This window comes from Thalia democratica, chromosome 2, assembly GCF_965202585.1.
Source record: "Thalia democratica chromosome 2, ktThaDemo2.hap1.1, whole genome shotgun sequence".
Lineage (NCBI taxonomy): Eukaryota > Metazoa > Chordata > Thaliacea > Salpida > Salpidae > Thalia > Thalia democratica.
Window position 1 is genome coordinate 22,945,765 of NC_139166.1, and position 72,089 is coordinate 23,017,853.

At 25.8% G+C, this 72,089-nt stretch overlaps 3 protein-coding genes across 4 annotated transcripts; 1 reads left to right on the plus strand and 2 right to left on the minus strand.

The window, feature by feature from the left end:
* Positions 1-15,472: 15,472 nt before the first annotated feature.
* Positions 15,473-24,049, minus strand: LOC145828455 (uncharacterized). The gene is made up of 11 exons (XM_082936215.1): positions 23,982-24,049; positions 23,390-23,503; positions 22,453-22,626; positions 21,193-21,350; positions 20,374-20,509; positions 19,897-20,054; positions 19,584-19,653; positions 17,779-17,979; positions 17,456-17,569; positions 16,091-16,963; positions 15,473-15,567 (listed from the first exon to the last, which is right to left on the minus strand). Exons 1-11 carry the CDS (start codon positions 24,010-24,012, stop codon positions 15,473-15,475), a joined length of 2,124 nt encoding a protein of 707 aa, XP_082792341.1. The 5' UTR covers positions 24,013-24,049.
* An 8,893-nt stretch (positions 24,050-32,942) lies between these two features.
* LOC145829417 (uncharacterized) lies at positions 32,943-39,107 on the plus strand. Of its 2 annotated transcripts, XM_082937198.1 has the most exons (6): positions 32,943-33,161; positions 34,084-34,313; positions 36,155-36,270; positions 37,607-37,629; positions 37,804-37,839; positions 38,498-39,107. In XM_082937198.1, the coding sequence occupies exons 1-6, from the start codon at positions 32,970-32,972 to the stop codon at positions 38,765-38,767; spliced, it is 867 nt and encodes a 288-aa protein (XP_082793324.1). In that variant the 5' UTR covers positions 32,943-32,969; the 3' UTR covers positions 38,768-39,107. The 2 variants fall into 2 exon arrangements, with proteins under 2 accessions (XP_082793324.1, XP_082793323.1); XM_082937197.1 differs by having other exon boundaries at positions 37,607-37,839.
* An 8,893-nt stretch (positions 39,108-48,000) lies between these two features.
* LOC145828456 (WD repeat-containing protein 82-like) lies at positions 48,001-48,996 on the minus strand. Its single transcript, XM_082936216.1, has one exon. It carries the CDS (start codon positions 48,994-48,996, stop codon positions 48,001-48,003), a length of 996 nt encoding a protein of 331 aa, XP_082792342.1.
* Positions 48,997-72,089: the final 23,093 nt, after the last annotated feature.

Genomic DNA, 72,089 nt, shown 5'->3' on the forward strand with positions numbered 1-72,089 from the left:
ACACTATATTTGTTTAGTAATTAATCAAAACCAGTACGAAAGTAAGAAGTGTTTTCACATAATCATGCAAATAGCTGTATAAATCACAAGTACTTTTTACAGCAAATTTTTTTCAAAAATTGTTGTAAAAAATTCTTTATAAAAAGTAATTTTGCAATAGGTTCAAGGTACTGTAAATGTTCAATACCGGCAATAAGTTAAACATTAATAAAAATCGTCATTAATGGCTTTCAAATTGTAAACAAAGCATTCAAATTGTAAATAAAACATTAAAACTTTTATTATTATCGTAAAAATGAAACAAAATAAACAGCAGAGAAGCTCAAATAAAAAAGTCACATATTGCTAGCTTTATTTGATTTCAAACCTAAAAAAAATTATATCGGTTGAATTATTTTAATAATTTAAAACTTAATTGTCGTCTTTTTTGCTTTTGACGTAAGTTTTTACAGGCTTCACAACTGTTCCTATGTTCTGTATTGATTTTTGAATGAGTGAAACTGAAAAAAAAACATGTTTATAAGGAATTTTAATTGTTTAAAACTTAGATATATATATACAGTTTAATATATGAATAAAAAAATTATACAAAGTTTAGTGCAGTCAAAAAAATTATAAACTGATTTTTTGTATATAGTTACTTATAACGAATAACAAAAAACATATAAATTAAAAAATATTGAGTAAAAAACCTGTATACCCAGAAGTAACTCTTGAAAAATTATTTTCACCGATTTTATGTTGGCTAGTATTTTGTTTGGGCGTTATTTCAATTTTTTTAATTGCTGCTTTTCTTCGTGGATTTTTAAGGGTGTTTAAACCTCCTTTGTATCTATTTAGAAGTTAAAGCTTTATATTAACAAAGAATTGTTCATAATATTACCGTATTATATTTATTGGTTGTTGAAACAGAATTAAGACCTTCATGTGCAGTAAAAATTGTATTTCATCAAAGCACCTTATTAAATGATATAGTTTTTTTTATTGCAAAATTTATTATAAAACAGTGTGAAATAAACTGTACAAAATGTAAAATATAATTGTTTTTACAGATTTTTCAAAAAAATAAAAAATTTGATATATAAGACTGCAGTAATTTAATAATTTGAGCTTTTAACTTATGATTGAATAAGTTATATTGGGTTAAAAAGAAGAATATTGTTTAATTAAAATTATTTATGTCAAAAATTACTTAACAATTAATCCACTAGAACTTTAAAAAAAGCTTTTCAACACACTAAACGAAACAAAATTTATATTATTTTTAATTAGGAAAACTACCATACATAGATACTCAAGTGTAGCAATATAATGTTACAAAAAGTAAACAAATTTTAAAACATTTTTTTGGACTATTAATAGTTAATAATAGTAACTAAGATTTTCATTATTTTTACGGAAATTTTATTATTCGCAGAACGTGCAGTTGAATTTTATAATAAACACAACAACAGGCTAACAACAATCGTATTGTGTTACATTTTTGATCAGCTCAACTCACAACTTTTGGGAAGAAATTTGAGATTTGCACTTGTTGAAGGTTTTTGCGCTAGTTTTGGAAATGTTCAACACGCTGTTCAAATCCCTTCTGAACTGTTGTTTGGCCTGAAAGTGCATGATGCGTTTACTTAAACCTTATACTAATAATTTTAATAACAAAAGAACACTCAGTTATTGTTTTGTAGTTGAATTCAAATGAAATAATTAAATGTTTTTGATAACTAGTGTTAGTATTTACCTAAGACTACAATTTGATGACTAATGCTTTAACTCAGCCATTGATCTGTTTTAATTTTTTTTAATATGCTGACCATTCATTAACCAGTAGCAACTCAATTTACTGTGCGTACAAAACTTAGTACCTAGATTTTAAATTTTTTAGTAATTTATAATTAAATCATTGAAACTATTCTAGAATATTTTAGTCTCACAATCATAACTAATTAGTTCAAACTAATGTACACTTATGTTCACTTTCAGTAACACCGATTTCAACGGAAAAACAGATAGGGTTGCCAAATGTCTTGGCAAGTTTTCTCCAGGTTTTCAAAATTTCCTCCAGGTTTTTAAAAGTACACATTTTTCGGTCTACTTTTAGTTTAAAGTTAAGCTAAAAGTAATAAACTGTATTATATAGTATAAAAACATTGAGAAGATACTGTAAAAATACTTTAAATATGTTTTTGGATAAAAAAATTGATGATGACAAACAACTTTTATCTATATGATAGATTTTTTGTGTCAAATCGTAATTTTACTACTGAACATGTTAAAATAGTTAAAATACCAGGTTTAGTAACTAGTAATTTTTCTTCAAAATTCCATGTTTTTCCAGGTTTTTTTTTTTCAAATTTTTTCAAGTTCCAGGATTTTCAAGATTTTTTAGCCTAAGTTTTCAAATCCAGGTTTTTTTGGTAACCCTGAACAAAGTAAACACTATAGTATTTAAACAACAACGATTATTTGATCCTACTCACTACTACTATTGATACAAATCAAACTCACGATGGAAATGTTCTTGTCAATGTGAAAGGAAGGTATTATTTCAGCGTCTATTTGCTTCTGTAGGCAGGAGGACAGCGGTGACTTGGCGTCTTCGCTCCTACTGCTCATCTTCGATTTTGCCTCTAAAAACTTGCTCTTCTCAGCTGTAAGAGTTTATTTTTGTTTACTTTTTAGAATTATAATGGCTTTTTCTTTCGAGCTTAAAATATGAATGCACGAGTGTAGACGGAATTTTTAGAATGTTTTGAAGATTAAATTTAAAGCTTACACTGTAAATATAAAAACAGATTAATTGCAAAAATCAGTAACTACGTAGTTTGTATTGAAAAGACCAAAAACTTTAACACTTTAACGACTAAACGTTCAAAAGAACAGTAGCACTATATTACATACAGCTCGATAACTTAAAAAACTTTTAAGGTATTTCTTATCAAGAAAAAGGCACAAGTTTTAAGATAAACAAAACGACCGCTCCTGCATCTTCTCGACTCGATGATGAGCTGATCGCCGGGCAGCTTCTTTTTCGCCTGCTGCTGATCCTGCTTGTTCATGGAGAAGATGATCTGCTGCACGCTCGTCTTCGGCGACAGCTTGATCTCCGACTTCTTCGGGCTTTGCAGCAGCAATTTTTGCTGCGGAAAATGTTGTTAGTGGTTACGAATATTAAACCTGTTTCCTTGTGCATTTTTGAAATCGTCTAAAGTGCCCATAATTTATTCTTTAACAACTTACTGTACAATATACTTATTTTATTTTGTGATCACTGCTCTGAAATAAAACACCCTAAGTAAAGGCTTTTAATATTTTGTCAAAAGGCTTTTTACACCTACTTATATGCTGTTAATTTCACTGTAAACGTACAATTCATTATGTACTAACAAAACGTGGTTCTTTTCCAGTGCACCATGTCAAAGCTCATTATTATTTTTTACTTGTTTAAACGAAAAATATATAAAGGAATTATTGGTGAAATGCTAATTAACATTTTTTTAAATTAACTTCAGTTTATTGATTATATATAGTTATCATGATAATTTCATGTAAACTATCATGATAATTTCAGTAGTCTGAACTTGAATTGTCATGTGACCGCAACAGACACATTCAACATCATACTTTCAGAGTGCTAGCTGTCTCAGTGCTGGGCTACTAAAATCAATTTTCTATTTAGACAGAAAAACACAATACAACTCTTTTTCAAAAAAGAAACTGATTTCAAAACTTATTTTAGATTCTCAGAAATTTTTAAGCATTTCTCTTACAAATCCTGGCTTTTTGCCAATAATTTCTCAACTTTGTTGAAAATAAGGCTACGAAATCATATATATATTGAGAAAACATCATAATTTAACAATAACTGATTTTCAATTTATTTTTAACATTTAAATTTATAAGCATTTACAGTGACAAAAATTGACAATTTGCCAATATTATCAAAAACTGATTTAATCTGGCGCATTTGAACACTGATTTAGCTTTTTTTTAAGACTGAATATTTTTGGAAATCGAGTTTAACTTAGCTACTTTTATAATTTAGTGACGTATACAAAAGGTTATCCATTAGTAATAGAAGCCATTTAAACCAAAGGAATACATTTTAAAATTCTTTTTTTGGCTTAAAACAAAAAAAAAACATTTTCAAGTAAATATCTTCAATGCTACTATGCACTTATAAAATATATTGTGAATATCTTTAACACTCACTGTTTTATAGAATACTGTCATGACAGAGCAAAGTTACAAACTTTTCTAAGAGATCAATATCCTCATGCTTTTGGTACTCCACTTGAAATTACACAATAAATATTGGATCTTACAGTAGCCATATGCAAAATTTTTAGCACAGCCTGCATACTTAACAAATTCATTGATGCTGCTTTTCTGTTTTGAGCAAATACTAAATTTATTTACATAGAGACCATATTTATTGGATTGATGTGCTTGTTAATTTTTCATCCCTTTTGGGACAATAAAATTTGATGATTATTAACAAACAGTGCAAACTTGTGTGCTGGCACTATTTCCTGCTTAAAATATACTTAAAATTTTAATTTTTTTTACATTCCTTATGTTCTCAAGCTAAAGCAAGTCTATGTTTACTTTTTATAACATTTGATTTTGTATTACAGAACTCCTGTTTATCTTGGAGTTAAGTTTTATTAAGTAGGTAACTTGATTCTTGTTCATTCGAAATACATCAAAATCAAAGATCATGTCCATATAGAGTAGAAATAGGTGATTTTTTTAGACGGCAGACATATTTTAAATTAACTCGCTGTGCAGACTACTAAAAAGTTCTTAGCGTGCCACATAATTTTGAAAACTTTTTGATTTTGGTCACAAACAGAAAAATAGCAAAGTAAAAATAATTTTATAAGAAACAATGTGTAATAAAAAACAAATCAAGCTAAAAATACTTTGAGGGCTAGATATTATTGTTGGTGGGTTGGATCCGGACATGCTTAAAAAACTTAATACAGGGTATATGTAGCAACTTTACCAACTACTTTAGTTCTTTGATGACAGACCAGACATATAGAAGACATGCTGAACTAGTTCAAAAGGTTGTTTGTATTCTAAGAATAATAAAAAGCTTTAGTTATTCCAAGAGCTTTCATTTGTTTTAACACCAGCTTCAACTGCTGACAGTGTTTGACAATCAACTTAACTCAGAATTACAATTTTTTGACCAGGTATGATTCAAAATTTAACCTTAATTATTTGTCCCAATAAAAATGTCAGCTATTTTTTTACAAATATGACTCTATACTGCTACTCCTAGTTCAGACTATTACAGTATAAAACAAAAGCTTCCTGACAACAAACCAACTAAAAACTAACTCAACGAAAAACAAAAATGTAAATATTATTAAAACTGATAAAAGAAAATTACAAATAAACTCAAACATCTATTCCATCAGAATTGTGGACTGTCTTACCAAACTGCCTGCTTCTGCTCTTGCATTTGGCAAAGAACAAATTTTGATCGTACAGAGAAGCCCTGAAGCTTTTCTGGTTGTTTCCTTTCACTTCGTGGTACTGGCTAAGTACTTTGTAAGTGTATGAACGTCTGCAAAGAAATAAGTAATCTAAACAACAAACAGGAATATAAAAAAAAATTTGTTTACTTAAACTTCAATATTATTACCATTCAACCAATAACTTTTCCTGTATATTTAATTAAAATGTAACACTAGTTATTTAAAAAAACAACTGATAAAAAGCTTAAAAAATATTCATAACTTAAATTTATTGTGCAGAGAAGTTTTATTAAGTAATAAAAAAAGTATGAAATACTTCTGTGGACATTTTTTGAAAAGCTAGTGAACCACGGCCTTATCATAAAACTGATAACTTTTAAAAAGAAACATATTCAACGCATATAGTTTTACACAAAATATCAAAGTAAATTCATAATTTTAAACCTGTAATGGGCAGTGTGTTGGCTTGGTTCCAGAGTTTTGGGAAAAACATAACTTATGTCCTTCATTCCGTGATACAAAAATGGAAATTTTGATGAGTGCTTGATGGGTAGGGGAGTTCTGGATGACTTAGGAGGATCTTTTGAGGTACTGAAAATTATTCAAATAAATTTTAAAACTGTTTTTAAAAGTATGACATTTACAGTTCAAATTGTTAAATTAAAAAAGTAGGTCTTATAAAAAAAAATATTTGATTTAAAGTTAAACACTGTTATGTAACATCAGGTAAGTTAAAGAGACACAAACTTCATTTTGGCGCGATTTAAAGAAGATGAGCTGCTTTTCTTTCCTTTTGCAAATTTACTTCTTGATTCTAAAGATTTTGCTCTTGGAGACAAAACAACTTCAGCGTTTGAATCACTCACTGAAGTCATAAGATTTGTAGTGGTGGATCCCAATGTGCTAAATAATACTTTTATTTAAGGAATTAGTTTTGTGTTGTTACTTTTATAATTAGGTTAAAAAAATAAAAACTTTATAAAAGAAAATATTCTTAAAAAAAGTTTACTTTATTTTAACTATACTACAAAATAAAGACACAACAAATGTTATTTTGTTAAACTATTTATTAAACAAACAAAGAAGTAAGACGAAAATAAAAAATATTTTAGTGGAGCAATAAGGAAAACATCAAGAACTTTTAGAGTGAAGATTGTTGTTATAAAACTGTAAAATATTATGTTTTTAGTGGTAAGATTTGCATATGATAAAAGACAACTTTTGAAAGGGTATATTTTAATTTTTAAACACTTATCTGAGTGTTGGTATTAAAAAACAACTTGATATAGTTTATCTTTATAAAATTTTAAAATAATAGTAATAAAAGTAATATTCTGAAAAAAAGTGTTAAAAACGTTCTTTAGACAGACAACACTTAAATGTATAAAAATACTAATAATACATTGTTTAGCAGGCAACTAAAAAATAAACCTTAAAAAAATCATTTTAATTAAAAACTATTTGACACACCTCTTATTAAAAGTTTATACTTTTCAAGCACCAAACTGAATCTTTCATACATATCATATCTGATTTTACTTCTAATTCACATAAAAAAGTAGTTAAATGAAATGCTTTGTAACTCTAAACAAAATAAACATAGCAGGTAAATTAAATAAATTTAAAAAATCAAAAGCAATACCTGTAAGGTTGATTAGTAGAACTACGTGACATAGGTGTATCATTATGCTTTTCATCACTAGTTTTCCATGGCCCAAAGTCACTGTTCTAATTTATAATAATAACTTTTAAAAGGTAATGATAAAAAAAACATCAATACATTATCTCATTAGACAAACTTAAATAAAAAGTCAAATGTGTATGTGACAACTGTTTTGTTTGTGAGATTTCTTCTGTGACGTGGAAAAATGTAATTTTAAACCTACTTTTAATTGTTGAATTGGTAAGAAGGCAAGCTTTTTGGTTGGTTGAGTAAATAATAATCTAAAACTTTCTTTTTGTTTTTTAAACAACTTAAACTTATTTAAAGATATATTGTTAAAACTTTTTAACAAATATTTAAAATTACATCATGTCAAAAGACAAATTTACAACTAATATATAGATTTAGATAAGCTAATAGCAAAAGATTTTTGAAAAATTAACACCATATCAAAAGTTATTTATTATTTTCTTGTTTATAAAAAGTCAGTTTTAGAATCATTGTATTAACACTTTACATACTTACCTTTTTCATATAAAAAATAAAGGTACTATTTTAATTATACAAAACTAACATGAGAGTTTGATACAAAAATAGATAGATTACTAAACATAACTTTGATGCAAACTCACAAATGAACTGAGATTTTGTGTATGAGGTAAAAGAGATTTGTAGATAGCTTCTGGTAATTGCACAAGTTTTTGCTTGTTGTTCCTTTTATTTAGTAGAGCATTTCTGGATGTTTCAGGACACACATGGAACTTTGATGAGCTTAAAGTTTCCATTTTCAGACAGTAGTGCAACAAAATTGAAAAAAAATTAGAGTAATCTTTACATGTTTGCACTTGATATGTGATAAATCTTATAAAATATTACCTGAGATTTGTATTTTATAGGATGACATTAAAACTCTAGTGCAGATAGTATAAATTAATTCTGTTTTTACGCATTTTTACTTTAATAAATGCATATTGTACATTAAAACCTAACTAATTTAAAAGTTTTGATGCTATAGTACTGTGCTGTTTAAACCTCCAGCAAACTGTGGCCTGCAGAGCCAAATACTCCCACATAACTTACAAAACAAAAAACATACTTCTTAAATATTTTTTGTTAAAATTATAATTAAGATATATTGTATACAACTATTGGTGCTTTATTTACTATTGCTTATTTGATTGGTTTGAAACAATAACTTTGTATTAATTACTACAAATATTCTTGACAGCTGTTGTGGAAGATTTTTCAACATTAGCTTCGAGCAACTTTTATCAAATAATTGGCCTTTTAAGACATTTTAAGGATGCGAGTGCGACCCTTGTCTATATTAACTTTTTAATTGTTTTAAAAGTGTTGTGAAAACTGAAACAAATTTCTTCATACAAAGATTATTTTTATGTAGCACACACAAAGGTAAACCAAAGAGCAACCTTTTAATCTTTGGTTATTTATAAATTTAATCTAAGTTTACTGATTTCTTTTAAGTTTTTGAAAGTTAAAGTTTTATTGAGTATTTTTAAGTTTTATTTAAACTTGATTTAAGGTAAAAAAAAAACTTTAAATAGTATTAAATTATTGAAAAGACAATGCAATGCTACTTAAAACGTGTTTTATAACAAATAAAATTCCAGTTATTATAGAAAAAGTTATTGTATGTAGTAGTTGTTATTTATCTAATCTAAATTTCATTATTTACTATAAGAAATTGTTCTAAATTCTATGTTTTTCAAGCTTTTTTTTTTCAAACAGTATAAACAGGGTTTCCATTAAAATTTCAATTAAAATCTATAGGGAAATCCATAAAATATATCAAGTTTATTAAGAAATTATCAAAAAAAACAATAAATTCTAAACGTTAAGAACATAATTTTAAGAAATATATAGTAAAATATGTCATTAACCTTATAAGTCTTAATAACAAATTTACAAAAGTTTTTGAGCTCTAATTTTAGTTATATAAAAAACTTTTGATAAATTGTATTAAGATAAAAACGGAAATACTTCATTTGCTAGGTGACACAATAGAGTCACAGTTTTGTACTGAGATTGCAAAGATTTTGATAATAAAAAAATAATTAATTATTTTTATTGTGTTTTTTCACCTTGTGTTGCTGTTTTGGCTTTCAAATTTCAATCACCAAGCTAAAAAACATAATTTATAGGAATTTTCATATATTTTACAGAATATTGCAAATTTATAGGGATTTATAGGGAAGTGGGAACCCTGTATAAAATATCAGGTTAACCAAGGGTTCCAAATTAAGTGTCTCCTTTGTTTAATGCAAGATTTTCAGTCAGTAGTTTAAATAGAAGAAGTTGATGGATAGTCACAGGAAAGGCTACCAGAGAAAAGCATTCAGATTGTTTTAATTTAAATACTGTAGCTTTTAACAAAGTTAACATCTCATTCCAGTTTTTTTTCCTGGATTACAGGTTTTTTGGCAACCCTTTAGTACATGATTTTAAACATAATAAACTAAACAAATAAAATACATAGTTTATCTTCAAGAAATTAAAAGTATACAAGGTTATATGTTTTAAGCATTTTCAAATAACATTAAAACTTTTAACAGTATACAAAATATATTGGTGTGTCATCTAAAGAAGGAAGAAAAAAAAAATTTATTCAGCCAGATCCAGATTTTGATTAAAAGCCATGAATCTATTTGACTTGAAACAAAACTAAAAATTTCCATTTAAGGCAATTCATTTGCCTTTTTAGCAGCAAATAACTAGAAATCACTAAACATTTATCTCCTACGTTTTTTGAGATAACTACCTCAAGTTTTCAGAAAATGTTCCTTGCAATATTTAAAAAATTCTGTCCGAACAGAATTTAAAAAGGATAAAAATAAAAATTTTATAACAAAAAAACTAAAAAAAAACTGTTTTTTTTTTATATATAATTTTTGTTTTTTAATTTTTTTTAAATTCTTTCCGACAGAATTTTTTAAATATATCAAGGAACATTCCCTGAAAATTTGAGGTATATTCTCAAAAAACGTAGGAGAAGATAGATTTTTAGTTAAATAGTCTATTTTTGCTGTTTTAGTTTGTGCCTCCCATAAGGAACTTATTGTTGCCTCCGACTTTGACGGGCTGTATCTCAAAAATTATTTTGAATTTTTTAAATCTGTAAAAAGCATTTTGTAGCATAAAAATAAGATCAAAAATCAAAAAAGGTGTTTACCCCCCCCCCCTTCTATGCCCTTAATAGTAGTATAAAAGTGTTATTGTTACCTCGTTAGTAAAAAAATTATACTTTTTATATAGTTTTTCCTGTCTATCACACTTTATTACCTATTTAAAGACAGCTTAAATACTCATGATTTTTACATTGACCCAAAAAAAGTTTAAAGTTTTAGAAATAATAATTTCAATAGAACATCACTTTATTTTATTAAGATTTATATTTTAAAAGTTTTTAAAGCTTATTGACAACTTTTTTTAGATGCTAAGGTATGTTTTTAGAGATCTTGAGGTCTGTTGCTACAAAACTAAGAAGAAAAACAAACTAATTGAGCTAGAGTTTTGTTTTTTTAATGGTATAAATTAATTAAAGTTGTAATGTTTTATTACAGGTAGATTTTTACAAATGCTTTGAATTTCAACTTTTTTATTGCCTAGATTTTCAAAATCTAGGTGTTACCAGGTAAGTCACCTATTTGAACTATTTATTTATATACTTAGCTTTCAAAACCTTTGTATAAACAAAGAGCAAATATTACATTTTTTCGGTAGAGTTAGTAATTATATAAATACAGGTTTTTGTTAATGACTAATTTACAAAAAATAACAAATGGGAAACTACCTTTATAATAATACACAAGTATAAGCAAATTTGCAGAGTTTTATTTAGTCACTGCACTTTATTTAAGCAAAAGTAAAAGTAATTTTTATGATAACAATGATAGTATTGGTATTAGTAATCATCAGCAACATAAAATTTGCAAAAAGTAGACAAGCTACTATCATAATGATAAAAACCAGAGCTCAGCTGCTTTTTATATGGAATAGAACAGATTTATTGATAAGAGTTCTTCGTTGACCGTGGGACTTGTAAAAAACTTTAGTTCAAACAAAAATGTACATAAAAGAGTAAATAAAAACTTTAATAGGAACAGCTTTTTCACAGATAAATAAAACAATCATACTTTCAAACCTTAGTTGTAAAAAACGTTGTACTTTTTATAGTTAAAAAGCAATATGTAAGCAAGTAGGTTTGCAAACTTGTTAGCAATCTTGGGCGAGTAAGCCGCAGTTTGCTGACACCTAATTAAAATTTAAACCTAATTCACATGAAGAAGTCATTTAAACTTTGGTTAATTGAAAGTTTTTGTTTAAATACATAAAAAAAAGCTTTTAGGTTCTGTTTGTAGAAATTTTAGTCGTTAAAAAATAAAACTGTCTTTAAAATTAAACACGACATAACATGCAATGGTTAACTACTAGTATTTTATAGTTAATAAGTAAGAAAATGACTGTAAAATTTTTTTGTTAACTTGTTTCTACTTGTTTTAAAAGGTATGTTTTCAGCTTGAGACTCAAAGTTGCTGGTGGCCGCTTCAAACGACGGATGGGTAAAAGCGTGGTGCGTGGACGATTGGGAGGAAGAGTTCGGACAGAGAAGCGCGAGTTGCTCCCATTTGTCCAGCCTCAAGTTTTATCCGAAGACCAACCAGTTTGTAACGACCAGCCGGAATCAGCTGACTTTTTGGGACACCGAGTTTTATGATTAGAAAATAAACTTTTAATTTATCTAAATGTTTAAATCTTTATAATTTAGAAACAGTTTTCTCTTTTGAGTTATAGTTCATTAAACTATGAAGAACAAAACGAACAAAACGAAAGAGAAACATTTTTTCACATACAACTGAAAAAATGTAAACATGGGTCCTAAAAGTTTAAATTTATTTTACCAAGTAATTCAGGATTTTTTATTAGACTCGGTAAACAGTTTATAGTTTAGTAAACATTTTTTTTAACATATGCATTAGCAAAAGGCAAACAGAAAATCAAGAAAAAAGTCAATATGTTTGGTCTTGGAACTAATGATGATTTTTAGTTGATAAAGAATTAATATCTTTTCAAGTTACATAATAATTAAATTTCAATACTGATTTTTAACGAGGAAGGTAAGTCACAGAGTGAAGTAGATGAATTATTTATTATTTGAAATATTTGAAAGTGTTTTTTTTGTATAATCTAGAAAGGATATCAAGTGATCTGGTTGTTATATAAAATAAATGTTTAAGTTTTTTCTTAATTTGTTTGTATTAAAATTTAGTTGTTTTTTTTTTTTGTGTTTTAAAGTTTAAAATTTAAAAAGTTATACAATATTTTTAGCTAGAATTTAAAACTATTGTAAAAATATTCAATTTTACAAGCAACTTTAGTTTATAAAACAAAGTATCTAAGTATTATTTAAATGCTATATTTATAGAAATTAAACTTTTAAATTAACTATTATAGCTTTTTAAAACTATGCTGATCTCAGATGATAATATTAAATGTAGATCTTTTGCGTGTTTAAACAATGTATTTTTACGTTGCAGCTTTTATTTTCTTTCATGATATTTTGTATAAAAGTTACTTGTAAATTATACTTTCTTCAACTATAAATATTTAAATTATTTTAATTAACTTTGATGTTTTCTGAAAGTATTAATTTCGTGTACTCAACAATTACTTTCATCGTTATATACTTTAATTTTTATATCAGTTAAGATTCTATTTTGTATAAGAAGAACTTTTTGTTGAAGTTAATCTTTCTACTTTGATAAGTTCAATACAAGCAAAGTACATTGCTTTGTATGATAATTTTTCAAAGTAATTGGTAAAAATTCCCATGTACTTTTAACTGAAACTTTTGTTGACTGCATTTTTGTAAATTTTAATTTTATGCTTACAATTGTGTAAATAAATGATTTACCGATTAATTAATACTTATTTAGTTAAAATTAAAGTTTTTAGCTGAAGTTGTTGTATAATTTCAGCATTAATTCAAACAACATCATATTTATCATAAAATTAAGCTTATTAAAAATTTCCTGCGTGTTTATCAAAAAAATACAAAATAAAAAAATTTGAAAAGTGTGTACGACGTTGTGTTTATTGGAGATAGGTTAAAATTTTTTAAAGTTTATTTATATTTTACATCATGTACTATGAAAGATTTTATGTAAGAAAAATCTGAAAATTATATAAAAATATTTTTTTTCCTAGTCTTGTGCGTAAAACAATATTAATGAAGTATGTATTGGTGAAATTACAATTTTTTTACTGTTACGTTGTTTAACTAAGTAACTGTTATGTGTTATAAGTAAAATGTTTTGTATTTTTTTTTAAACGTATAAATATCATATTTTATGTCTAGAAATATAATAAACTTGATCTACTTAGAATAATTTAAAAATTTAATGTAAAAAAAAATATTTTCAGTTATTCATTGTTTAAATTCAATTTAGCGTTAGCTTTTTTAATAAAAAAGTTACTAATTTCTTAATTTTTTTTAATTATTTTCAATAATTTTCTGTATGAAATAACTTTATAACAGTTTAAGTAACGTGTATTATTTACAAGTTATACCATGATTGAATTTAAAGCAGTAATAAAATACTTGAACATTGATAAGTTACTTTTTAATCATATAACTTGTTAACAATTTTCAATAGAACTAAAACTAATTGTTTGAAAGAATATCTGTACATTAATTAGCTGTTATGACTCAAATGTTAGAATTATTATTAATAAAATGACTATTACAAACAGTGAAAAAACTCAAACTTCACCGTAACTAAATTACTTAATCCCTTTTTCAAAATTAAAGAACCAAAATAGAATATATTTTGATAGTTTATTATAGTATATACTTATAACTTTTGTCGAGTTTTGATGCAAAAGGTATATTTGGACTGGTAGAGTACGGACATCAATAAGGTACGCATTTTAAGAAGTACGCACGTAATGTACGGAATAAATCTCACAAATAAGTGAGATAAAATGTTTTTAAAAACAATCTATATTTTTTAATAATTAATTGAAATTTAAGAAATAAATAACAATAAACTATAGTTTGCAGTAGTTGTATCTTAAGTTTAATTTTTAATATACCAATTTTGTTTGGTGATACAATGAATTTTACATTTAATTTTCTACAAACGAAATTAAAAAACTTTTGTATTAGGGGTCAGCAAGATTTTTTTCGCCCGTGTGCATTTTATAAAAAAACTAATGCAGTAGAAACTAGTTTAAGCATCTTGTCATAAGTTTTTGAAATTATATGATCTATTTTATTTGTGAGTAAACTATGCTACCTTTTATATGTTTAGTTCATTACATTTTTGTTTTTATGTATTCTTAAGTAGAACTTTAAAAAAATACTATGGCTAATGTAGGTATTTGTTTATAATGTAGCCTACCAAGAAATTTTTAAGTATATATAGCTCGTTTCTACAAAAAAAATTCCAAATCTTACTTAAGTTCAACCAGATAAAAATAAATAGTTTCAACGTTTTTATTTTGCTAAGAAATATTAACTTGGAAAAAAAAATTGTAAATACTTGAAACGCCTACTAAAAATTGAGTTATGTAAAAAGCTGAGAACTTTTTTAGTTACTATATAACATTAAATATAACTAATAATTTCTGGAAGAAATGGAATAATTTCTTATACCCAAATTAAAACCTTAAAGTAAATTTCGAAGTATCAGCTACAACCCTTTTAAGTTGTTATTTTTAAGTTGGAAAATTAAATGTAAGAAACTCAAACTTATTTCGTATTACTATACATAACATACTTATGTATTAAATTGAGTTAAAATTAGTACTTAACAAAAAAAAAACTTAAAATAAAATCAAAACTACAAAAAAATTTTAGAGTAAATGCAAAGAATTAAAACCTTCCGAATTTCTATCTAAAACTTTACTAACTTTTATGTTAATAAACTTATTTAATTTTTTATTTTGAACTAAGTTAACGTATAAGTTAGTAAACTTTATATATCATTGGTGTATGAAAAGACTGAAAAAAATAAACTTAACTTGGTGTTAAAATTTGTGTAAAACTCTAAAACTTAAAATTGATACTGCTATAAAAAGCTATTTAAAAAACTTATAAACTTAGGTTATGAAAAAAATGTTTAGGATTTTTCTTATTTGTATCAAAAAGTCTAAAAAACTTTCAAGAAAAAAAGGCAACTTACATAGACTAGCTTATTAGAAAAACACACACAAGCAAACTAAAAGAACATTTAAAAACTTGTTTTGTTTTATAAAACTACTAAAACTAGAGGTCGATGTGGTTGAAGGATTTGTTGTAGTTTTAATAGGGGTATTTGTGACTGTTGTAGATTTGACTGTAGTTTCTTTTGGTTCTGCTGTTGTGGTTGTAGCTCGAAGTGTAGTTGCTGGGTTTGTCTTAATAGTAGTCGTAGGATTTGTCTTTGTAGTAGTTGTATCTTCTGTTAAAAAGTGGTGTTTGAAGTTTATTTTCAAATGAACAACGGTTTATGGTAATGTTTATTAGTTTACTGATTGGTTGCTCTTAATGTTGGCTAACTAATTTTTACTTTGTGGTTTTTGATGGCTAAATAAAGTTTACAAATTATTTTTTTTAATTTAGATATGATTTATTTTATTAGAAGTTTGTCGAGTTTTGTTATTCTACAAATTTAAATTTAAATGTTTTAGATTGTATCATTTTACAGAACTAGAACTATTAACAAATTTAACTTAAAAAAGCTTTAAGTAGTTTAAAAGTTTAGCTCATGATTTTACGAAAAATCCCGTTCAAAAAGTTTTTTAAAATATGAAAGTTTTGATTTTAAGTATAAACAAGTTTAAAATGTCTTAGTTTTTCATTAAAAAATTAACTTAGAGTAATTTCCGAATAGACAATAAAAAAATCTTTAAAACAAGTTGTATCAGTTTAAAAACAAACCTGTTGTAGTAATCAAAGTTATTGTTACTTTGTTAGTAGATGTTTCTTGTTTTGTAACTAAACTATTAGTAGTTGTTGGGTTTGTCTTAGTAGTAGTTGTTTGGTTTGTTTTAGTAGTAGTTGTTGGATTTGTCTCACTAGTACTTGTTGGATTTGTTTTAATAGTAGTTGTTGGATTTGTCTTAGTAGTAGTTGTTGGATTTGTCTCACTAGTACTTGTTGGATTTGTCTTAATAGTAGTTGTTGGATTTGTTTTAATAGTAGTTGTTGGGTTTGTCTTAATAGTAGTCGTTGGATTTGTCTTAATAGTAGTTGTTGGATTTGTCTCACTAGTACTTGTTGGATTTGTCTTAACAGTAGTTGTTGGGTTTGTCTTAACAGTAGTTGTTGGGTTTGTCTCACTAGTACTTGTTGGATTTGTCTTAACAGTAGTTGTTGGGTTTGTTTTAATAGTAGTTGTTGGATTTGTCTCACTAGTACTTGTTGGATTTGTCTTAATGGTAGTTGTTGGATTTGTTTTAATAGTAGTTGTTGGATTTGTCTCACTAGTACTTGTTGGATTTGTCTTAATAGTAGTTGTTGGATTTGTCTTAGTAGTAGTTGTTGGATTTGTCTCACTAGTACTTGTTGGATTTGTCTTAATAGTAGTTGTTGGATTTGTTTTAATAGTAGTTGTTGGGTTTGTCTTAATAGTAGTTGTTGAATTTGTCTTAATAGTAGTTGTTGGATTTGTCTCACTAGTACTTGTTGGATTTGTCTTAACAGTAGTTGTTGGGTTTGTCTTAATAGTAGTTGTTGGATTTGTCTCACTAGTACTTGTTGGATTTGTCTTAATGGTAGTTGTTGGGTTTGTCTTTTTGGTAGTTGTACCTTCTGTTAAAAATGTTGTTTAAAGTATAAATTTTAAATAAACAATGGTTCATGGTATCGTTTATTTGTTACTGACTGGTTGCTCTTAATGTTGGCTAACTAATTTTTACTTTGTGGTTTTTGAAAGCTAAATAAAGTTTACGAGCTAGTTTTTAATTTAATTTTAAGAAGCGTTCAGTTAAAAGTTTTTTTTGAGTTTTTTTGATGTTACGGGTTTAAATTCAAACGTTTTAAATTGTAACATTATACAAAACTAGAATTATTAAAAACTTTAGTTTGAATAAACTTTAAGTAGTGCTAAATTCAATGTCTAGCATATGATCTTACAAAAAAAGCCTAACAAAATAATTATACAAATATAAAAGTTTAGATTTTAAGTATTAACAAGTTTAAAATATATTAGTTTTTAACTGAAAACATTGTTGTTAAGTGATTTCCGAAAAAGAAAATTAAAATAAAGTATTGAAAACAAGTTGTATTAGTTTAAAACCAAACCTGTTTTAGTAATTAAAGTTGATGTTACTTTGTTAGTAGATGTTTCTTGTTTTGTAGTTAATCTATTAGTAGTTGTTGTATCTGGGTTAGTTGTACTAATTGCAGTGGTTACGTCTGGTGAAAATTAAGATTACTTAAGAATTAAAAAACAATTAAACTAATAAAACACACTTGTTAATCGTCTGTTTTTGAAAGTATACAAAACATCAGTCAGTTTTAAAGTTTATTTTGTTTACCAAAGAATTACAACTATTTCTACTCGGAAAGTTCATCTTTGTCATGACCAATCAGAGGATCATCAAAGTACAAGCACAAAAGCTAACCGGGAATTTTACATTTGAAGGATCCAGGAATAAAAAAGCCATACTGGCCGCAATTCGAAGTAGCAGGTCCGTCTGGAACCATGTCACTGGGACACTTGATGTCGACTTGCTCACCTTTGTTGAAAACCGTTGGGTTGTTTTTGTCAGGAACTTGCAAAATTGAAGCCTGGTTGTAAAGCTCAGGAAGCCATTCACAGGTAGCTAGGTAAAAAAAAAGTTTTTCATAAATACTTTTCAAAGCTTAAAACTAAACTTTGTAAGGCGTTTTAATGTTTTTACTTTGTTGATAATAAGTTGTCTATTTCTAACACTCGTTTAGAATTAGTGTTTCACTACAGCTGTATGTAGGTATTAAGGATAAAGTTACTTGAAAGTTACTTTAAACAGACAAGGTGTTAGATTTTATAGTAAAAAATGTTAAAGTTTTTCTTACGCTGTCTTTACCTTTCTATAAAACATAAAACTTAAAAATATCAAAGGTTTTTAACAAAGAAATCATAAGGATAAGTACTTGTATATTAAAAACTTAAACGGTTTATTCAAATGTAATCTTCTTAATGTTAGTAACTTGAAGTTAAACAAAAAGTAAAACTACTTTGTAGAATACTTGTGGAAAATAATCTTTTTTGCTTTAAGTGTCCAAATTCAAAAATTCAAATATATCTTTATATAAACTTTAAAATTACTAAATCAATTAAAATATACAAAACTTTATTCTTAAAAACAAAATTCACACAAATAAAAGACAATAAAAGCCAAAGTCATTTAAAATTTATTATTTGACTTCTTGATTGAACTACAGTAACTTGTTTGTAAATATTGAACTAAAGTAAACTCTTGATAAACTCGATGAAAGAATGTAACTTATAAATTGCATTAGCTCAAAAAGTTAACTCACACGCACCAAACATCACCTAATATGGTCTTAAAAAGCGTAATATTACACAATGATCACGATAAAACAAGTACAAAAACGCTCAATCACGAAGCAAGAATCACGAGCGTTACTCTGTCGCTCTCAAATTTGAAAGACCATCGCCACTTTACGAAGCTTAAGCTACAGCATCAATCTTTAAACCGAGCCAATTGAGCTCTAACGAAGACAGACATTGAGTTCTAACAAATCAGCCCACGCACACAGTAGCATCAATCTAGTGGAGTATCCAGCATCGATCTCCGAGCACTATTCTCCTGTCTAGTAACCCCCGCGCACGGCGGCACCAACTTTAGTTACATTGCAACAGACAAGTTGTTTCTACTCTATGTTTTTGTCAGAACATTTTTCTGTATTTGTTTTTTCTTTTGTATTGGTAATGTTGTACATTTATCTCAACACAAAGATTATTGACCAGAACACAAAAAGGACTAAGCAACGGTTGCTAAGCTCACGCACACGAGACGAGCTAGCCACTCTGACGTCGAGTGCGAGAATAAAGCAATCGTAGTAGCGCAACAAGGAGGAAATCCAGGAGACGTTTCTTTTCCTTGTTTAATTCTGTTTACTATCTTGTGCATAATAAATATTTTACATTATAATACTATATTCTTTATAATAACAAATTTAAGTGTACACATCGATAGAATATGTTGCTGAAACTTTGGCGATCAAACCACCCCGCTTCGGTCTCGGACTGAAGTAAGTTGCTCTGAGGCTCCGACGAAGCTGCCGAGCCCGAGATAGAGGTAGTTTCGAAGGAAACCGGTAACGCAACTGGTCCCAATAGCAATAACTTTATAAAGACGGTTTAAATAAGCTTAAGACTAAAAGAGTTTTATTTTTTCTTAATTTGTTATCAACATCTCACTTTTCGTGTCTTCACATTCATACGCAAGGTTTATTTGTAATGCATCTTCGTTAGTGAATATTCTTCCCACCTAAAGAAACATTGTTAAATTCTTTCAAAAATAACTAGACCTATGGTTTTTGCTCTACATATGATATTGGTGTATTTCACAATATATACAATAATGGTTACCTTTTTTCTAACACATACAATAACAACTTAAGTAGAACTAAATTAGAAAAAAATATGCGCAAATAAAAAAAGTATTAACTAATTTCAGTATCAAAATTGTATCAAAATTATAATTTTAACCAATTAATATACTAGAACAAACATTTTGAAGCGTTTCTCCTGTGTTTACATCAACAATGGTCGGATTTGAGTTGTTTGAAAAGTAATAAGACCCATAATGCATGACAGAGTGCAGATCGTAAGCAACTCCCTTCGAATCAATGAACCGCGCATCTATTGTCCTAAAATTAGACTGCTTGTCTGAAAAATAAAGTAAGTAAATATAAGGTGATTTTACTATAAGGTGAAATTAGTTCTAGTAGTTTGGTCGGAAGCTTAAACATTGATGTTCTACCGTTATACCGCGTTACAAGCTGTTTTGAGTAACTGAAAAAAAAAGATGTAACTATTTGTGCTTACAACTATTAATTGTTTAATTTATATATTTAATTTAAAAAAAAACGGAAAATCACTAACTTACCTTGAAACAAAAAAAAAACTTTAACTTTTCATGCAAAAAAAGTATTTTTTATACAGTTTAAAACTTTTAATAAAGTTTGTAAGCTTTCAACTATTTGACCTTCATTGATGTTTTCAAACAGTATTTTCACGTAATTGTCTCTGTCGGGACGGGATTGTTCATGAAAGAAGCCCACGGCGTGCATAAACTCGTGGATGACCGTCCTTTTCCATACGCATCCATTTCCCAATGACAGCTAGTTGGTTTTGTGAATTATTTTTTTTTCTACATATAATTTAATATATAACGTAACACGTTCAAGTTAAGGTACCCGCATTAAAGGAACAAAAAGTACTTTTTTTGAAAAATAGTTTGCTATAAAACTCTTAGAGGTTTCAAACTTTTGTTTCAGTATTCATTTTAGAAATTATTAGTTAAAGACATCAGATTTTTAGCTCTTCTAAAAACTTATGTAAAACAAAGTTATTTAGGAATTGCCACATTGTTAAGTTATTTTAGTCCTTTCAAAACTATTTACTTTTAAATATATTCTGTTTATAAAACAAGTTTAATGTAACCCGATAGTTTTTAAGTGTACCTAAATTATTTATTATTTTTTTTCTTAATATTTAATTTTATACAACTACATTTTAAAATGTATAAGTAGTAGCTAATTTAAAAAATCAAGATCTAATACAATGTTTTAATTAAAGTATAAAACGTTAACTCTCAATTCAAAGTTCAATTTAATTTTTTCTGAAGTTTTTAAAACTTTTAAACTTTTAATACTATTTTTTTTTTTGAGTAAATTATATATATTTTTAAACTTTATACAGCTACTTTGTAAAGCTGATTATTACGTCAAAAAGCAAAACGTTTTTTTTTAAACACATTTAACAAAAAATGTAGAGCATTTCCTGTACGTCAGTCACTACTAACTTCCTGTTCGCCATTCTGCATACCAACGTACGAATAACAGCCTTGTCCCTTGAAAATTCTTACGTAATTCGCATCACCCTCTCTCGGCAAAATTCTCAGGCATGTCTTATTAGCTATTGCGTCGAAGCCCTCCTGAATCGTCGGTTTGGAACTTTCCGCTGCGAAATAAGTTGTATTTTTTATTTTTTTAGTTTAGACTATGGTATAATTTTATGGCTGCGTGAATAAATTTTTAAAATAATTCAGTTTTTTAAGTTCTATAGTTTTAAAATTAGAAGTGTTAGTTATAAGTATTTACTTACTTCATTTATGTTTGATCTAACTATATCATTAGGTATAAATGATTTTAGTCTGATAACCTTAGGGTTTGTAGTAGTTGGTAGATCTAACTGAAGTATATTTTTTATTATTAATCATATTTACTTATGTACGTACACAACTTAAATTACACATAAAATTAAATTAAAAAAACAAAAGTCGAATAGAAAAATAGATGATTAATATAAACTATGTGTCTAATTACGATTTTAAAACGTACATTGTAAGTATTTTAAATATTATATTTTCTTTAAACCTTTATATAAAATAACTTTACATTACTACATTAGAAAAGAAAACTATATTAAAATCAATTTACATTCAAATATCTAAACTAGCTAGACAACTCGCAACATAATTTTTAAAACGAAAATGTATCCTACTAGTTTTTGTACTAAAAAAATGTTAAGTAAAAATTTAACATGTTTAATAACTTTTTTTATTAAATGCCTTTAGATTTTGAAAAATCTCAATATACTATTTTTAGTCTAAGTTTAGTTTTGCAAAAGACAAAATACTTAAAATAAGTAGGATTGTGTTCATTTTAAGCTTTTTCTTTTATAATATATAACTTAATTACTTACAATATACGATTTAGAAAGTTTTGCATTGCATTCATGTTTTAGTTCTTTTCATTTAGATTTTACAAAAGTTTTATAGCTAGTCTAATTAAGTAGACAGATATGCTTTACTCAACAAAATCTAAATCTGAATAATTATTTTTAGTAATAGTATGTTTCAAAGAAATGAAACTTTTATTTTAACCAAGACGAAGAATTTCAAATACAGTTCACTTTAAGTATTTTACTTATCAATACGCATTACTTTGTCAAAACAAATTAAACTTGTATTAAATACATGTATTTGTATGATTTTACTAATTGTACTTTAAAAAGTAACATTTATGTGTGTAGATGAAAAAAACTAGAAACAAAGTCTTACATATGGTAGAATCGTAAACATATGGAACTACTGTGTTGTTGTTGCTGTCTTTTTTCGTCCAAAAAAGTCGCAAATTTTTGGTAATCACTGCCCTCTGGTCTACATCCGGTTTGTCTAACTCTAGTATTTGTTTTTGCAAGTCGTTTAGTTTCATATCTCCTTGCCAATAATCACCTATTTTAAATATGCATATTAGAAACTGTAGAGTTTGAAAACAATACAGAGAGGTTTACACTTTATATCTTTTATTCACCATAAAAGTAATATGTTGATTTGAAAAACATTTCAAAAAAGGCGTAAAACAAGTATTAACAGAATAATATTTAAAACAAAGTTTAATTTTTTGATTTAAAACTATTTTAGTATAGTTTAGTATTATAAAAAATAGTTTGTGGTTTAAAAATTGTATAGTAAAAATATTTTAAAAACTTAAGTAAGAATTTTGTAAAATAATTTAACTTAAAAAAATCATACTGTTTTTTCAATTAACAGTAAACTTTATTTTGATATTTTAATTCTAATTCATCGACAAGCACATTTTTTTTTATACACGTTTTAATTTTTATTTTCACACCTATTTTATTTTATTTTATCGCTCTGTATTTTGATTTTTTAAATTTTATAGCTGTCTGATTAAACGGAGTAATTTAAATAAAGTTAAACAAAATTGTTAGTGTATTTTTAATTCATATCTATATTAAAGTTTAACAAGCCTAAAACATTAAAAAAATATGTTAGATCAAAATTTAAGTAAATTTAGACCGAATAAGTTTATTATCAGCATAATGTACTAAAACTATTTATTCAGATTTATAACATTTAGTACAAACATTTTCAATATCTAAATGACGATATTAGAATAACATAACGTAAAGATAACACTTGAAAAGCTTAAAATCTAACATCATCAAATACTTTAAACAATGAAATTATTTACCGCTGTCATTTTTACAGCTATTTATGAATGCCCAATCTAAGTCTTTACTACTTTCATTAACATCATTGCAGCTTAATATTTGTATAGGTGCTTGTCTTGTTGTTCCGAATACTTCTTAAATAAATAAAAAGGTAATTAACAAGTTAAAAATAAGCTATATCTAAACAAGTGTTTTTATAAACAAAAATGAAAAAAATAATTATAACAATGTTCAGACTTCTTTAATAAACAGCGTATACTTTGTATTTGTCTATTACATAAAGATTCACTGCATTTAAAAAAAAATGTTTATTAGTACAAATTTGTGTTAAAAACTAGTGTTTAAGAAAAAACAGTAAGATTTTTTTTTAAACAATTTTTATAACTTTAAAGTGCCGATTTATTTATTATAGTAACTTACGATATATCTTATAAATTTTAATATAAAAAAAGTGTTATTTTTCTAAGTGTGTTTACTACAAAAAGAATAAAAGTATTAGTTTACTTGAATATATAATTTGCAATACATTTTTATCATAATAAATAAAATTTAATTCATATAAAAAGAAACTATAAAAAAAATCCTACATTAAATTTTAGTATAAAAACTTACCTAATAAAATGATCAAACTAAAAACAAACATGCTTTAATAGTGTTTTTTTTAGTTGCTCTAACTAAACTTACTAACAATTACTCATATGTTTTAACCTAATACACGTACAAAAGTTTAAATATACGTAAAGAGAAACCTATCATAAGCTTAAACAGTTATACAAAAAAAATCTATGATTAATTTTTGTCAAGCATACTGTTAATCACCTAATTTTTACTTTTTAAATAACTAAATTTCAGTTAGATGCAACGAACAAACGAAAACAAAAAATTAAAAACACGTTTAACGATACTGCATCTAGAAAATAACTATAATAAAATCCTTAAATTAAAATACTAAGTTAGCTTCAAGTTTATTAACGTTTCTAATACCTATTGAAAGTTATTTTGACATGTTTACTAATTATTGCTAAATGTGCATTATAATTATACAGTTTTAAACAAACATTTTGCTAAAATACTTTCAGAACATCGTTTGTATCTGTTATCTTTTAACTATTTCAATTTAACTACTAAATAAATAGACTGTATAGTAGATGTAAAATTACCTTCTAACGAAAAAACTATTTTAAGTTTGGTGATTAATATTTACTTTGACTTTTATTGTATTTTGTTTTATTAAAATTTAAAGATAGTTTATTGTTTAGTCTATCGTTTTCATTTATTAATGATTAATTGAAGTAATTAGTACTATGATAAAAGTTTATACTTAAACTGAAGTAATTAATATTTTGATTAAAGTTGATATTTAAATTAAAATGATTAATACTTCAAGTCAGACTTTTCAATAGAAAGACAATACGTCAAAATAAAAATATAATGTGTAAGTTGTACTATAAACATAACTTATAAGTAAACCCTTATAAGGCTTAAACAACTTAATTTAAGAAATCATTTTTTTTGATGTTTCTTGCTTCCTAATGCTTCTTAACTCACTATTATACTACTTCATTCTATAAATCTTAATCAAACACTAGATTTTTTTTTCATTTTAACTACTGTCTACTACTGTATAGGTTTTGCAAGTTTAAAATTAATATATCCCACAATTCTTTTCAAATTCTCATATACACTTTTTATATACTTATTACTTAATACACTAAATAATTTATTCATATTTTGTACGTTTTCATTAATCCTGTGCAAAACATTAAACTGTATCGGTGGAGTATGACTTTATAAGAAAAGGATTTTCGTACTCAAGTCACCAATCGTTTTTTCTTTTTCGTTAAATAAACAATGTAAATGTGATACTAAATATGTTATGAATTAGTACCTTTTTGAGACTTTTCTGGTATTGTTTTAGTGATTTTGTTTTATATTTAAGACATGTTTTAGCTATTGATCAGAGTCAAGTATTGTTAACTTAAACTTTATACCTTTTTTTGCTTTTGAATTAATTTTTCCAATTTAATTTGAAAAAATAATGTTTAAAACTCTGTTTAATAAAACCCATCAAGTAGAAGAAAATTTAAGCAAAAAAGTTTTTGGTAATTTTTTGATAACAACATTTCAAATACAGCATTCTGCATAATTATTTATCATGTTGAACGCAAGTTATAACCAAACGAAAATATACAGCAGATGAAAAGTACCATTATAGGCTTATTTTCAAAAAAAAAAAATTTGGCTATATCATCATTTTATGTACATACAGCTGCAGCTAATTCAAATTATGTCAAAAAATTAAATAATCTTAACAGTAAAAAAAATAGATTAGTTTTAAAATTTAACAACTTTTTCAATATATGTTTCACTACTTTTTTAAGTACAACATACATAAAACTTAATATAAAACGTTGTGTAACATTTAAAAGTTCGAGTTAAATAATGTTTAACAAGCCAAAATGAATAAAAAATTCTTAGTCTAAAAAATAAATCAAAATCTATATTTATTAAGTATATAAGGCAAGAAAAGTAAGTATTAGAGTTCAAAGGCTTTGTAAGAGTATAACAAATAGACTACTAAATTGTACTGAATTGATTTAAACGATTGTTTTTCTGTATGATTTCGTTTATTATATAAACTTGATTTTTACGTTAGACTAGGGCGTGTTTTGAAATATTTCTTGTTTCCTGTGCAACCCCTAAAAAAACTGAGTTTAACGAAATAAAAAAGCGATTGAATATGGTTTCGTCTCAAAATATTTTACTTGAACTCCTATCTAAATGCTAAATTTTGATATCGAGTAAAAATAGTTTTTGTTTTTTAAAGAACTACGTCAAAAATAACGTAGTTTTATAAGCTTTTTTTTTGTAGATAAACATGTATAAACTATATAAAAACTTTATAATTACCAAAGTTACACAACTTGAAGAAGGAAACTTTCCATTCAAAAAAAGCCAATCAAAAATGTTTAAAAAAGTAATTTTTTAATAATTTTAAAACTCAAAGGGATTCATTTTTAACTTTTAAAACTTTTGACCTAATCACATTTAGTTTTTATTTACCGTAGTTTTACATTTTATCTTTTTCTTCAATTTGTAAAATAGTTTTAGATTTCTGTTATTAGTTTCTCGTTATAAATATAATTAGTTTTAGATTTAAATTTGATTTGTAGCTTAATCATTTTGATTAGAAATGTTTAATTAATTATTTACTTATATATCAATAGATATGTTTTTCTATTATAAGACAAGTTAGTTTGTCTCGGACAAGACGTTAAAAGGTATCCAAATGGTGTACGACTCGATAACCGAAAGGTTTCGCGTGCACCAAGTCCTACGACCAAATATTTGAACGTCTTTTTTTGTCGTTTTATAAACTATAATTACTAACTTTGATTAGACTTTGTTTGTAGTCTTTTTTCTTAACATAATATTTCGTTACTCTGTTAGCTTCACAAAGCAAAACTTTCACATTGTCAATAAATAAACAGGACTTAGGTTTATATTTAAATTGTTCTACTAAAAATTAAAGAACAAAATACTTATCAAAATAATTAATTTTGTTTTTCTAGTATTTTTAAGTTATATAAAGTTTTAGTATTTTTATGTACCTGATAAATTTTAGACAGTTGTGTTGTTTCTAAAGTGTGTTAATAAAAGCTACTGCACAAATTACTTTATTTTTGAACAAAAAGTTGTGCACCCCACTCAAAAAAGTCAAGACACGCCCCTGCGTTAGACTAACAACATTTGATTCCTTAGAAAGAAAGTGATATATATTTGTCTTACTGTATAAATTTAAAATGAATAAAAAAAAACTTCTTAGAATGTAAATAAATAATTTATAAACACAAGGTAAGCCAAAAATTTCAAAAGTCCTCGAACTAGTTTTAAATCGATAGTTTACAGAAAATTCAAAACAGAAACTAAATAACTACAAAAACCAACGTTAAGAATATATTATTATTATTTATTTTTGATGACATGCCAAATTTTTAGATTAGGAGTATCATTCATTCTTAATTACTATCGACTGAGGCTCTTAAATCGTAGCGTTTTATAACTGTTAAAGCCTTTATATCAAAAAGGATGTTTTAAAGCATCAATTCTTAGATATTCCAGAGAAGCGACCTTTACTTTTAACACTGACCTCAACATCAGAAAAATTGTTATAACATGCGATGCAAGAGGCATCTGTCTATTCAGAAAATGTCGTTTGCTTAATTTATTATTTAAAGACTATTTTTACAACGGATTGTCAAGCTCAAGTAGCTAATATTGAAAACGCAGGGACGGGTCAAATATTTACGAAGGGTCATATGAGCACGAAGGATCACTTTTGCACAAAAATAAAAGCAAAATAAGAACTTTTTAACCCGTGCAAAAGTCACCCTTCATGCAAAAGTGTTCCTTTTGTGCATATTCGACACCTACATAGAATTTATTACATATAAAAAATTATTAATACCGATAAAGTTTTATTAGTAATAAAACAATGTAAACGTTAATCATTTTACTTTATTTAAATCAGGGTTTCCAAAAAGGAGCAATATCGCTAAATTTCTGGCGATTTCAACAACTCAGAGTAAGGGGAATATTTTATAAGGACGCAAATGGGAGGAAGGAGAAAATTTTGAACTTTTGGGCAGTTAAACAGTCTTTACTTTATCGTTGCGTTAAAACTAAAACTAATAGCTGTGGCTCTTAAATTATTATTTTTTAAAAGGTAAGCACTAAACGCCAGTCGACCCTTAAATAAAATTGTGGTAGTTATTATTCAATTTTCCACCAAAAGGCGATTATAAATGAGTTTAGGAAATCTTGATCTGAATGCATTTTTGTCAAAATTAAAATTTTTAGATATAGTTAATTATTTTATTGACAGAGAAATTTTAAATGCTTAATTTTTTGATTTATTATTGTTTCACTTAAATAGTTATTAAAACAACCATCTACAGTAACCTCTCGCTTATTTACGCACATTGTGTCCACAGAAAAAGTGCGTAAAGATATGAGAGATCGTAAAGAAACGAGAGGTACCAAATATACTCACTATAATGGCTGTTTTTTGATATTGCTTCTAGTTAAAAGCAGACTGGGCACTTTCCCACTTTTAACTATTTGTTTATTTCATTAATAAATATGAAAACAACAGATAAAACTATACATAATTAAAAAAAAGGATTTGAATTTCTATAAAATAATATTAATACGAGTAGAAATAATTTTATGATTTTAATAATAAGTAGAAATTATCTTTATCTTTACTTATATGTGACATTTATATTCTATTCTACTTTGCAAATTCAATTTATAATTGAACATTTCTTTACAATTATAAAATGGTGTTTATTAATATATAGGGCAAGACAGCTGTATTATTTCTTTGTGTTTTAAACTCTTATTATTTCATTATAGTTTCATTATTAAACACAGTCATGTTTATTTCAGAATTTCGATTTAATCTCTTATTGTTAACAAAATTTCTGATATACTGAGGTATAACTAAATGATTATCAATCAGTCAAGGAATATAAATTTACAAAGTCTAAAGATATAGAGAGATGTGTTAGCATTCAAAAACATATTTTAATTTAAAAATATACATTAGACCTAATTTGTGCAATATTTAAAAAAATTGAAATTTTTATTTTCTGAATTTTATAGAATTCTGAAATGCGTAACTAAACGAGAGTGCGTAAAGATCCGAGAGGTTACTGTATTTCTTTTTTAAAAGACGTTTTAAGAATTTATAAAAATGTTGTTCCCTAAAAAAACCGTTGATAATTTAAACGACAAGTTTCAAAGTAAACATTATTTATGTTTAACATATTATTTAATCAAAAAAGAATTTGTTACTTTCCGTTTTTTCCACACTTGCGGATTTTTTTTGTTGAGATTTTTTCCTTGTGAGTGTTCTCCAAATGGAGTGTCACTATTTTTTTTGTTGAAAAGCTAGTTTTTATTTTTATTTTTTTGGTTAATTAAAACTAAATGTTTTTGGGGCAGGAAAAATAAACATGTTTCAACTAGTGATGTACCGGACCCACAATTTCCGGATAGTTTTTCAAATTAGAATCCGGCCGGAACCGGATCCGGATTTTTTTTTTCATATTAAGATTCGACCGGAACCGGATCCGGATCTTTTTTCATATCAATATCCGGCCGGATCCGGATATCAGACAAAAAAGGCAATATCCGGCCGGATCCGGATCCGGATAGTGAGTCCGGTACATCACTAATTTTAACACAATCGATTATCTCCTGAAAACGTATATCGTAGCAAAAGGAAGATTTTTAGATTGAGACTGATTGATGCTTATTTACCATAAAAAAAGAATTATTGTGTTTCTTAATCTTGTAACATTTTTTCAAACTTCTATCAAGTCTAAATTAGATTTAGTTTTTTATTGTTATAGATATGAAAAAAATATACTTTACAAGGTTTTTTCTTATGTTTTGCTTTAAATCGAAATGAGTATTTGTCTTGTTTACTTATTTGAGAACTTAAGACCTGGTACTCTACTAAACTTTAAAATTATATATTAGTTGATGCTCCAAGTGTAAGCAAGCTATCTAATATATTTAAAAATCTCTCAGTAAAAAAACAAACACAAAACTTAAGTACTATGTACTGATTTCATAAAATGATTAAATATTAATTACTATAATAATGTATTTAATTTTGTAAGAAAAGTTGTACTAAATAAATAAATAAATAAGGTGTTCTTAAATTATTAATGTAAACCATTCATAATTTGTTATAAGCTTCTGTGTGTATCTTCTGATCTTGCAAAGTTTAGCAGATCCACAGTTTTTAATGCCTCACGTAGCTATTAAAAAAAAAAAAAAACTACAATTATGTTGTTTAAAAATAATAAGATTTGTATATTTTTATGTTTTAACATACCTTTTTTTGATTACATAACTTATTATTTAAACTTTCACTATAAGTACAGCAAACTATCTTTCGTTCTTATTTATCTTCAGAACACTTGTTTGGGGATTTAATCTACATGACTTTGATTTTTACTTTTGATATTTTAGCCTTATGAGTCTTCTACAAATGCTGCAAACAAAATAATGTGTGTTGGTTGCTCTTGTAGAAAGGGCAACAAGAAAAATGTAAATTAACATAAATGATTGGGAGAGGGTGTGGAACCAATGGTTGACTTTGATTTCCATGGTCAATATTGGTAGTAATGGTTTAAAAAGGTTGATTACCATTTTAAAAATATTACTATTTTTAATTAAATTTTTTTTTATGTATATTAATTTACTTTTAAAGTTGTTTTTTCACTTTTGTTTTAAAGTTCTCTTAAAGTAGTTATCTAATTTATTTAGTTTATTCTAGTTTCAATAGTTTAATTGTTTATAAAAAGTATATTAAGAAGTGTTTACAAATATCTTAAAGAAAAGCTTATTGGAAGGTTGCTTTAAATTGCATATATATATTTTGTTATATTAATCCTTAATTTGAATTGATTCCTGATGTAAATCTGTTAAATCTGTAAAATCATACATTTAAATATATATTGTATATTAAAAGTCACATAAAACATGAGTTTTGGTTATTTGTAGCATATAGTAAAATGTTATTTAATACAAAAAACATTGACATTAAAAAGTTATGTTACCTTTTGTAAAATTTCTGACCCTTTGTGTTTAATAAACTAATACAACTTTATTTAATCAATTAGCCAGAGTTCGTGTGCGTCAGACTAAATCAGTTTTTTTATTAAAAAATTTGAGAATCTCAATTTTTCTTAGTTCAAATGCTTGAAAATTTTTGATTAAAAAAAGTTGAAAAATTTTTTTAAGATCAAATTGAGATGTGAATTTATTTCTAAATAAAGATTTAGTTATTAAAGAAGGATCAGTCAGTATTTGTAAAAATAAATGCTTAAAACCTTTTGTTGAATATTCAAAATTATATTAAGAATCTTCATTATTTTGTTTTGAGTAGATTATATACGTCATAATTATGAAAATTCATAAAAAAATACAGTTTAAACATTTAAGTTTAGTTCAACAACTTAGCTGTTTGTTTGAATTTGTTTACATCAGCTAAGTTTTTCAGAGCTTAGTTGGTTGATTTAATTTAAAGGCTTTGTACCAAATACTTTTTAGATTTAAACTCTCAGCATTTTATTCATATATTTTACTGTTTGTTTAAAGTTATTAGAGATATACACAACACTGAAACTTAGCTTTAAGATATAAGTACTAAGTTTTGTGGGAGTACAACTTTTAGGTACAATTCTTTTTTCTTTACAAGAACAAAATATTAAAGTCTTTTTTTTTTATTTAAGTGTAAGCTTTTTAAATTTGATATGACATCAACAATCACTGTATTTATTTAGAGTTTAGGATTTATAATTATCTATAAATTTTAAGTATTAGTCAAAATACTATAATGGACATTTTTTACTTATTTTAATACTTGTGTAAGCGTTTCATTTTAAATTTTAATAAAACACAACAATGCACGTCGTTTTATCATAAATCTTCTGGTTATAATGTTTTTACTTAGTGCTTAATTAAATTAAACAATTGTGTTTAGTAATATATATTAGAATTTTACCTAAGTAATAGATTAGATATAAAACTTATTTCAAAATTTATCACTGAATTTGTTATGTTAAGGGCATAGCGGGAGGGGGGTCAATCACCTTTTTCACAATTTAGTCTTATTTTTTGAGTTGTCACTAAGCTATGAGTTTCTTTTGCAGATTGTTAAAACTCAAAATATTTTTGATTTAAAGCTGGTTGAAGTTGGAGACTACAATAGTACTAATCAAGACCTCTTAATACTTGAAATGACTTCTAAAGGGGATTTTCCTTACTTTGAAAAAATGTCAGGCTAAATTGGTCTCAGTCAGGCTAAATGAAAAAAATATTTGCGCACAAACCCTGATTAGCTTAACTTATAATCAACCTAGTGATTTTGTATGTTAATATTTTAATTCAAAATATAGTTTGATTTGAATCTAAAATAAGCTTGTGTAATTATGTAAGGTTTTACTTTTTTATTCCTTATGTTTGCATAATATTTATTGCGTTACTTACACTTTTTCTACCACTAGTACTTCTAATTTCACTTTAACCTTTTAACAATGCATAAATTAAAGGCTGTACAGCAGGGTTTCCCCAGGGGGCAACATTGCCCCTTTTGTAAGTCAGGGACAATGACTACTGACTAGATAAGGGACAAATGAAGGGAAACATTGATTTTTTTGACAAGTCATAGAGTTTTAACTTTTTACCTTACTGTTTTGTTAATTTCCTTTTGATTTTCAATATTTTCCCTGATTTAAGATTTAAATAAGGTTTTCCAAACTTAGTGAAACTATTGAGCAGCTACTAGTAAGATGGCAAAGTGTAAATTATTGATTTAAAAATAAAGAAGGCAATATTTAATAATAGGGGTAATTTTATTTTCAACATCAGCCAAAGGGGCGACTATGATAATGAGTTTAAGAAACCCTGTTGTACAATGTATATTGTATTATGAAAATAGTTTAACATTTATACTTTGCTTTAAAATAGTATAAATTTACAGGCTGTAAAAAATGACATATTAAGTTTCTTATAAATGACATGGAAAACAAACTCACTTTTAACTTGATTATAAAAAGAAATTTAAACGGAGTACTGGATCAAGGTGACAGCAGCAATGATAAAGTTGAAGTGATTTCCAGTTTGACCCATGTACGGTTAGATAGGGAAAACATATACGTGATTGACAATTTAGATGCTCTTGCAAATGTTACTAATCTTTACCTTCAAGGTGTTAGTTTTTTTTTTGATCACAAAATACAACTATAAGGTTTATATATGAGACTTTTAATGCAAAAATGAAAAACATTTAATAAAAATAGTTCTTGTAATTCATAAATAATTTCTAATTAAACGTTTCTTTATAGATTTGTACTATAAACTAGTATGGTGATTAATTGATTTTTAATTTATCCTATTTGTCATATTAATTTTTGTTGATCATTTTGCAAAAAAATAAACAGTTTTCTGACTAAGTGGCAGCCATGTAGTACAATTAGTAGTTTGCTTTGCAACTTAATCAGGAAAAGGTCAATAATATTTTGCTTTTATTTCTGTATAATTATCTTTAGTTTTTGTTGACTAAAAATACAACCAGGTTTTAAATGCTATTAAGATTTTGATATTTTTTTTTTGTATAATATTTTTTACATTCTGGTGTATAACATTGTTAATTTAAAAGTAAAGAGGTATATTTAACTCAAGTAGGTTATAATTTTATAAAAAATACAACTTGGGAATATTGAACAGGTGTTTAAATGAATATTAAATGTGCTAACTTTACTAAAATACAATTTTTTGTGTTTTGAGCTCTATTGTTTTCAAAAGTTTAGTTGTTTTATATTTGTTTGTAATAAGTAAGTTTGTTTTTTACTAAACTCTATAATTTTATCTACTTTGTCGCCAATGATCTTTTTATAAATGTGTTTCTAAGTTTTTCTACTAGTTATAAATATACTTTTACTTATACTTGCTTTCTAAAACTTGTAAGTAAACTTATGACTAGTAGTTATTTTTTAAAGATACTTCAGGCATAGTTGTAATAAATTATTTCAGTATTTTTATATGTAATTATTTTTTTTTGCATGCTGTTTTACAATAACATCTAGAGTTGCTTAACTTAAAAGTTAATGAACATTAAAACAAACTGTTACAGAACAAAATTGAAAAAATACAAAACTTAGAATGCCTGTCACCAACTTTGAAATTTCTCACTCTATCTCAAAACAAAATAGTCAAAATTGAAGGTCTTAAGATGTTGCGTAATTTGGGGTTTTTAGACTTAAGTGAAAACAAAATTGTCAATATTGATTATTCTCAACTTCCACGCAGTATTGTTTTTGTTTCCTTTGAAGAAAACCCATGTTCTCAAAAACCTAACTATAAGTGAGTTATATTGTTTATTAGAAATTTATAGCTCAGTTTCTACTTATAAAGTCAGTCAAGACTGTTTAAATACTTTTTTATTGACATATTTAATTAAAATATAATGTCCTACCCTGAGATTTATTTTAATTCTTTCTGAATAGTCCTTTGGAAAACCTTTGTCTAGATATTCTATCTTGGTCATTTTTTTGGCAACCCTGATATACTATATATAGTATTACTAATATCCAAACTTAAAGTCAAGACCTGTAAGGTGTAATTGTGTATTTTATCTATAATTCGATCCTGTACTAAGTGTGCGACTCAGAACATTAAATATTCTTCATTCTAGAATGAATTTTAAAATGCCTTTTAAATTTGTAATATAACAAAAGTTTAAAAAAGTTCATAAAAATGTTTGTAAAATCCTATAAGTTGTAGGATTTATCTTTCTAATGAAAAATAAATAATGTTTTTAACCTATTGTCTGTTGTTCAAATAAGTAGTTTTTTTTACAAATTTTGTTGTTTCAGCATTTTAACATATGTACAACATAAATTAAGTACAACATTAAATACATTTTTGTTTTTCTGGTTTTATGAAATGTGTTATTATTTTATTAAGCAATAGTTGCTATTAACATATAGAATGTGTAGGTATTTGATAAAAATATTGCTGTCTAGTTGACATTGGTTTTAAGTACGTATTAAAAATTCACTAATTGTTTCTATGTTTATAGCTCTTATAAATACCTAAGTAGTTTTTAAAACTTGCCTTGGATATTGTTCATGGAAACGCAAACTGCTTGGAAATTAAAACATAGTTTCAAATAACTACCTCTGGTAATTGAAATGCAATAAAAATTTGCATGCAATTGTCATTAATTGCTTAAGAGACAGTACTATTTACATACAGTCTTGTTTTTTAATCATTTTATAATAAAATATGTCAAATTTATTTTGTAATTTTAAATAAAGTTTATAACTTATTGTAAATTTACAAAAAAATTTAAGTATTTTATTTTAAATACATAACTTCGATTTAGAATTACTTTATTTTATTAACCTGTTTTAGTTTTCACGTAAAGGTAATTAAAATTTTTGTTATTATATCTTTATTTATGACTTAGTATTTGCACTATCTAATATTCAGTTTTATATATATTTAAAAAACTTAAAAAGTAAAGCTTTCAGTGTACTTTTCTACCAAACATTTTATTTTTGAAAGTTTTCTTTTTGTCAAATAATTAAAGTTAGTTAATTTATTAAAAAGTCTGTTTATAAATGTAGTTAATAGTTGAATTATATTGATAGACCAACCATGTTTAGTCAACCTTTAAATAATAAAGAGATCAAAAAACCATTTAGTTGATAAATGAAATGTTATATTTCTTAACACCACAACTATTCGTTATAATTAAAAAGTTAACTGCACAAAATGATTTTGTTCGTCATCCTTAATTACTTTTAGTTTTTTTTTTGATTCTGTATATTTTTATTACAGTTTAAAAGATTTTCAATATCTTTTCATGTCTAAAAATGTTCACAACAATAACTAAAATTAATTTTTGCTATAAATAAATTTAACTAGTATGGAAGCATATCTGTTAATTACGAAATTAATAACAACAATAAAATATAAAAGATCATGTGTTTTTAAAACTATGCGATCTCTTCAAGTTAAATAAAAGTATTAAAACAAAAAAAAATTACTAATTAAAGCTTCATAATTTGTAATAATTCTACAACAAAAGTATCCACTCATAGCATTAAAAATGTAGCAAAATATTTATTTTAGTGATTTAAATAATATAAAGATGACTACTAACTTATGTTATTCTTATAAGTGCTATATTTTAACAGAAAAGAACTCAAAGAAAATTTACCCCAGCTGAAATCGTTGGATAATGAACTTTTGTATGATAGTTGTGAGGATACAGACAGTGAAGATGAAAATAAGCAAAATGGAACAGAGCAAGGTTTTAAATATAAAGTAAACAAAATATTTCTTAATTGATTCAAGGTATATTACTTATAGTGTTTTTACAAAAAAAACGTTAGCCCCTATGTAAAAGCTATGGACTATAAATCCTTTTTTATAGACTATAAACAAATAAAACTATTTGATAAGGGTGGACCTTATTCTGAAAAAGTTGATTTTGCTTTGTAATTTTTTATCACAAATATCACCCGCATTTTACTGCTCAACAAAATTGTTGGTAACTTTTTTTATAAGAGTGGTCAAAGTTTGTACGTGTAAACTAAAAAGGTAATTAAAGACTATTTAACTTAAATTAAATATATTCCTTTATTTTTAAAGGATTTAAATGTTATCACTACGATCTTAACTAATCTTTATAAATATTATATGCGAAGTTTTTATTGTTTTGAAAAATATACCTGTTTTTTTGGAGGTTTAATATGAAAGTTTTTAGTCCAATACTTTAATCTTTCAATTACAAGTTGTCACTAAATGATTGTACTTTGGAATTATAAAAAAATTATTAATGAAATAATTTTGTAATTGATAGAATTTTAGTGAAGTTTTAAATTTCTGAGAAGATTTACAATGAAAAAAGTGCAGTACTTTAAGTTTCTATTGGTAGCCTTTTACAAAACAGACTACATTTAAAAAAATTTTACATTAAATTAAAAATCACTAATAGTTCATACTTTCAACTTTTATATTTAAGCCAATATTCTTAATTTCTAAAAAATTAACTTGAGCTTCTATGCCTTTAAACTAAACTTTTAGTTCTAGTTCGTTATGCAAAAAAATTTGGTATATAAACAGAAATTAGTACAGTTTTAATTTATAAGAGTTTTTAAACTTTACTAGAAATTATCTATTTTTTGTTGAGTTCTGAATTAGTTCAAAGATTTCTAGTGTTTGAGTATACAAAATTAAAAAAGTATAACTTTGAATTAAGAATACGAGAAAAAATATTTGTTTTCAATTTAATGTTTTTTTCTTTGATTGTATGCCTTTCATAAGTAATGTATTTATAAATAATTTTTCTTTCGTTATACCTCAAGATTACTTTAAGTTTGTTAAACAGTAAGTGTATGATTGTTAACATAAAACTCTACAACTTGAGATCAACTTCTAAGAACAAGGTAGACTCCCCTACGGCTTTAATATTAATTATTTATGACTTTCCGTTTTAATAATCGAAAAATTCAATTTTTATGCTAAAAGTTAGAGGCTAATTTTTATACCCTTAATAAAATCTAATTCAAAGCTTTCTTTCAACTTTATAATTTCTATTATATTTTTTTTTCTTTACCTCGTAATTTTTCTCCGTGTTCACACAGAGGAAGGAGGCAACCTTGATGAGGTGAAGATGGTCGGAGCCGACCTCCTCGACAGGTCCGTGAGGAGGTTGGACGCGATGATAGAGGAGCACCGTGAGAAGATCAGCGAGCTGAAGAGCTACCGGGAGAATTTGCGGGAAGAGCTGAAGACGCCGAGGAGTTCCAGGGGGTGTGAGAGCGACCTGAAAGACTTCGAGGTGAAGCTGAAGGAGACCATCGGGAAAGTGATGAGAGTGAGTTGTTTTCTGTGAAAGTATAAGAAACTTGTTTGTTTTTGTCGAATTTTGAAGGAATATGTTTGCCTGAGTTTAAAGCAACAGTTTTGACTTTAAAGTATATTAATTAGTTTACATTCAGATATTAAAAGTTAAAGTAATATGATGTGCACAAACAATAAAGTTTTAAGTTATTTAAAGAGGTTTTTCACAACAGGCTATTTAAAAAAAATTTAGGTTATCTAATAAACTCCTGCTAGTTTTTTTCCAAAAATATTTTATAATTTCTAAAAAGTTTTTTATATAATGTTAAATCCTTTTGTATTTATCATAATTTTTAAAGTACCCATGTTTGATTATCAGTGACATTTTACACTTTTTTGTTCTAACTATTTTTTTCCAGTTTTCTCATAAACTTAGGCTGACTAGCTCTGGTTTTTATATGCCTCAAAGAGTTGTTATACTTGATCTACATAAAATCTGTGAAAATTAGAAATACAAAATTTAGTTTGTTTGATTAGAGCTTTAAAACGCATTCGTATACATGGCTCATTAAAAAGTTTGTCATTCAAAGCAAAAATATCAGACTTAAAACTGCTTTTGATTAAATATTTTCTAAGCGTGTTTTACAATAAACAAATTGCATGAACACTTCAAGTGATATTTACCAACCCAGGCCGAATCGGACGGCCAACGGTTGTCAGCCAGTTTCGACATTGCAAAACCGCGACCTGCGCAACAAAAACTCCCCGAAAAACCCGCCAAACCTGCCACCTCGAAACCCATTAAAAAGAAGAAAGAAGCGATACCTTTCAAAATATACACGAGCTCCGGCACCTCGACTTCGAGCAAGTCCGGTACTCCAAACATGACGGCAAGCAGATCAAAAAGTGCAGGCAAGCAGAGCGTGAGAATTCCCGGCGCCAGGCCTTTTTCCTTGAAGTAGGTGTTTTTTAATTAAGTTAATTGATGAGAAGTATGCGAGGTAGCTTAGTACTGAAACTGTGATGTTAAAAAGAATTATACTGATATTTTTACTGTGATAATTCGAAAATGAAATTTTTCTGGCAATTTACATTTATGTATTTTTTTAATAAGAGCTCTTTTTACTAAGATTTCCTTCGATTATTGAAAATTTTCTACTATTTGTTTAGTATAAGTAGTTGTTTGCTAACAAAAAATGTTTCTAGTACGTTTTGTCATTAATTAAGACTAAAAAAATCAATAATTGCTTCGTGTTGTTTGTGCGTTTAAAAAAATGTTTGTATGATACTGTACAACAGTTTTTTGTAAATAATTTTTGTATTAAAATCATTTAAAAGTAGACTAAAACTATAAATAAAGTATATTTTTATCAATTCCACAAATTTTATTTTTGTTACTTTTAAACACACAGATAATTTTAATATTCAGTTATTTATAAAACTTGAAACTTAAAATTTGTTGTAAACAATACGTTTAATTTTAATTTTGAAACTTGAATTTTTATAAAACTATATTAGTGTGTTTTTTATTTTTCTATAAAACCTTATAACAAAATTTTGTTTTATAAATTTGCTATACCTTTTACTGATACAATTTTAAACATTTTTACAATTTTTATTTTGTTATTTTAAAACATACACAAATTTTTAAAAGATGATTATTTGTAAAATTTAAAGCTTGAGATTTGTTGAAAACAATAGCTCAATTTTAATTTTGAAATTTGAATTTTTATAAAACTATACAGTGTGTTTTTTATATTTCTATAAAACCTTATGACTAAATTTTTTTTATTAAAATTGCAACTACTTTTTACTGATACAGAAAAAAACTTTCAAAGTTCTTTATACAAGTTATAATTACTGTTGTATACTTTACTTCACAGCTTTAAAAAAAGTAAAACTACTCCTATTTTTAATGTTTATTAATTTTCGAAAATATAATTATATAGAAGAAAATTTAAAATAATTTTCTGGTATATGTTTTATACAATCCAATACTATTAAAATTTTACTTGGATAAATATCCGTTAATTTTTTTTAAATCAGTATTTCTAGTTTTTTGTACTGTATGTAGTTAAATTAAAGTTATTTTATACATAAGTACGAATGAAATCTGAATTTAAATTTTAAAACCAAAATACACAAATGGGAATAAGTGACAAGTCTTTTCGTTCAGCAATTGATTTTTAATTTTTTTATCACTTACAACGGTTTATCACTCAAAATACTTCTTCGTGAAATTCTTGTAATACCTTCTTCTCAAGCATTTTTTACAAAAATCTCAACAAAAAACTTCATTTTTCATCGTTTATTGAAGATTAAGTTCTCATCTTGAAGATAGCTCTCTTGATTAAGGAATTTCCCATGAAAATATTCCCCAATATGGTGTTTTATAGGCGGCTTGGCTTCAGTTTTTGTCTTGATCTTGTCTGAACTGTAGGAAAAAGTAGTTATATAAGCAGCAAATAAAAATACTTCAAGCCTAAAACTTTCTTAACATGAACCAAGTTGTCCTGATGACCTGAGTGTGGTCCTTACTCTTAACTTTATTAGTCCTCTTAACAACAATTATTTAAAATATGCATATAAATTAATGTTTAATGTGCATTAAACATTAAAAGAAAAGTTAGTAGTCGACCCTTTAAAAAGTTTTAAAGAGTAGATAAAGAAATGAGTCTCTAAATATTTAAATAGTTTAAAAGTTTATGTTAGTAAAAATTGTATACCTTTCTACTGCGTCATTTTATTTCATACGTTAAGTTATAAAGTTTTCTGTTATTTAAAAGTTTGCCAGCTTTAAATTTGTGCATGAAAAGTCTTCAAAGTTTTTAGCTATTTTAAAAAGCTCTTAATAAATTACAAAGGAACTATTTTTAAAAAGTATTTTTTTAAATACATTTATACAACTAAAGTCTGTATGGGCTACATGAAAGCTTAATACATTGGTAAAATATTTTTTTTACATAATCAATTACAATACTCATTAATAAGACGTTATCAAATCCTTTAACAATATACAGTGGAGCACCATAAGGTGGTGTAGTTGGTCCCCTTCTTTTTTTAAGTTATATTAATGATATTTATTCAAACATTGACATTCAAAGTGATATAAGTTTATTTGCAGATAATGCAAAAATTTTTAGTGAGTCAAATATTTCTTTAAAATTTGCTTTAGATAGTATTTACAAACGGCTAGTACAAGAAAGCTTGATTTATATCCTAACAAATGTAAAATTATTTCCATTAAAAATCAAACCTTTCCCGATTGAAAATATTTAATCAGTAACACAAAGATACCAACACTTGAGATTTTTTAAGATTTAGGAATATATATCTCTGAAAATTTGAAATGGAATGAACACCTAAATTATTTATATAAAGTTGCACAAATTTTATCCAATCAACTATCAAAAAGTTTTATAGCTTATTCAGCCACTTTTCTGGCAATTATTGAAAATATACGTTCGCCCTAAGCTTGAATACAATACCCAAGTTTGACCCCACTATTAAAAAAACACATTGATAAAATCAAGTCTGTACATAGGAATTTTACCCGTTTTAAATGTAATCGTTGTAACATATCCAATACATCATATAATCATAGATTAATTAAAATTGGATTAAAATCTCTAAAAAATAAAGTATTGGAAATTGATTTATCAACCTTTTACAAAATCATTAATGGCTAATATATTTTTTTTCAATCAGTTTTTCTTATAATTAACATAACTTAAGAGGAAAAAATAGAATTTATACATAACTTTAACAGCAGTCAGTGGAAAGGTTCATTTTTTCAAAGATAATGTGAAACAAGTTACAACCGGATGTGGTATCGTGTGGGAGGGTTGAACATTTTCGCTTAAAACTAAAAACATTTAATTTGAATATTAGTAAAATTCAATAGTTTACCATTAAAACTAAATAATTAAATAAAAAAAAATATTTTACCTTATATAGACTAAATACTGATACTTTCATTTTTTATTTATAATGTAAATTATTATATATCCCTACACTCCTCCCCAACAGAATATTAATTTACTTTTGTGATCTTTGTACTTGTAATAAATACTTTGTATTTGATATTAAATGTTTCTTATAAACAATGCTTCTAGAATCGAGAACAAAAAAAATCCATTTAGTTGTACTTTCTTATAAGTATGCATATACTATATATTTTTATACATATAGTGAGTTATAGCCTTTTATTTTAGAAATATAAGTTTAAACTTACTAATTAGTTCTTTATAGATTTAATTTTGTTTAATGTATGTTTATTTTTTATCCTAAATTGTTGTATATAAATTTATTCATTTTTGTTTGTCTATTTGTGTGTCTTGTTCAGGTTTTGATGCCTGAGTCCAACATTGCACAATAAACAACACAATAATTTCTTAAGCAGTTTTTTATGCTTTTTTGTTACATTGAGAAATCATTTACTATAAAAAAGTAAAAACATACAATCAATCACTTTTTATGCATACACTAAATATGTAAAAACCTAAATAATTTTTATAAGATCTTCTTGGTTTTCTTTATATTCAAGCAGCTTACCTAAGATTTTAGTTTTTGTCTGGTATGTCTATACTTGAATTCAGTTTGCTTAATTAAAGATTTTAGCTAATTTATTGCCCCGTTTAGCGGACAAACATGCTGCTTTTAGGCTGATTTAATTTTGAACAAACAATTTTTTTTTTAACTGCTTTTAAGTATTTTATTAGTTTATATTTCAGTTTTCTTTTTGTTAGAACTCCTGTATGATTTTTGTGTACAAAAATATCTTCATTTCTAGCAACTCTGACAAAACATGAAGTAGCATATTACAAAATTTTACAACTGAAAACATCACCTGAAATAAACTTAAATATCATTTATATAAAAAAAATTTTAGACTATTTAGTAAGCAGACGCTTTACGTTGAAAAAAATACAAAGAAAATAGTTTTATAAACCTAAAAAACATGATATGATAATAAGATGCTTCCAATTAAACAAGAAAATAATAGGCTACATTCGAAACCTTTTTTCTGTAATTATAAGTGTTCAATTTGGCAAACAAGTACAAAAATATAGTCATGTAAATTTTTTTGTTGAAAAGTTGAAAATTACTGTATTTGAGTTTTTAAGATTTGAAAACAGTTAAGAAATTTAAGTACAGTTGTAAACATATTCTGTACATGTGAAACTTGTTCTAAATACTGTTCAGTATAACTTTCTTCTTGTTTTGCTATGTTATCTTTAAAAAAAAAATATAACAAAACATTCAAGTTTTTTCTTTTGTTTCATTAGATTATAAAATATGTATTTTTTAACATAGTGTTTTTGAATGGTATTTATTTGATTATTTTTTATGTTTTATAGATTTAAATGTATTGTAAGAAAATATTCTGTACATACTTTTTTTAATTTATTTTTTTTGGTCTTCTGTTTCTTTCAAGTAAATTTCATCAGTTTTGATAAATTCTTTGCAATTTTTAGATTTCCAAAATTGACGGTTTTTACACTTTAAAAACATTTACTTACTGTTTCCTTTTGTTCTTTGATCTTTATTTATAATCCACAAGTTTTGTTACTTAACTACAACTGAACTAAGCCTCAAGGTTAGTTTTTGTATCTTAAGCTGAGGTATTATGTCTAGAGTTCACATTACAACTAGTTATTATCAATTGTCACATTTGTATAAAGCTAAGTTGGTTGAATCCCTATAATTTTATAAGTAAAAAAAAAAGGTTTAACACAAAAGGTCTGTACGGAATTAGTAACTAAATCAGAAATAGTGTTGAAAAATAAACCATCGTCTTTGTTTAATTTTTTTTGTATTGATTTTTTGTAAGTAAGTAGACTTAAAAGTATTTTTGTGATCAATTTAAAAAATGATCCGTTGTCAAATGTACAAACATTATTTTATTAAATTCTCTTTTTAAGCTTAAATTGATAATCCTAAAGGAAAAATTAATGAGCTAAATAATTTATTAAAAATATAAATTTGAAATCAAATAAAATTAACATAAGGGTTGATCATACCGATTCGATCACCAGACCACAAGCATTCGGTAGACTGAGACCAGTTTCGTCTTGATTAGACAAGTAAGATTAATTTTTAATTCATTAAAGTGTTTAGCAAAGTTATTTATTTTGATAAGCTCGTGTTTTGCAGCCTTGTGTATCATCAAAATGATTATACTTTAAGTTATAATAAAGTTTAGTGAATCGTATAATATTTAGAATTGCTTATGATATGAAAACTATTCAGAATATATGTTTTTGCGTTTTCTAATAAAGATCTTAGCGAAAAAAATTCAGTATAAAAACACTATTTATATCTAATAATATCTATCTTAACTTAAAAGTTACTCTACAACTGTTTGATGGATGAAAACATGATAAAAAGATTTTTTTAAACCAAAGACTTACGAGTTACAAGTTTAGATATTGTTTGAGCTAAAGGTATTTATAGAGAGAATACTTTTTTATGTTTTATTCATTTATGTGTACTTTTATTAAAGTTAATTTGTCAACTTGGGAATCTAACAAAAAGTTATATTAGTAAACAGATAAAAGTTGTGTTTATATAAATTAACAAATAAAAACTTTAGATATTTGAAACACTAAAACTAACTTTCAAAAGTACACAGCAGGCAAACTTCTACTAAAATTGTAGAAGCATTTTATTTGTATTTTAGTTTAAATTCGGAGTATATTTAGTAAGTACATTTAGAATTAAAGTCGTAAGTAGTTTTAATAATAACCGTACAAAAGTTAAATAGTTTTATATGCATATCTAATACAAATTTTGTCAAACTTTAACAGAATTTGTTGAACAAGCAAGTCGCAATTAGTTTCTCAAGTATACTTAATTTTTAAGGTTGTATCAGTTTTCAAATTTACTTTAGTGAATAAAACACAATTTAGATACTTCTATAATAAGCCTGACAAAACAGTAAAATTTTGTTTTAAAAAAAAATCAATTGAACCTGCTTTACAAGAAAAATAATAATATAAATAACTTTTTTTGGTTTGTAATTCTAAACAAACTCTTGTTAAATTTAATTTAAATGCTTATTTAAATTTAATTGAAGCAAAGCTGTGTGAATTATTAAAAAATAGCATTATTTCGAGGTGTGAACAAAATCTGATTCAGAATTCAAGTATAACTTTAAGTATGACAAGGTAGTCTTAAAACTTCACATTGTGTTTTGCAAATATAGTTTGGTTTTTAATTTATGATTTTAATTTAGCAGAAAACACGTTTTTTTTTTTTTCAAACAGCATATAGTGATAGAGTTCTATTGTAATTTTAAAATTAAGAAGAAGATTGATTTTCGAAATAAGCCTATTTACATGATATCCATTTTTTTAACTGAAAGCTGTTATTTTTTACACTTGCCGACGTTTTTGACAATTTCAAACTCTAGTATTCACTATAATTGATTTTAAATCATAGTTGTCGTAAAACTTTCTAAGTTCAACGGTTCAATTTGTTTACACTGTATGTATGACAATCTTTCTGCAAAAAACTGCATTAATTATAGTTGTTAGTTTAATAAAGGTTCATTCATGATATTTATGCTGGCTACTTAGTTTATCATAAAGTTTTTAGGATATTTTTTTTAAATTACTGCATAAAATAAAACGTAACAGTGTTATACTTAAAATGTTTAATAACTTTTGCTTATTTTAGCTTAGTTGTAAAACAATTTAGTTTAAAAGACATAACTCATCTAAAAAATAGACACTTCTCAAAAACAAACATTTTAAACTTACTTAAAAACTTAAACTTAACTTTGGTTATTTAAAAACTAAGCTTTAAGAAAAAATCTAAAATTATACTACTATTTTATGAGAAATGTACAACTTTTGAAACTGTTACTGTGTGTATTAAAATGTTGTTTAAAAATTTTAAGTATTACGTTTTTTTGACAGCTGTATTTGCTTTTGTTACAAAACTATTTTTTTTTGCTTAATGAACTTAAAGGCTGATTTATCAAGTAAGTAAAATTTCAAATTTATTAAACCGAACTTATTGAGTGCAAAAAATAAATCGCAATAAACTAAACAAGCCAACACAAAAACAAAGATAATATATTTTTTAAGAAAACTTAAAAATAAATAATGAAGAAATAATTCATTAATAATTGTAAAAGTTTTTTTTTTATAAAGTAGAACATGTGTTCAAATTTTTTCAAGTAGAAGTTTTTAACAATGTTTGTCGTAAAATATCAATGATCATAAAGAGTTATAACTTTTTCTCGATAAGCATAATTTAAGAAATGTTTTAAGCATGTTTGTTTTTAATTAATAATCATTTGATATATTCAATAAACTGTTACGAAAGTCATATAAACATTTTCTAAATTATTTTCTAACGTTAATACAAAAACATAAAATGCTATAATTTTATTAAGAAATAAAATGAAAAATAATTGTAAAAACAACAGACCATTAGTTAAAACAACTACATTAAAGTTTATATTTGTTTTATCTGTAAACATTTAAAAACAGTTCAAACTTAAAAGTTATTTTTTCAAAACCATTTCAAACAAAGATCTATTAAAACGATGTAACTTGCTTGTATTAAATTCATAAAACTAGGAAGATAAATATTAACAAAATGTTTAAGTTTTATTGAAAAGAAGAACATTTCTTATTTACAACTGGATTCTGATTAAACATTAAACAAAACAAAAATTTTAGTTTAATAAATGTATAAAGTCTAAACGTAAACAAATACACATTTAAATTGATAGATAGAATATTTACAGGATGAGAAAAATGCTCCCGAAAAAGATACAATGCCATTATTTCAAACCAGTGAATAAAAACAAAAGCTGCTTGCCTATGTTTCAAAGTCTCACGAAACAATAGAACGTTCTGTTTTCAACAATCTGTATCAATAACAATCTCTTCCTTCAGCATCAATTATTTGCTTAGTTCATCCGCTGGAACTCTCAACTGTACACGCAACTTTTTCTTCGGTATTTTGACGCTAGATTTAAGGTGAAGAGTAAAAGACTCCACATTGTGTCGCTTTTATGCCTCACTTTTCAGCACTAGCGAAACACTTAAGCTCATTGGGTTGAGATCTTGCGACGAAGGATGCCAAAATTTCTCGCTAATACCCGAGAGAAATAGTCTATGCGTCAAGCTTGGGTGTAAGTGTAGGCATGAGATGGAGCACTGTCCTGGTGGAAAATAAAACCTTTAACTTTGAAATGCTCTCTTAAATCACGCAAGGCAGGGTGTAAAATGTCATTAACGTACACTTGAGTTATACTTTACACCCTGTCTCACAAAAACTAGCGGATATTTCAAAAAATTTAACACTGTAGCCCAAACCATGACAGGCGCTGGTCTCTTTGGTGAAATACATTGGTCATGTGTTCTGGAACATCCTCAGAGTGTTGATACAGCACTCCATCATTTTATGAATGTAACTTTACCTTGATAATGAATTTTTTATCTGAAAATTGATTTTGGCTTTCTAATTTTGGCTACTTTACAGAAATTTCAAAAGGAGACTAGCTTTATTAGCTTTCCCCCATTTGTTTAAGGACAATAAAATGCTAATACTTCTTTATTCTATTGTTATTATAATTAATACTACTTAATATTATTGTTATCATCTATTACAAATGTTCTCTTTGATATTGGATCCGCATTTAAATCCCGAGTCATTTTTCATATGGATCATTTGGGCTCCCTCCTTACTCATTAAAGGCTATGATGTTGCTGTTTTATGAGCGAAATACCTCTTTTAGGAAGATCTTGCCTTCTCATTGCGTTATAAACTGTGAATTTTGGTATTTTAGGCTCATTTAACATTATTTTCATGGGAGTCCTGTCCAACAAGTTTCAATAATAGCATCACGCTTAGTCATTCTAATAACAACTTTTATGAATTTTTAAATTATGTGGAACAAAATTTTACAGCTTAATGATGTATTATGATAAATTATTTGAACGTCAGCCTTGAATAAAGTACTAAAATTTTAGTTTTAAACGCTCATGTTTTGGGAGCATTTTTCCCATACTTAAGTATACTTTCTAGGTTTCACAAGAGACACATCTTCAAGTTTTATTCTACTTTACTATTTGTGAGTCTTGTATAACCTAGAAGAAAAAATCATTCTATTCACAACAGAAACTTGTTATCACAGTTTAGAATTATTAGCTTCAAGTTTAACCTGATTGTTAAATCAATAAAACCTCTTCCTTTTTCTTTTACACTCTTTTTTCACCCGACGCTTCTTGGGCACAGAGGACGGAAAATAAAACTCGGTGTCCCAAAAAGTCAGCTGATTCCGGCTGGTCGTTACAAACTGGTTGGTCTTCGGATGAAACTTGAGGCTGGACAAATGGGAGCAACCCGCGCTTCTCTGTCCGAACTCTTCCTCCCAATCGTCCACGCACCACGCTTTTACCCATCCGTCGTTTGAAGCGGCCACCAGCAACTTTGAGTCTCCGGAGAAGTCGGCTCGAGCTTGGTGCTCGTTTATTATTTCCATGATCACTTTTCCGCTGTACGCGCAAATCACCACCAGCTTGCCGTTGTACGACAGCAATAAGTTTCTTCCGTCGGGGCTGAACTTGAGATCTGTCAGCATGTCTGTTTGCGGGTTGACACAGTGGATAAGGTAAATGCTTTCTGGCCCTTTTAAATAGTTTCTTGCGTATATGTACACTTTTGAGTTTATGGCAACCGCAGTCCTTCCTAAAGAGTCCAAACAGACGCGGGGGACGAAGTTTCCCTGACAAAAGTCGAAGTTCATTTGAGCGGTCGGGTTCGGCACCCCCAAGCTCCAAAAGCAAACTTTTTTGTCCAGTCCGGCCGAAGCGAACACACCGGGAGTCTGAGAAATCGCAATGCTTTTCACAGGCTTCGTGTGTTCTTGGTAGTACCTGATGAAGCTGTTTTTATTGTAGTCGTAATGGCGGATGTCGTGGTTTATTTTGGTGGAGCAAAAAATTGCGGACTCGCCGTCAGAGGAAAACTTAATTCCGGCGGCACCGTATTTTCTGCTGTGCCTCGTCTGATGAAGGTTGTGGGATTTGTACAAGCGTATAGTGTCGTCGTCCGCGGAAGTTATCAGAAGTTGACCGTCCAATTGGTAGTCGACGCTGTTGATGGATCTTGTGTTGTAGCGGGAGACGTGTTTTCTGATGAATTGTTGAATGTTTGTTTTACTATCCATTTTACGTCTGAAAAATTTAAGTAAGAGTTTTAAAGAATGACAAGTTGTTTAATATAAAGAAGAGTAGGCTATATACTACAAAGTATAATTTTTTATGTTTTTTGCAAGTAAAAGTTTTAGTTAGGTTGTTATAAATTACTATCATTGAGTTAAAAATATGTATTAATTAAAAAATCGTTGTTGCATCTTTTTCTTAGTTTTATTTCATTACTTGAAAAGTGTTAATAATTAGTAAAAGTTTAATACATGCTAAAGTTAAAGTGTTTTTCATATAAGTGGAGCTTTTTTGTTGATTTTTTTTCAAAGTGTTGAGTAAACGTTGTTTTCATAATCTTCAACCAGTTAACTTAGTTGTGACTAAAAATTATTAAAGTTTAAAATTTTTCTTACTAAAATCTTCCGTTGTTTTTTCGGTATTATTTTACTCAAAATATAAATCTGGTCTTGACAGGAAATTCATGAAATAATCTAACATTCTTAACCATCAGGTTTTTTTTATTAATCTTTTTAAACAATTCATAAATTAGTTGTGTTTTTATTTTAGGTCTCTTTTTAGTTTTTCAATTGTATAATAAGCTTTAGTCTGTCTATGAACAAAACAGATATTGTAAAATTCTTAAACTAAGTGTTTTTTTTTTTAAACTTTGTCGCTAACGAGGATAAATTGCATCACAACTTGCTACGTTGCAGCATTTAGTGTAGTATTCGCCAAGTATTCGCCAAGTATTCGCCAAGTATTCGAAGTTTTTTTAAAAAGATAATCTATCATATAAAAGTTAAGTATATACCAAAAAAAAAAGTACCTTCTTTTTCTGGATGGTCTGAAATTTTAGAAAACAGTTTTTATTTTTAAGTATATAAGTTTTAAATTACCTTAAATTACGTCACAATAGTAGTTTTTTTTTTCTCTATTTGATATCCTAAAAAAACTTTGTTTCGGAGAATTCTCCTATAAAGAGTCAAAGTTAGTCTTTAAAAGAGGTATTGGCGTCTTCCTTAAGGTCTGTAGTTTTGCAATTCAGTCTTTGATTTTTAATTTTTGACGTATTTTATTTCAAAAATGACGTCACAAAGAAAAAAAAAACAATTGCTATAATCAAAAAGTTTCGGAGAATTCTCATATAAAGAGATAAAAATGGTCATTAAAAATTGAATGGGCGTCTTTCCTAAGGTATGTAGTTTTGCAATTCAGTCTTTGATTTTTAGTTTTTGACGTATTTTGTTCAAAAATGACGTAACAAAAAAAAGTTAATTTTCGTCGTTAAAAAAATGGTTTCGGAGAGTTCCCCTATAAAAAGTCACAAATGGTCTTTAAAAATGGTATTGGCGTCTTCCCCAAGGTCTGTAGTGTTGCAATTCAGCCTTTGATTTTTAATTTTTGACGTGTTTTTTTTCAAAAAAGACGTCATAAAAAAAAGTCATTTTTCGCCCTAAAAAACTTGTTTCGGAAAATACTCTTATAAATAGGCAATATTGTTAATTTAGAATAGTATGGAGCATTTGCATCTACTCAAAAATTTAATTTTGAAATTTTTTTTGACTATTTTTTTTTTTAAATTAATTCATGTAAAAGTAATCGTTTTTAAAACACTTCCTTAAAGTATTTCCTAATAATGAAGATAAAGTAATAAAAAAACTTAAAATTTTTTTTCAAGTTTTGTAGTTTTGCAAATCAGTTTCTGATTGTTTTAAAAACGTTTCAAAAATGACGTCACAAAAAAATCATTTTTTGCTTTAAAAAACTTGTTTCGAACATTTCTCCTAGAAATATTAAAATTAATTATTCAGAATAGAATAGGCTCCTTCTTCAAGATTTCTTTTTTTGAAAATTGACTATTGTTTATCGATTCTATTACAATTAAGTCATAGAAGAATAATTTTTTTTTAATTATATCTTAAGTGTATTACCTCATAACGAATATTAAGTGATAAAAAAAGATTAAGAGTCTTTATCAAGTTTTGTAATTTTGCAAATCAGTTTTTGATTGTTTTAAAGACGTTTTAGATTTAAAAAAAATAAATTTATTTCTTAAAAAAAAGTATTTCCGTTCCGTCCTCTTTTTGCTCAATAGTTTTTCAAACTAATCTTTAAGTTTTAAATTAGTTTGTTCAACCTAAATTGATTATAAATATAATTTTTTAGCCAATCTAATATAAAATGACTTATAAAGTTTTTTACATTGAATAATTTTTAATGGTTAAATAACAATTTCTAAAAAGATTGTTAAAGTTTTAATTCTTTATAGAATTTTTAATAATATTAATTTACTCTATTCAATAAAATAAAATTTAATTACAAAAATTTTAAAAAAAAAGTAGAAACGGCACATAAAAAAAACATAAAACTAGTTATAAAAACAAGTTAATAAAATATATATTTGTCAAAGTTAAAATAGTTTTCAAAACACTAGTACAATAAGTAATAACATTTAAAATTAATTTTAAAAATAAAAGTATAGTTACTAGAGTAACTGACTAATTTAATCAATTCAGATTAAAGTTTACTAAAACAAGTTACTTGGTATTTGTAAATAGCTATTAACTGATAATCGTTTGAAAAGATAATTATAGTTTGTAAAACAAACTAGATAAATTGTGGTGTAATTTGTATTAAAACTTTCAGTAATCAAATTTTTTTACAAACAAATTTTTGATTACCGTGGTTTTTTTATGCAACATTAAAATAAGTAGTATAGTTTTCCTTTTTTGTTGTTCTTTAAAAACGATAAAAATAAAAACTATAATGTCAGAGGAATTTTTACTGACGATGCTATATTTATATGTTCATTTTTTTTTTTTTGAAAATTTATTGTTAAATAACTTGTCTAATTAATCAGCGATAAGTTATAAAAGCTTTTTTAAATTTTATATCACTATAACCTTCTTATACTATCAAAACTTTTAAATTTCTGCTTTGAATACAAAAACATATTTTTTAAAGTCCATAGTTTTACGATTCTTGGTTGCCACAGCAAAACAAACTCTAACTTAACTTTGTGTAAACATTTTTTGTAAACAATCTAAACTTTCTTTATTAAATTCAATTTATAAGTATTTTAAATTCTAAAAGTATATTTTTAGCAACATTATGCTTTTTATATAATAATAATACTTGTTAAAAAGTTATAGATCCATTTAAGAACTAAATAAAATGCCAAAAAAAATATTTCACCATTGAGCCAACTTTGTGATGAGGAGCTATTTATTAAGACAGCTATTGACTGTTTTCTACTATATCACATAGAAAATTGTAGTGTTAGAACAGCTGCAGAAGTGTTCTTAAAAACAATAATTAAAGGAAAAAGATACGAGAATTCTCCGAAACTATTTTTTTTTATGTCGAAAAATGACTTTTTTTTGTGACGTCATTTTTAAAAAAAATACGTCAAAAATTAAAAATTAAAGACTGAATTGCAAAACTACAGACCTTAAGGAAGACGCCAATACCTCTTTTAAAGACCATTTTTGACTCTTTATACGAGAATTCTCCGAAACTATTTTTTTATGACGAAAAATGACTTTTTTTTGTGACGTCATTTTTGAAAAAAATACGTCAAAAATTAAAAATCAAAGACTGAATTGCAAAACTGCAGACCTTAAGAAAGACGCCCATACCATTTTTAAAGACCATTTTTGACTCTTTATACGAGAATTCTCCGAAACTATTTTTTTATGACGAAAAGTGATTTTTTTTTGTGACGTCATTTTTGAAAAAAATACGTCAAAAAATAAAAATCAAAGACTGAATTGCAAAACTACAGACCTTAAGGAAGACGCCAATACCTCTTTTAAAGACCATTTTTGACTCTTTATACGAGAATTCTCCGAAACTATTTTTTTATGACGAAAAATGACTTTTTTTTGTGACGTCATTTTTGAAAAAAATACGTCAAAATTTAAAAATCAAAGACTGAATTGCAAAACTGCAGACCTTAAGAAAGACGCCCATACCATTTTTAAAGACCATTTTTGACTCTTTATACGAGAATTCTCCGAAACTATTTTTTTATGACGAAAAGTGATTTTTTTTTGTGACGTCATTTTTGAGAAAATACGTCAAAAAATAAAAATCAAAGACTGAATTGCAAAACAACAGACCTTAAGGAAGACGCCAGTACCTCTTTTAAAGACCATTTTTGACTCTTTATACGAGAATTCTCCGAAACAAAATTACATCGAATACTTGGCGAATACTACACTAAATGCTGCAACGTCAACTTGCTTGTCATTTCCTCAATTAATTTCTATTAAGTTTTTGAAACAGAAAATAACATTTCTTAGTTTTTCGGAATAATGATGATTGAATATAAATTTGACTGTAATCTTAAAATATAAATCGTAATAAAATAACTAAAAAAGCTATAAAAAACAATGTTAAAAATTTTAAATTAAAAAATTGTTTAAAAGTTTTCTAAACTTATTCACAAGTTTATGCTATATAAAATAATTGTAATAATTTTACTACTTTTATAAAACTTAACAAGCTACGTTTTTGTCTATTTTGAGAAAAACTTTGTATTGAGCTCTGTACTATTAGTCCTTGTGCATCTAAGAACAATTTTTTATCTAAACAAGCTTTTACTAATTCTTTTATTTCAAAGCAATCTGCTGTGTAAGCATAGCAACCTTTAAGCTATTGTAAAAAATTTTATCATATTGCAACAAATGCATATTTTTTATCACATATTAGTGTTGGCTTTGCTAGCGTTGTTAATTAGTGAAAAATGAACAATTATTGTTACTCTACTTGAATTAGAAAATTAACAAACTTTCACTAACCTTTTAAACTCTATGAAAAAGTATAAAGGTTAAAATCAAGTGTAAACTCATTAAAACGTATATAAATCACATAAACTGTATTTTAAACAAGTACATAGTAAAATTTTTAAACAAACTGTCAAAGAAGTTTTAGCTGTTTTAGTAGTTATTTCTTAGTTTGCGACTTTTGTTTCAAAATAGTTCTTGACTTTAGCTAGCTACTTTAGCTTCTAAGTTATTTTATATTTGTCTAACTGGTTAAAATTTACTAATATAAGTTTATTCTGTACAAACCAATTCTTACTTTATTCATAAAAATAAGGTCTGACTAGAGCTTTTTCAGTTATGAACAAATATTGATACTAAAGCAATAAAAATATGAATTTCATTTACTTTTATGATAATAGTTTCTTTCATCAAAACAGTAAAGAATTTTACTCCCATCTTTAGTTTTGACTAAAGAAAGATGTTATAAATAAAACTACTAATATTTGAAAATATTTTTTTTTAAAGAATTTTGTTTTATTATGGGAGTATTTTTAAACGCAAGCTTTGTTTAGAGCATTCGATTTTGTAGAAGTTCTTTTTTTCAAAACTCAGTTTTAAACAATTATTTTTTTGTTTAAATATTTAGATTTTTTGTTTTCAAATAAGTTTACTTTATCTTAAAATCAATACATTTTGAATTTAGTTTATTCAGTGTTATAGTACTTCCTAAATACTGCGTAATAACAAATATTTGTACACACTTTAAAGTAGAACTAAAACATGTATCTACTAAACTAAATGCTGAGTTTGAATGTCTAAAAAATATTAAAACTGTAACTTGATTTTTGAAATCACAACCAACAAGTAGTATAAAAATAACTTAATCTTTTATAAAAACAAATTGAAAAGTTTAATTTAAACTATTGCTACCTGAGTTTTTTAATTTTATATTTTTTGTTTAGCTTAAAATTTTAACTTTTATAAAATAAAACAAAAAGTTTAATTTGACATAAAAAAGCTTACAAATGTTGTTTATAATTCTTAGTCTTTTTAAAAACACAATTTTTTTTTTCAGTTTCTGCTTTTTATCACTTTATTACTATTCGGATAGAAGAAAACAGAATTCATATTATTGAATACATTCCCAATGGTTTAAAAAGAGAGCTCTTTTTTCTTCATTTTTTAAGGAGTCTGATATAACATGACACTTTACTGCTTGTTGTGTAAGTAGTAAAAGTTAATGAAGTGTTTCAAGTATCACTTTAGACAAACCTTCATTTTTTCTCACTAGTTTTTATTTACTGAAGTTTCAACTTTTAACTGTAACTTAAAACAAAAACTGATTAATCTTAGTTAAAAAAAATTGGTTCCACCAAACAAACTGCTGGGTTTTTATTCTAAACTGGTCCTTTTTAAATGTGAAACTAAAACTGTAAATAAAAAAGTTTTCTAAAACTTTGAATATTAATATACTTATATTATGCAAAAAATAACGTGCTAGTCACTGAGTAATGTACACTTTAATTTTAAATCTTTACAAAATAAAAACAACCTAATTGCATAGTTGAAGCCTTATTAAAGTTTAAACTACTCAATAACACCTAAAATATTAGGTACTTGGTAAACAATTATTTGTATTTTGTTTTTTATTCGATATACAATTTTTCAACTATAAAAACAGTTATTCAGAATATGGATGAAATCATTTTTTAAGTTGTAAAAATATATTTTTTTTAGCTTTGAAAGTTTTAAACTTTTCAATTTAAAATTGATATAGATACTTTAAATAAAAACAATGTTTTTCTTGCAAAAGTATTAGTTTATCTATTTTAAAAAGTTTATCTAAAATCAAAGTTAAAAAGATAAATTTTTGATTAGGAAATTTTTCTAGTAAGACGAAAAAGTAGTGTTTTACATTTGAAAATGCAATAATTTATTTGTTTTTTTCCTATAAAAAAGTTCAACTAAGGTTAAAATTAAAAGTTTCGAAATTTGATAATGCAATAGTTGCCATTGTGACACATAAAAACAATAATTGATCAATAATGTTTTACCTTTTTAAAGATCACTTTTATTGTGATTGTTATCAACTTTTGATATTTATTTATATGTTCATTAAGAATTTGTTACATATATTAATTTTTTTTTATATCATGAAAAACTGTTGTTACAATTTTAACATTGCAGATTGAAAAAAAAACATTACTTGAAATTTTTAAAACTCTTTTCTATGCTTTCTCATCTTTTTAAATTTTAAGGACTATTACTTATTGAATAGTTTGGTTTTGGTGCTGGTTTTAATTAAAAATTTTAAACATAACTCACTCATTTTCGAAAAAAGTTTATTAATTAATTTCGTTTAGCTCAATTCAATTATTATATCTGTATTACTTATTGATGTATTCATTTATTAAATAATAGTATTTTATTCCTTTAAATTTGATAGTTACGTATAACTATTTTACTAGCTAGTTTTTTCTTACTATGATGTTGTTAGGTGATTAAATTTGCTTTAGAGTTTTAAACTAGTACTTATAAAGAACTAAAGTAAAAATTTATTTATTTAAGCAACATATATTTTTAATCAAAGTAAATATCTTACCGTAGTAATTTAAACGAGCCTCACAGAAACATAATAAACTTAGACTGAAACACGTAGAAAAGTCTTAGCTAAAAATAAAAGTTTAGCTTTGAAAAGTTTAAGCTGTTGAACTACTTTAACTAATAGAATACTTCTGTTTTATTTTAGTTTCAACGTATCAAAAGAGTTCTATTATTTGATATTTAAACGTAATTGGACAAACATTATAACTAAATTTTATAAAATGTTTTCCATCGATCGTTTTAGATAAAACTTAGATTTCCTTTATTAAAAAAATAGATCTTAATTGTTCTTTCTACTACAACCTAGAAATAACTTTATTTTTTATTTCTAACATAAACAAGCCTTAAAAAAGGACAACAAACAAATAAATTTAATGTCACTAAAAAATTTTGTTGTTCTAATAAAAAAACTGATAACATCACACTTTTGTATTTTATATGAAAATAATTAATTTTTATAACTAAAACTAAGCTAATTTAAGGAAAATCAAATTGTTGAAAGTTTGAATTTGTCCAACTATTAAAGCATAAAAGTGTAATACTTTTAAGGACTATAGTAATTTAGATATGTGTAGATAAACATTATTTGAAAGTTAAACAAAGATCCTTTTTGATATTGACTATCATTTTTATAAAAAATAAAGTAATAAAAAATTTAACCATTGCTACAAGCTATAAGTTTAAATAACATTTTAAAACTAGTAGGTGTTTCTTTTGTCCTATTTTAAAAGTCCAGAACGACATAAATAAAATAACATGAAGAACACCTATCAAAAACTACTTTTGAGACATTTACTTAATTTTTAGTTTAATTAAAACAAATTTTTATGTAGAATACTTTAAACTTGTTTTGAAAGGTGTCATCTACTTAATATCGTGATCAAACAAATACTCATTCTTAGTAAATTCATTATAAACGAACTGTCAAAGAAACTATATATTTCTTTATGATTATATTTTATTAAACTGACTTAGTAAAGCTGCTACTTTTAGCTTGTACTTTTTTATCATTTGTTTAACTACTGAAAGTAGGAAAACAAAAAAAAACACTACTTGCAGATCGAAATTTCAAACATAAAAAAATTCAAATTAATCTACCAAGATTGTAAACAACATAAGATAACTCCTACTTTCAATACTGACTTAAGATTTTTTTTCCAAAACTAGAACTTTATTTTGGTATAATTTTACTATGGGAGTTAAAACTCATTATTACTGTCACGTGATATTAACAAATCATTTTATGCATCGGCTTTCTACAGCGCCTTTTGTCTTGAAAACTCTCTTTCAAGTAGTTAATATTTTGCTTTGGAGTTTCGGTCTACTTCATTGCTAACTTCCAATTCTTTTAGATTTTTTTCTTTTTTTTCAAACAATTTATAATTGAAACATAACTTCCAGCAGTAAAGTATATTTTGTTAAGTGTGATTGTATTTTTAAATAATGCTCCAGAATATTTAGAAAAATAAATGGTTTTCAAATACTTGAGAATAAAGTTAAAAGTAGAATTTTAAATATTGTTTTGGCTTTTTTACGTTATTATCACACAAAATATGTATGCTGTACACTTATGTACAAGAGTTATAACTTTTCTCTATAGAATATACTTTGCTAAAGTATTTTCGATATGACATGAAACTAAAACTTACTGTCGTTTTGATTTTATAGTAACTAAACTAACTTAAGTTAATTTTATTTAAATAACCTTATAAAATTTCTAAATTATTTATAAAATAAAGTTTTAAATCTACGTACAAACTAAAATCACTAAAAGTATTTAAAGTGAGTCAAAGTTACAGTAGGTCTGAAAAATTACAATCGATTTAGTTACAAATGAAATATTTTTATTTGAATGTTGTGAAATAAATAGCAATTTTTAACATTATACTTTAGTAATTATTTTTAAATGTTAGTATCAAAAATTTTCTGTTTATTTTTTCTGATCAGTTTTTAATTTTTATTCGTTGTTCGTTATTTAAACTTCTTTTTAATTCAATTTAAAGTTTTTGTTTACTTTTTTGCACAATAAAATAAAGTTTATCTGTTTTATGGTAATTGGTTTCGTTTCTCTTTTTTTTAAACTTTGAATATTTAATGAATTTTTAAAGTTAGATGTCAAACGTTAAGAAAAAAAAAGCTTTCTTTCACGACATTATTATATAAGTGAACTATACAACTAAGTTCAAGTAACTCACTTAGGTATAGATTGTTTTTTCTTATTTGTCTTGGGAAACTCACTTGTTTTAATTGACCCTAACTTCACATTTTACTGCTTGTTTTCAAGTAAACAAAATCTAATAAAGTATTTCAAATTAATACTACTGTAGAGTTCATTTGTTTTAAAACAACTTCTGTAATAAAATTTAAACTGTTACCTCTAAATTGATATAAAAAGCGTTTAAAGATTAATATCTATTGTCGAAAGAGTTGATATATTTTAAACGAAATGTTGGTTTCTTGTTTTTAAACTAACGTCAAGTTTTTTCTCAAAAGCTGTACAGCTCAAACAGAAATAGTCATTTTATTTACAAATTAAATAAGTCCTTCCTGCATAGTTTAAAACTTTTGGAAGAAAAAATAAATGCAACTTTGCCTTAGTTACAATGTTTTATGCCCGAACAGTAATAGTACTAAAAGTTATTTTTATTATGTATATTTACAAACAAGTAATTGACCTATGAAAGAATAGTACAATACTGACCGATGATTTTTTTTACAAAGCTAACCTGTGAAAGAATTTAAAAAAATCTGACCTCTTAAAAAATTGATTAAACTGACTTGTGAAAGAGTAGTACAAAATTTACGTGTGAAAGAACTACCTATACTTACCTGTAAGGGACTTTGTACGTAACTAGCCTGCTAAAAACAGCATAAACCTGACATGTTAAACTACTATCGAAACTGACCTGTGAAAGTGTGAAACTAAACTGACCTGTGAGAGAGTTATATGAACAAAAGCGGTACCACCAGCCTCCATTACCACCTTCAGAGTGTGACGCACAATTTATATTTCCACATTCTCCGTTATTTTGGTCGATTGCGGTAAATTTCTGCCCCTGCTGCATGTAGCCGTGGACCCTGAACGAATCACTTACAAACAAAAAGTTTTCATGCCTTTTGAATAATTAATTTTAAGAAAGAAAATGCTTAAACTTTATTGAATTTTACATAAAAAATAGTAACAAACCACAAGCTGGTAAAATACTGTAGCTTTTTTTATTATTTAAAACTATCGATTTAAAGCTACTCTATTTTATACTTGTAAAAAATTTAAATAAATTTGATTTATTGGTGTGTTTTTGTAATTTTAATAGTTTTTGCGCTTTTCGTTACAAAAATAACGAAACATGTTTATGCCTGAAGCGCCAGTATAGCCTCCCCAATAAATAGGAAAAATTTCCCTCTCTGATCCTAAATAAAAAGTCATGTCGATAAAACTTTCATTAAGCTTTTTTATTATTATTTTTGTTTTCTAGTTTTAAAAGCTTTTACATGTTAAATAATAAAAAAAAAACCAAAATATAAAAGTTTAACTCAAAATGATGGCAAAGTTGTTACTAAAAAATTGTCACTAATATAATATTGATTTCGACTATAGTATTATAACTCTCATTAAAGTTAACAGTAAGCGATTTAAAGCTTTTTCATAAAAGTTTTTCATAAACTCTTGTTTTTATACGTTGTTAAGTTGTTAAATGTATTCTGCGTATAGAAAAAGGATTTATATTAAAAAAACGTTCATACTATTTCTCATTCATATTGTGCATAAGCTTTAGTGCCGTCAAGTTTTTCAACATCTACTCTCAAAATAAAGTCCTGGTTTTTTTAAATTTCGTATCAGTCCCTCAATCCTGCAAGATTTTTCCAAACATTGTTTTTCATGTTTGTCATTAACATATACTTTTAGCGCTTCACGACACTAATACATGTACAATATAAATATAATATGAAACAGACTATTTTAGTTGATTTTCAGCATAAAGGATATAAGTATTTACCTTTGCGTTAGCTTAGTATATGAACAAAAAATTAAGTAAATGACATATTAACACACAAGTCGATTTTTATAATGCACTGTGCAATCATATATATATATATATATATGTATATATATATATATATATATAAAATAAGATTAATGTTTAAACGTAAACACTTTCAACTGAGCCCACTTGAAGGGCTTTTAAATAATTTATTCAAATGGCGATTTTAAAAATTCTAGAACATATGTTTCACAAAGCTTTAATTTTTCATAAAGCTTTGATCATCAGCTTTGATCTGGCTGATGAAACATATATATATATATATGTTATATGTCTAACCTGTTATCTAACTGGCTAAATACCCATCCAATGCTCATTGTTGACGTCACCGAATCCAGAGGCGTGCTCCTACCATTGTCTTTCAAAGCTCAGAGATCCGTCAAACCCCCTCATCAGAGAAATTAAAGTCCTAATGTAGTTTTTTCAACTTGACAAAAAAATATTTAACTGACTATCCATCCGTGCTCGTCTGATGTGACGTCACAATACACTTATTTGACGTTCGTGTTGTCGGCAAACGGTGTGACTTTGTAAACTCCGTTCTGATAAGAAGTTTTCTTGGAACTGTTTGCAAGGAAAACGTGGATGAGTAAGCAATAAAAACAAATAACTTTAAAAACGATTCAGACTTACGTAATTTATAGTAATTTTTTATGTGCAGCAACATTAATCAACTTAGATAACATTTTAGGTATTTGTTACAAATGCATTTAGTTCGGTGTAGCTTGAAATTTTAATATCAAAAACATTTAAAACTAAGTATAGGGTATGGAAAGTTTTAAAGATCAATTTTCTTACTGAAATATTCTTATGACGTCATCACACTTCGCCCCGACTCACCAGTTATGCAAATATCAAATTTGGTAACTGTGTTTGTATGGTAAGAAAATAGTAACTAAATTACAACACAAGACTACTTCTAAGAAAAAATAAACAAAAACTTCAAATAAAAAAAATACTTAAGTTTTACGCAGATGTCATCGCCTTCAATAGAATTTCCTTCGCTGCCGACCAACAAACCGTCTGTACACGTGATGGTGCCAATTACAGGGGTTTCCCCACCCGCACAATTTGGCGCCTAAAGTTCCCCGTCTTTAAAACTCTGCCCGTTCACTTTGTAGCCCTGCTTGGGTTTTTCAGTGGTTATATCCGATTTCGTGGTGACCTGCAGAGGTTCACTTGGTCCTGGGACGGTGACTGTGACGGGTTCGCCTGGAATGATATCAATTTTATTGTTAGTTTAATTTTTTTTTGTTTTAATAAAGTTTCACGTTTTGATCGTTTTATAGCATTAAACTTTGTTGCTTTGTTAATCGATAAAAATAAGTTTGTGCTTTTTAAATGTTTACTGTACAACATAATTAACTTTGTAATCAATTTTTTTAACTATTTATTTTAGTATTTATTAATTTTTTAACTTTCAAATTCTTAAACGAAAAAATATACAAATATATTTTAAGATTTATTTTGGAATAGTTTAGGATTAAGTTTGCATATAAGCAAGTTTTATTTCTGTAAGTTTGTTTATAAAAGTATAAGCAACTATGTTATAAGTAAAATAAACCTAAAATACTTCTATTATAATCATTTACTTCCAATCTAAGCTACAAATTGCTTCAGCCGACAAACAATTATGTTTTTTTTATCAATAAAAATGTGCACAATTTTTTATACTTTAATTGTATCCCGACGTTTCGCTGAAAAAACATATATTTAAATTCAAAAAAGTTGAAAAAGCAAATACAGAGCGATGAAATAAAACTAAGAAATATATATGTTGAGATAAGCACTTATGTTTTATTAATAACAAATCAATAAAAAATAATAATATCTAACCGCTAGTGAAATGTTCGCTTTTAATCACTCCAACACCGTACAAAATACCAACACTTATACCTCCTATCGCTATGACCGCCGCCACAACTATGATTATATAGCAGCATCTATTCCTCTTTTCACCCTGCCTTGTGTTTTCCGTTAGTTGCATCCTAGAACGTTTTGTCACTTAATAAAGATTGAATTTTTATACAACCTTAAATTTTTGTTCTGTTGAACTGTTAGTTGAGCTTTTTTTTTGCTTTTTATGTACTCAATATAATATAAACATAAGTTGTAAGTTTCGTAAAACAACGAATAAGATTTGAATATTATAAAAAACATTTGCTATTGAACTAATAAAAATGCAACTTAGTAATAAACGTTCGTTTTTCAATAATTAAAAGATTGCGGAAGATGTTACTAAGCTATTATGCGGTATTTTTTTTAGAGTTTTTAAACGCTTTTCTTTATTTTTGAAGAGTCTAAATAAATAAATTCCTTTTAAATGTGATCATGTTAAAACGTTCACACTTGTTTTGTTTTATAAGAAAACCTCATTTTGGTTAAAAAAATATAGATTAATAAATATCTTTTTATTACCATTTGAACAAAAGTTAAGAAACATATTTTTAATTTTTTTTTTAGTTTACAATATCATTTTTTATAACACTAGTTGCAATTTTAAAAAAACAACAAAAAACTTAATTGTTTATAAATATTTTTTGAGATTTAAAGATAGGATACTTTATAATTAGGAATATTAAATTATGATTTACAGTTTATTTATTTAAACTGGTTATTTGAACTTATCTTTAATGTATGCTCTTTAAGTAAGTAGTTCTATAATACATATATTTACGCAAGTATATTAATAGCTAGCCTTATGAAAAACATTTAACTAAAAAATAGATAAGTTTTGATTATTTTAAAGTATTTACACAAAGTTTGTTAAATTAATATACTTTGATATATTTAAACTTGTTTTGTTTTCCTATAAATATGTTTCGTTTATAAATAAGTAAAATTAAACATTTTGTAGGTTAACACTAATATATCTTCGGAAATACAATACTTTGAATTAAAAAAGTTATAACATTAGAGTTAATAAACACATAGCTAAAAAAATATAACTTTCAGTCAGTTAGTCTTTCCAAACACTTTTAAATATATATCCACACTTGATTGGTTGTTAATAGTGCTTCAACTTCCTTAACACTAATTTAAATACACATGTAGCTAATGCTTGCCCTTATTTAACTCTTGTTAGAATGACATGCAATATACTTTACAGTGTAACGTGTGCTATTTTATATATCAAAAATGTAATTATCTAAACATTATCGTAAAATGTATAAAATAATGCATGCTGTTTAAAAAGAAAAAATGAAAAGACAAATAGTACGTTAAGTTTATCTTAAATCTTCTCAAAAAAACTAAACGCTTATCTTTAAGATTTTCTAATATCAAATTTGTTTTATAAAACATTTTTAAAGTATTTAAATCTTTAGATTTCTAAAAACTCTTAAAACCAGCGAAGTAAAAAAACTATTAATAGCTAAGCTAGCTTTGCTAATTTAGTTAAAAAGCTCTGTTAATGTTGTTTATATAGCTTTTAGATTCTGTAAAACAATTATCATTTTTTTTTTAAGGAAATGATTTATTTTACAATTAAAGAATAAAAAACATTTTTGATTAAAACCGTTAGTTTTCGGCTATTTTTTAAAATTATAAATATATAAATTATAACGTTAAGTAAGTTTAAGTGAAATTGATAAAAATAGCTTTGGTTAAATTGGTCAGAGAAAGTGTCTAAATACTATCAATGTACTGCTGTATTGATATCTTATCTCATTTGCATCGTATTATTAACGAAAAAATTTCCGAAACCTTACTGCTTCAGCCAACCCATTCTATTCAAATACGAGATTCTTAAACAAAATAATTAAACTAATGAATTCATGCAGACAGAAGATAAAAAAATACTGATAAGCAGAAAAGAAATCAAACCTTTTTAGTGTTCTAAACTAATTTAAATTTTATTTTACTGTAAGTATGTATATGAACTTATTTTATATTTAAAACTTGTCGATGTTTTATTTTTGTTGCTTTATTGTGTTCTTTAACTGTATTTTTTATGAAAAACATATTTTAATTTATATTAATCTTCTGTTAAAAAGTAAACTTAACTTTTAAGTGTAACGATTTTGCTTTTAGAAATTGGTTAATAATTTGCTAACTTCTAACTGTTTAAGTTTATTTCTTACTTTAAAAAAAAAATGTTATTAAAAATAATTTCCAGCAGCAAAGTTTAGTTTGTTTATTGTAAGCATATATTTTTAAATAATGCTTCAATATATTTATCAAAGAAAATAGGTTTTTATACACTCAAAAATATTTTAAAGCGTAGTATTAAAAGTGTACTTTGGGCTTTTTACATTTTTATCACAGAAAATGACTATGTCATAAACTTATGAACAGAAGTTATAGTATGTCTCTAGAGAATATACTTTGATTTGTTATTTTAAAGTATGACACGCAGAAAGACTTATAGTTGTTTTAATTGTGTAGTAAAAAAATTATTGTATTTAAACACTCTTAAACCACTTATATTCAGACTTAAAACACATAGTATAAAATATACTTACAGATTAGTTTATTAAAACTGTTTTATACAGTTTACTGATACAATTGATTCTGTTATAAATAAAGTACATCGTGTTTTAGACAATCAAAGTTGGTAGCAGCTAAATATTTTAAACTGTAAAGTGTTTTGCTACTTATACTTTTATATCTAAGTTATTGTGTTCAACTGTTATTATCGAAAATATTTGTTTTACTAATTTGATCATTCTTATATTTTTCGTAAAAAAACAAATTTCACTTTTCAAAGTTATCTTTTATTGCTTTATTGTTAAAAGTTTAAGTGTAGTTTAATGCAGAATACCTGCATTATAACACTTCATTTCGCCTGTTTTTTTTTTCAAACAAACGTTTAAAGATTTCTAAAAAGTTTATTAAACTTAAGTTTTCTTTCACGACATAAAAACCTTAGTGAACTATATAATTAAGTTCTAATTAATCCCTGAAGTATAGAAAATATTTTTTTGTCTTGGGAAAATTACTTGTTTAAATTGAGCTTTTTTAGTCATTCTACTGCTTGTTGTCAAGTAACTAAACTGTAATGGAGTGTTTCAAGTAAATATTACTTTAGAGTTCATCTGTTTAATAGTAATTATTTTACTGAAAAATAAAACTTTTACCTATAACTTGAAGGCAAAAATATTAAAAGGTTGTTATTCATTATTATATTCATTAATTTACTTTAAACTAAATGTATATTTCTTATTTTTAAACTAAATTTAGTTTCTCTAGAAAATTTCACGCTATAAATCTAAGTAAAGTTTTTTTCTACAATTTTTAAAGCCTATAAACAAGCAAAAAATACTCATATACTAATATTGTTTGATAAAGCTGACTGCTCAGATAGTAAAAATAAATTTTAAGCACAAAAAAAAACTAAACTGCATATCTTATAACTTTTGGAACACATTATTATTAACATTAGTTTAAGTCTTGATAGTTTTTTTTTAATTCCTTACGGAATTGTTTGCGTAGCACCTCAAAAGTATTTGAAATCGTAAAAAAAAATTTTAGTCTAACTAAACTTGATTAAAACAAGAGTAACCAATTTAGCCTGATTGCAACCGGTTACATGACAATTAAAATTCGGACTATTCCAATTCTCAAAACAAACATTTAAAGGGCCACTACTCAAAAAGTAATACATACATAAAAAAAAAACTAAAAGGAGTTGTAGGTCTAATTAGTAAGATTGTGATAGTATAAAAAAAATTAGACTATACATTAAAAGAGAATTTGAAATAATATCAAAAGTTACTATACTTTATAACGTTTTTTGCCATATCTCGAAAAAAGTTTTATAACATAAATAAATAACTGAGGGTAATTAGCTAAAAGCATTTTTTGTTTCAAATATGTAATACTTTTTGAGATATGGCCTCTTAAACTTTTTTAAGAACTTGAATTTTCGGAATTTGAACAGCCGTGCACTCATCGCAACATAATATTATTATTATTAATTGATTGAACTAGCTTTTTAGTAAATTTAGAAACATGGTATATTACATTTTATCAAGTTATTTGAATTTATGTTCAAAGTATACTTAACTACAGTAAAAATGAAAATGAAAAACATATAATAACTTAATTTAAACTTAAGAAGCTTTTTTTTTTGTTGAAAACATTTTGATAATGATCGCATAATTTTTTACACTTTAACATAATGTAGTTACAATATTAGCTTCTTTAATCATACTGAATAGTTTTAATTAGTAAAAGTTAAGTAGTACAGAAAGTTTAAAATATATTTTTGCTTAAGCAAGGACAGTACAGATAAGTATAAATACAGTCGATAATCAGCTTAAGCAAGGAGAGACACGGCAAAATTAGTGACAGACGATTCATGTAAATTATCTTGTAAAATTATGTATGAAAATTAAAAAAGAAAATAGTTCTAATACGAATTCGTTGAAATAATTGATACAAATAGCTAAGATCAAAGAAGTAAATTTTAGTAACAAAAAATGCAAAATTGATCATTACAAAGTAGATAGAAATGAGGCTCTGAAGATTCTGTTGTCCTTAAGGTTATCTTATGATCTATTCAATGGGGAAGAAAAGTCTTAAAATTTTTAAAGTTATAAATTGAAAATTATATTAAGTTAAGTCCAGTTGAATTTTATTCAATTTGTTTTTAAAATAACTAAGAAACTTTCAGTTTTTATGTTATAACATAAAATTATTATGAGAAAACTTTTTTACTTCTCGCAATCTAAAATTAGACTATTTCGATCATTATTTACTTAAAACATATAATTTCGCAGATAAAACTAAAGCTATTCAATGTAACGTTATTTTTGAACTATTTTAACACAAATAAACATGCTTCAACTTAAAGTATATAAGCACAAACACTCAGTTTGAAGTAAAAATAAAAGAATTGAGCTATTTGTTGCTTTATAAGATTGTTATTCAATATCAAGTATTTTAGATGTTTCTATAGTAAAGCACATGTATAATTTCATATAATTTAAATTGAAAGTGTACCAATGTTACCTAAAGTTGGAACTCGCGGTTTTAGATTTTATGTGAACTTTCAGTAACTCAGTTGATATATAACAAGCAAAAATTATCATTTACCAGTAAAAAAAAAATTGTTGATTTTTAGTTTGACAGAGATAGCGTCAAAAAAACTAAGGTTTAGTATGCACGACGATAAAAAATGTACCGATATTACTTCAGTAGATGATACTCTTGATTACGCACTTTTAACATATACTAAAATCGTACCATACCTGTTAAAACATATTTCTTCATTTATCAAGCGTGAAATTCTAATTTAGAATAAACAAAAGGTCATTATGCTCCAGTGCTCATAACATAAAAAAAAAATTAATTTTGAAAACTTTTGTTCGTAATAAAACTTTTGTACGCGTGTACTAAAGGGAAAAAATACTACATTTGGTTAAATTAAGTTAACTTTGTAAATTTTAGTTAACTTATGCAATTATGAAGATTTTAAACTTAAATGTTAAGCTGAAAAGATGCCTAAAAATAGGATTTTAAATTTTTAAATATAAGTTATAAAAAAGGTTGATAAATAAGAAACGGCAAAGGGTCTTTAAAAAAAGCGGTATAGTTAATACGGACTAGCAGGCAAGTCGCTAAAACATGCAGCAATATATAATTTTATCGCGAAAAAAAACGATTTTACTCAATTCTTAAGCTTAAAAAGACTTTGCTATCTTAATTAGAGTATAAATTCATACCTAGTTCTGACTATTGCTAAAAAGTAATTTTGAGTTATAATATATAGTTCTTCAGCACTTTTACTGTTTTAAAACATTAACGAATAAAACTTGTTTGAAAAAAAAAGTTTTGGGTCTTACAGAGTTTATGCCCTTCTTGAAAAGAAAAATTCCATAAAGGAAATCGAACAAAATCTTCAGACTTAAAATGAAATAGAATATAGATGTTAGCAAGCAAGGTTTAAGTATATAGCTTAAAAATCTTTTTGAATAATTCTAGTTGTTACTTGATATTTAGAAAGCTATCTTTTAACTGCTTCTCAATAAAAAGCTCTTTATTCCCGTACTTATACTTTCCATCAACATTTTTCGAAACCAGGTTTTTAGGAGTCAACAGAAACGTGTGTAGGTTTAAGGAAAAACAAGCGCCCGCATAAAAAGAAAGCTATGTCGTGTTTATTTACGACTTTTTACTACGAAAATTCGTCCACCTTATAGGTTCCTTACCCATGGGCTGCCGAACCTTGGTTTAAACTCTAAAGTATTAGTTATTCTTAATTATTCCTAACTTTACCGCGTAATATGACTAAGAAGAAATGAAATGTTAAAGTATTTTATTTGTTTTAAATAACTATTGTATTTTCCTAATTTAAAACGTTACGGTAAAGCTTAAAATAAAAAAATATCATTTGTAAAGTATAAATTTAAATCATCCTTGGTTTTTATTTTAAAACAATTATAAAAAACACCATACGCTAGTTTAACAGATTTGACAACAAACTAAGCATATTTGTAACTATGACGTAATATTTATTTTTCTAAATTTTAAGTTGATTTTAAAATGAAGTTTTATGTTGTAAACAAAACTAAACAGTCATGTCAGCACAAAACTTCCTTTCATTTCATTTTTTTGTACGCTTTATTTTTAAACATATATTTGAAAAGCAGAAGTTATCTACAGCTTTGTCACAAAAAATAACAATTTTCATATAACTCTTCTTCCTAAATATTCTGTACTCTAAAATGTTAATACTTAAGTAGAGTTTTTAACCCTATTTGATATATTTTTCTACAAAAGATTCTTTGACAGTTAGCTTAGAAAAAAAACAACAAAAATAAAGCTGAGAAAGGAAGTGACTAAACTAATAAAAGTTATTTAAATCAAATAGTCATAACACAAATCGAGCTTATTCTTTAAAAGTTTAATTATTTTTATCTTTTTCTTTGAGCTCGCTTTACTTTCTATTGCAACAATAAATCAAAAGGTACTCAATTTTTTTTTTAAACTAATGACGTTTCTCTATATAAAAATAATAAGACACTTCTACGGAATTTTCATAAAGCAGAAAGTATAGTTTCCTTTTAGAGATTAAATCCAAAGTTTTTTTTTATTTGTACAAAACAGAGAAGAGTAGCAATGGCTTGTTGCAACAAAATTTCTTCTTTGTTTTTTTTGGTGGTGCAGTATATTTTGATATTTTAGTTGCAGATGTTGTAATAGGTGTAGCAGACGTTCTTTTGTGATGGTCTTGAAGCTTGTTTTATTGTTATTATAGCTTCTTCAAGTTCTTTTCTTAAAACATTTAAATCGCTTTTCTACCAACCTTCAAGTTTTTCTTCAAGACAATGATTGTTTAAATTATCATTTCTTCTTTTTTGATTTTAATGTTTTAAAAAAGAGCAACGATGGTCGACTGCAATGCAGCAGTTTTTTTTTTTTTTTGTTGTTCTTTTTTTGGTTGAGCATAAATTTTTGAATTAGATCTTGATGCTTATTTTTGATGGAGAGATTTCCGATTGCCACGAAAGTGTGTGATCTCCATCCACTTCTCCCGGAAAAACTTCCTTCGTTTAACATATTCAACTCGATCTTCAAATAATCTCCTGAATTTCTTTGTTAAGTATTATTATTTAAGTTTATTATTACTCTCATTTTGAGAATTCTTTCACTTCGTCGATGAAAAATTGTTCCGTTTCAATATATTGTAGGAATTCACCCTTGTTTTGAAGAGAGGAGCTAAAATTTTTTAAATATAACTTTTCTATAAAGGTATTGATTTTTCTTTCAGTTTTATTATTTTGCTAGTTGCGTAAAAACAGCGACAAAAAAACAAAGAAAACAATGTCAGAAAAAACCTTTAGTTTCTAGTTTTATTACTGTTAAATTACAGTCTACTAGGTCAGCCAATTTTCTTTCTAGTTTTATTACTTTCAAAATTCAGTTTACTAGACCAGTCAATAAAGTTTTCCTTAAAAAAACAAACATTAAGTTCGATACAGCTTATTCAACTTTGTTGTTGCTTGAACGCAGCTTCAATTGATATTTAAAAAAAAGTTTCTTGATTTAATTATTTAAACTAAGAAGAACAGCGATAGTAGGCTGTAATGCAGAATTTTTTCTTTTTGTTATTCTTTTTTAAGTTGAACATAATACTTTGAAGTAGATCTTGATGGTCATTTTTAGTCAAGGACAAATCTGCTTAAATTAAAATTAGATGATCTTCATACTTTTACTCCTCAAAAAAATTTTTTGAAGACTTTAAATCAATTTTCAACCGATCAATTAATAGTCAAATTAAATTGTTAGCTCTTCGTAGTTTAAGAATTCTTTCAAACCATCGTTGTAAAAATTTTTCATCAAAAATATTCATAAAAGTACACCCTTATTTTAACTTACTTAAATGATATTTTATAACAAAAATTATTTTTCTACGTAATTGTTAATTTTTCTTTACAGCTTTATTATTTTTGTTGTAGGTTTTTTTAATTTCAAATTGGAATTTCTAATCTACTAAATCAATCTTTTTTTTTCAGTTTTGGATATAAAAATAGCGTTGTTTTCAGAAACGCCAGCCTAAAAACAAGACTTCTTTTTATTTTCTGTGTAATACAAAGATAAGTATTATTTTTAAATTTAATTGGATTACCTTAGGGGACTTCCTTTTTTCAATACTGATTTAAACTATTGTCCTATTTTAATCATAAATTTATTTATTCTACAAAGTAATTTAGTTCACAAAACTTTTCACATCACTTTTTTGGCTGCTTTTCATACAATTATGTCTCTAAATAAAACTTAATTTTGATTATTTACGTTGAAAGAAAATATGTAGTTAGCATATAAAACATTAAAGAGTTGTTTTGTTAGAATGTTTTTTGCCAAACTTGATATTTTTTACTTAACAGTAAATGCAACTCTACTTTGACTAAAAAAACTCTTGTATTTACTATAATATTTAGAAGGTTATATGTAATAAATTATAAATTATTTAAAAAAAGAATTTCTTACATTGTCTTGTTCAAGAGCTATTAAATATACTTAGACGTACCAAGTGTAGTCCTTCGTGAGCTTTTCTAAAACGGCCTGATCTGAAAAAACTTTATAAACTTTGACTAGTAAGTACTTTTATAGAAGTTCACCTATAAGTGTTTTCACAACTTTTTAATATTATTTAGTTTAAAAAGAGTTTTTATCACCCGAATTATCAACGTTACTATTTTCTTCTTCGAAACTGTTTAAATGAGCGTTTCTTGCGATATATAGTAGTCAACTCTAAGGATGTTAAAATTTAGGTAAAAGAGCCCCAATAGTTTCATAATTTACTTAAGGCATATCAAAAGAGCCTAGTTTTGCTTACTCTGGTAAGACTTTCTTTTAAACAAATAAATTTACTCTGAATACTCACTTAGTAAATAGTTTTCAAAGAAATAATTTACTGCTTAAACTATTTAAGTTACGCAACATTTGCTTCTTTTCTTAAGCGACTCTTTTAATTTATCAATATTAGAATTTTTTATTTATTGTTAAAAACTCTATAATGTTATACACTTTTTATCGTCAAAAGTAAAAACATTAGCAGTTTTTTTATAAATCAAAGAGTCTAAGTATATTCTTAAAGTTAGCATTAAGTTTAAAGACTTCGTAAGATTTTAAAATTAAACAACTGATTAAAACAGTTGTATTTTGTGTATATTTTTTCGATAAACTTACTTTAATCATTGAATGTAAAGTTTTAGACACTCCTAAAAACAGATAGTTAAGTTAAAAAATCAT

Bases quoted from the DNA above. Each gene is read 5' to 3' on its own strand.
- LOC145828455 (XM_082936215.1), bottom strand. From the start codon at position 24,012: ATGTTTGTTTTTAGTTTGATCATTTTATTAG. The intron at 21,351-22,452 runs GTAAGACTTTGT...CTTATTTCGCAG, and splicing joins TGTTTACGATTCTACCATAT to CGGAAAGTTCCAAACCGACG. The intron at 15,568-16,090 runs GTTTGTTTTTAA...ACTACTATTAAG, and splicing joins AACTTTGATTACTACAACAG to ACAAACCCAGCAACTACACT.
- LOC145829417 (XM_082937197.1), top strand. From the start codon at position 32,970: ATGGAAAACAAACTCACTTTTAACTTGATTATAAAAAGAAATTTAAAC. The intron at 33,162-34,083 runs GTTAGTTTTTTT...AAACTGTTACAG, and splicing joins CTAATCTTTACCTTCAAGGT to AACAAAATTGAAAAAATACA. The intron at 34,314-36,154 runs GTGAGTTATATT...ATATTTTAACAG, and splicing joins TCTCAAAAACCTAACTATAA to AAAAGAACTCAAAGAAAATT.
- LOC145828456 (XM_082936216.1), bottom strand. From the start codon at position 48,996: ATGGATAGTAAAACAAACATTCAACAATTCATCAGAAAACACGTCTCC.